This window comes from Bidens hawaiensis, unplaced genomic scaffold (assembly GCF_021521415.1).
Source record: "Bidens hawaiensis isolate Kalapana, Puna unplaced genomic scaffold, B.hawaiensis_p1.1 tig00036345_1, whole genome shotgun sequence".
Taxonomy (NCBI): domain Eukaryota; kingdom Viridiplantae; phylum Streptophyta; class Magnoliopsida; order Asterales; family Asteraceae; genus Bidens; species Bidens hawaiensis.
The window spans coordinates 113,230-185,318 of NW_027496337.1; positions in this window are offsets into that span (position 1 = coordinate 113,230).

Genomic DNA, 72,089 nt, shown 5'->3' on the forward strand with positions numbered 1-72,089 from the left:
TTATTAGTTGGGAGTAAGTATGTTCTCTAGAAGCCAAGATACATCATTGATCCGCAAGCGTGGGGTTTCTTTTCTATGATAAATCGATCATGTGGCAACAATATGGGAGGGATTGGAGGTACTCGTATGCAGATGATTTGGTGAATTTATTAGTTAAGGAGGGTCCATCAAAGTCGGTGATACTGGTGAGGTATAAAGGAATTATTATATTTATAGGTTGTGTATGATATATGTAGGTGGTCATGGTTTTTTATATTATTGAAAATTCAATAGGATAGTTAATATATTTGTAATTTGATAACCCGTACTCTTTACTAGGTATTTTCTTAGAAGTAGTGTTTATTTTTTGAACAATAGAAATGGAGGGATGACTAGAAAACAGTTCAGTCTACCGTTAGAAACTGGTATATGAGATAAAAATTAGGCCCGCATCGAGAAGTGTTGTGTTCCCTTGAGATGAACATATGTAGATCACATCTTTTATAGTTCCTTTCTAGGCCTTGAATTTACACTCGGTCTGTGGTTTGATCATACAATTAATAAGATTAAATTTGGACTCGATAAAGCTTTATCAAAATTCTCGTTTATGGGTAACACCGGTTCTTCATCCGATACGAGGCTACCGATCTCGACATCTAACAATTTGTCATAAAAATAATATTTTTTTAATAACAGGAATCAGAGTAAAGAATATTATTAGTTAAGGCCAAGTAAAATATTTTGTTTATTATGATTAGGTACTATATTAATTACGATAAAATATAATATTATTTTTAATAAAATATAATGTTAAACTAATATTGATTATAATAGAATATAATATTCGTTACATTGAGATTTAGTATTATCGACAGTACAGTACGTACACGTATTCGTACACCTTATTCCAGATAAGCACGCATGCATGTTACATATATATACTTAACATTATATTTTATACACATATGTTGCCAATTTTAGCTATTGATAAGTCCCGCGATTTCTTCTCGAATTCCTTCGTACAAGCAAGTCTGTTATTATGTTCTGGACCATAATAACTCACTTGCCCTATAAGTTCATCCCAACATCCATCAGTATGTAATACTAAATTATTATTTATTTCCCAGAGTTATCGAGCCTACGGTTATATTTTAGGTACCCTAAGGGATAACCTAATCCTTTATAACCAATGGCTCTGATACCAACTTATGTCACACCCTGTTAAGCGAATTGCGGAAGCGTAGAACGGAAATGTAACATACACCTCTAGTAGCAACCACATTATTTATAAAGAATTACAATATTTTACATTGATCTAACTTTATTTACAACTAGGTGATACAAACTAAATCTGACCCAATATGTGGCTTTACTTTTTATTAGCACACGTAGCACATTGACTTTCTATTCCAATCTAGTAACTAAAAAACATGTTAAAACAGGTCAACTACAAGTAATTCGTGAGTTTCACTAGTTTCAAGGAATTTGTTGTGCGTAAAACAACCATAGTTAGTAACTACGCAAGTATGTTTGTATGTACGTTCTTAAGTATGTTTTTTGTATGTTTATGATGTAATTATGCTAAGTTACAGTGAAGCCTTGACTGTTCGTGCTACGCGCCTCCATTTCCCACGCTTAATCAACCACTGTGGCCCCCTTTCTGCCCACAACATGACCCGAGTAGCAATGTCTAACACTACATAGCTGGTTTGTATAATTATGGACATGTGCAAACGGGATAATGTCTCAGCAAGCCGTGCTGCCTGGGTTTGTCAAACCAATAGTACTATTCACGAATCATCGGCTCGAAGTTAATCACTGTGTTAGTGGGGACTTTTGTGTGTTAACACTTAGATAATTCCCATCATCAAACAGTTAAGAGTATATATAGATATGTATCAGCATGTTTTTCACCCCAAAAGTTCGTAAAAGAAGTTTAAAAGTCGGGTCATGAAACTCACTGTTTAGAAGATAATTAGCACAGCGGTACATCGTAAGTTTGTAATTGTTTTGACTCGTTCACTAGTCCCTATAATGAATATTATAATAATATTAATATTTTAATATTATTATAATCTTAATACTAAACTGGGCTATATAGCTAGTCTGGGTATAGCAGTTACACCCAGAAAGTGTCAGTAGGCTTAGATTGTGATGTTGCTCAAGGTCTAATACTCAAAACTGAACTTGGCTCAGTTTCCCCGTTTTACCAGCTGGGCCATGTGGACCGTTTATGCGTTTAGAAAAACAGTTATGGGACATAAGCTTGGGTAAATGTGTTGGTTGATAAAATGACTAAGTTATAAAGAAAGATCACACATTGGCGTTCTGGATTCGCTACGGGGCTCTTTTCCGTTTATTCAGTTTGATTTGAGAAGAAACGCGCACAATTTATCCAAATTGTCCCTCACAAAAAGTTCGTTATTACTTAATTAATCCATAAATATGATTTTTGACCACTCTTGGTGTTCTGATATTCAAACAGGTTCGTTAATCACGAACTTTTAGGTTTTTATTAGAATTGAATTTGTTTAATTTTCAAATTAACATAATTAATTATCCGTTGATCATTAAATTATTAAAATTTAGCCACTTATCAATTAAAATATGCAAATTTCCATAAAAATATTTCTGGAATTATTTAATGATTTATAAATTTATAAAAAATCATATTATATGTTATATTTAGCCTGAAAATTATCCGTTTACACCAAACGATTTTCGAAAAATCCACCAAAATTTATGAGTGACCAAACTAAATTCCAAAACAACCTGGAAAAATTCCAAACTCTAACAATCTTGTCAAACATCCTTTTCGAGCCAAAAGCGACTACAAAAATTCAAATAAACGCAAATGCTCAAAACATACTTAGGCTTTTCCGAATGACCCGAAATTTCATATGTGATCATAAAACACCAAATCTGAGTTCCCCACAAAATTTCATAATTCTTTAAGCATTTTAAATATTTTTCTTAAATAAACGCCCCAAATTGGTAATAAATTCGTCAAATTTTCTCGGATGGTAGAAAAATTAACAAATTTGAACAGGGAGTCAATCATATTGTCCTTGGTGCCCCTAAAATATTTTATAACCTAACAATATGCACATCACAATCGAATCCTAAACAGCTAAGTATGGACTTCGAGTAAGCTTAGGCGATCGAGCATCGTTTTACTACCTCGAGCAAGGTTTTCTGAACTTTAAATGGTTAATTCTTCTAAGTGTTAAGGCTTCGAGCAAGCTACACTTCAACGAGCAAGAATATTCTTCTATCAAGCATGGATTTCCAATCGAGCAAACAGCTTGATCATACAAGTTTTAACCAAGTGTTACGAGCACAGGATGATCGAGCACATGGGGACAAGCATGGATGCAATAAGATGTGATCAAAGCGAGGACTTCGAGCACAGTTTAGTTCCCGAGCAAGATTTACATCCGAGCATGCTAAAGATTGCTGAATAAGTATAACTGAAGACATCAAGAAGAATGAGCTTGCTCAATGGACTAGTTCGAGCAAAGCATGGATAAGTCAAGAAGAACGAAGCTTACTGGAGGAGAATATATTCTCCGAAGGAGAATATATTCTCAGTAAAATATGCTCGAAGACACTCATCGAGCATACCTAGCATAGTGAGTATGCTCGAGCAAGATAGTTACCTTGCTCGAGGACTCAACACTTGTATTATTTTGAGATTCATTATGTAATGATTAGGAACTTCCAGAAGGAATGTTAAGGTCTATAAATAGGGGTCCTAGGATACCTTTTAGGACACGGATTTCTAGACGAAATACAGGCTGGCACGCACTGAATACGAAAAACATTAAAAAGAATATTCTCTTTGTTTTCTCGTACAATCGCCGCCGCCGTCATACACGAAACCCTAGACATTCCTTCACTGTTGTATTAAATGTTATATTAAATGCAGTGAATCTTTGTCTTGAAATCGTTCTTACTGATCATTCATTTACGTTTCGTGTATGTTATACTTTCACTCCTTCTTTCCCAGTTGTTGGATATCCTGATTCCGCCGGGATATTCAATAGGCCTTTTGGTTAGAAGAGTCGGTGTGTTCTTGTCAACCTTTCTAAGGTTTCACCCGACTCACAGTCCTGACAAGTGGTATCAGAGCTTGAGTATCTCGCTGAAGGCCACGGGACAGAAGGTTGTGAAAAAGCTTGAAACTTTACTCTGTTTTCACTACTGTAAACACCAGATCTACTGAAATGGAAGACCAAGAAGTATCAACGAACAAGATTCGAAGGCTACTCGGACAAGAAAACTTCATAAAATGGAAAGTACTGTTTGAAGCAGCTGTGAACTACAACGACCCAGAGCTGTGGATGTCTATCATTGAGGGAAATTACGTTCCTTCAACAGCTCCAAACAACAACACAACCATTGAACTGAAGATGAAGAAGAGGGATGATAAAGCTCTGTCTATGATGAAATTAGGGCTTTCTTGGGATATTCTGACAACCGTAAATCATCAGAAGACTGCAAAGGACATGTATGATGCAGTCATTGAAATGTTTGAGGGTAATACAGAATTAAGAGATATCAAGAAAGACAGACTGAAACTGCAGCTTGACAGATTCAAGTTCAAGGAAGGTGAAAGGCTGAAGTCAGTTCTGCAAAGGTTTATGACGATTGTGAATGAAATTAGAACAACAGACCTTCAGATATCTGATTTTGACCTGAACAAGAAACTTCTATCATCTTTGTCTGGTGAGTGGTACACTGCTAGCAAGTTCATCAGAGAGAAGACCATCTTTCCTAACTTCAAGTTAGATGATGTGATAGCCTTCCTCAAGGCTGCTGAACATGAAATGATTGAAAAACATATGATTCCAGAGGATAAGCCAAGCTTTCAAATGAACAAAGCTCTTGTGGCACCCATGGGCAATCTCTCGATCAAGAATCAACAGCCTATCATTGAGGAACCATCAGAAGCAAACTCATCTTGTAACAGTCAGTCAAGATTCAATGTGCAGCTGATTGAAGATAACAATCAATCTACTAGACATGGGCAGTCTACTTTCGCACAACACAATCCAACTCAAGGAACAGATTACCAGGCATTATTCTCAATGTTCACCGAGTCTTACCATGCCTTTGTGGCCAAGAATCTGATAAACACAAGCATCATGCAAGAAGACTTAGAATAGATAGATGCTGATGATTTAGAAGATATGGACATCAAATGGTAAGCGGCTATGTTGGCAGTAAGAAGGAAAAGGTTGTATAAAAGAACTGGCAGAACCAGTTTAAATGGACCCAATGAAAGGATTGGATTTGACAAATCCAAAGCCATTTGTTATAACTGTCAACAACCGGGACACTTTGCAAGGGAATGCAACATGCCAAGGCAGTCTGGCAATCAAGTTAACCAGAATCAGTTCTATCAGAATCAGAACCAAAACTTTCAGCAGCAAAGGAATCAAATGCCTAACCAAAATCCCTATCAAAATCAGAATAGAACCCAGCAACAAACATTTCAACCACAAAGAAACAATCAGATGCAGGTTCACCCAAATCAAAATAGACCAAATCAAAACACTGGTAACCAGCAGAGAGATCAGGGAAATGTAGCTGTTACAAGCGTACCACAAGATGGGGAATTTGACTGGAGTAATCATGCAGCTGAGATGGAAAGGGAAAATGTTGCATTCATGGCAAAAGTGAATGATCAAGCTAAATCTTCAAACTCTCAGGTACAATCTAATATCTCAATTTTTTATCTACTTATTACAATTGATGAATTAAATTAGGAGATTGGGAAGTGGAAATCTGAGTGTGGAAGAAAGGAAGTGTTCTTGAATGTGTATGAAGAAAGTGAAGCAACCTATGAAAGTCAAATCAAGGGGTTGGAAGATGATTGCATGATAGCGTACCAAACACAATCTAGAATTACAATTGAAATTGAAGGGTTAAAGAAGATGTATGCTGAAGAAAAACTGAAGAATGCTGAATTGTTGATACAGATGGACTTCTTGAAGAACCTCATTTCTATTGGAAACCTTGTGGGTTATGTGGACAAAATGTCTGAAGAAGAAAAGTATAAAAAGGTGCCACCACTTTTTTGTGACAGCTACCCACTAAAGGTAGACAAGGAAAATAGAAGTGAGTATCTTAAATAGTTCAAGAATGTCTTTGATGATAAGACTGAGTTTGTCAAACAGTATGCTGATGTGGTGGTGGACAAAGATGGAGAATTTACTATCAAGCCATGTGAGAAGCAAGAGAATGAGAAAACTGAAAGAATTGAAGGTGATAAGAAGAAGTGGAGTGAGTACTCCAGTGAAGAAAGTAATTATAGCTGTGGGAGCTCTAAGTCATCAAAAGGGAAGAAGAAGAAAAGAACAAACAAAAATAAAAGTGACAAGATTCCTCTTTTACCACCAATGACTCCAAAACTAAAAAAGCACTATGAGAAAATGAGAAGAGAGCATGCAGTATTTGACATCTGTGCTAAACCAAAAACTGAGATCAAGAAGAGAACAGAAGAGAGTGTGAAATCCACTTATGATCAGTCACATCCACCAATTTACCCAGTTTTCTCTAATCATGAATTATTTGATATTGGGGATGTTGATTATTTGCCAACAAGAAGATATTCAAGAGAAGAAGAAGGTAGCTCATCAAGGACTCCCTCAAAGCTGAAGAAAATTGTTTTTGTCAAAGAAAAGTATCTACAAACAATTGACATCAGTGAACCAATTAAGATGGATTTCTCAAACACCTTGTGTCCAAAAACCTCATTAGGTTTTGACTTTCCTAAGCCAAGTGACAAAATCAAAGATAAGCAACTGCTTGAAGATATGGGATGTTATGCCAAGGTGTGGTGCAAGAAATGTGATGCATATGGACATCACACTGATTCTTGTTGGATCATGGAGGACATTTTTGAGATTCCTGATGTAGTGAGTGGATTTGACATGAAGAGCTAAAAAGAGATGTGTCAGAATTACTTGAGTGGAAACAGAAAACCATCTGGTTCAATGGAACAAAAGAAGATTCTTGAAAAGAGACTCAAGGCAATTCTGAAAATTAAGGTAAATGAGAAAGAGCCAAGTATAGCTGAGAATAACAATGTAACGTCCGTTAATTCCGGTTCCAAGAGTTAAAGCTTGTAAAGTATGTTTTCTTCTCAGGATTTAACCGACGTTTCTCGGGAGCCTTTACGTCATCCCGGTACGTTAAAATTATGTAACTTTTCATCCAAGTTGCCTTACACTTCATACTGAAGGGACTAAAGTGTAATTTATTTTATATCATAATAAAATATGAAATAAACCTAAACCCTAGCCTCTCTACTCAGCCGTTCAGAGCTTTGGCAGCCTCATCCACTTCGATTTTTCTTCTTTCCAGCCAGTTTTAAGCCATAAAACTTTAATTCAAGGTTATTTTTATGATTCCCCAAGTCCTATACACCTTAATTGATCATATTAACGCGCTTATTGGTGGTTAAGGTTGAGTTTTGATGATTACAGTTTGCTGACAGATTCGTATACGTTTATTGTAGGGTATGTTACACAATGATAATCCATTTTTTTTTGATATATTCTTGATTTCATGATGTTCTACTTTGAGTCTAGTTTCCAGAAAGGTATAATACGTAATTTTTGGAGGAGATTTGAATGGTTTTTATGAATTTATAAAATCGAGTGTCAAAGCTGATGCGGGATGACGGATTCTGGTCTGTCTTCCCGACGTCATAACCTTTTTTCTACAGGTTCAAATTGGTTGATTCCACTTTTGAAAGTTAGTATTTTGAGTTAGGAACCAAACCCAATTGGAATCGCTTAATTTGGTTTGGTAATGAATTTTATAAAAATAAAACCATTTTGTTGCGCACTGAAATATCTGCACGTACCTTGCTGTGTTGGAGGAATTTTTATAATTTTTGTGTCCCATAGAAAAATATAATAAAAATATTTTTATAAACCTAAGACATTTATTAAATTCTGGTAAAAATTTAATAATTTATTTCAAAGGTTATCCTATGTAATTAAATGCATCTTCGCATGCTAAAATCTACACGTTTTACTCGTTATTGATCGATAAGTTCGTTTTAGGCTTAACCGGTGGATGTTCAATTGTGTTCTTGTCGGGGCTGTTTAAAGTGAGTTTTTGCACCACAATCTTCCTAGGTATGTCCCGTATATCATACTTAAAGATCATGTTCATAGGTGTTCGTTAAGTTGATCAACTAGTTGTAGTTTGATTGTTATATTCGGGTGTCTAGAATTGTAGTTTGGCGCGTTTAACGCGAGGGTTGAAGTGATTAACGACCAATTCAGCTCGGGGACACTTGGTTTGATGTATGGGCTGTACAAAATTCATTTTTATAAGTTATGGGGCTGAATTGGTTGTCGGTTACTCCAACGGGTCGGTACAACGCGCAATTGTGTTTATTGAATAGTTGGTGCGTTGTACTTGCGGGTTACCGACCCATTTGACTCGTGTGGACTTGTTGGCTGTGATTTTATCATAAGGGGTCCACACGTGGCTGAGTTGGATGTTAACGGCCTAAACGACTCCTAAACACGCGTGTTAGTGTCACCTAGTGCTCCCGGGGGCAAATTGGGAATTCTTTATTCCCGGGAGTACCTAAGGGTCGTTTTGGTGAATGTGAGACCTCGGGGGCTGTTGTGATTAAGTTTGATGAGGTCGAGGGTTTAGGTAACTCGAACCATGTTAGAACGTCTCGTAGAATAAACGAGTCATCTTGATATCATTAGTATTGATTAAATGTAAACCGACAGGTGTTTGAGTTTTGGGATTTCTTAGGGATTCTCTAGCTCGTGGTGAATCCGCATCTTGTGTCAGGTGAGTTCTTGATGCCCCGTTTAACTATTTTTAAGTTTTGGGCTAGCATGCACACCTAAGCGATGTTGCTTGATGAAATGTTTTACTCTATTTTGCATAGGCTTGCTAGTATTGGTAGGCCTTGGAATGTTATAGAATGTGTGTATGAATATATATATATATATATATTGAATGTTATATATATATATATTTATACATATAGGAATGTACGTATAGAGATGTTCATACGTAAGGATGATTATTTATTGAATGTGATGACCTAACTGATGTAATTCCGTTTACAGTTTTAAAACAGTTGGATTGATTATTAAGACTTTTGTTACTTAATTAAAACTTGAACTCACTCAGCTTAAGCTGACTTTGTGTGCATGTTAGTGTGAATTTCAGGTTAGGAAGAGGATGCCTTATCGCTTGGACGTGCACGAAGCTACTTGGACGGTGAAGGGCATACGAGATTTGAAGATTTTATTATTAAACATTTATTTTTAAAAATTTTTATTAAAGATAATTATGTTGGTTTTGGGCAAAATTCCCGGGTTTTGGGAACTTATTCTGTTATTTACGTTTTCCGCCGAATTATACTCTGTGATGCTTATTTTAATGAAAAGAATTGTTTTAAGTTTAATTATTTTTACGAGTGTTTGGAATGATTACCAACTGTGGGGTACCCGGGGTTCGGGGCCTTACAAGTTGGTATTAGAGCCAGGGCTCGAGGGATCCTAGCATCCCCGAATGCTTGGACTCGAACTATAAGAAAGAAACTAGTATGCCCACCGCGAGTAGCTGCACGCCAAGAGGTAACTTTAAATTATTTAGTCATTCCTTTGAATTTGAAAGTTTCAAGTATGTGATTAATTGTAAAGTGTTAGATAGAATGCTTATGTGATTAAGGGCAGGGGGTGCTTAGAACGGGCCTGTGAAGTAAACAACTAATAACACTAGATCAACGTTATTAGCAGTTTACCCTTACCTTCCATGTTTTAAATACCACTTGTGTTTGACTATGTTAGGGTTCCATCTTTGTAGGGATAGGATTTGGCTAACTCTCGAGTCGTTAGAGTTAAAGTTTATCTTATTCCCTAAATTCTCATGTTCGTTTCCCATCCTCTCGAACGCTTTGCACGTAATTGTTTAGCTGAGGCGTAGCATTCTGTCACTCTGGGTTCCTTGGTACTTGACCGCTTAAATTCCTCGCTCCTTCAAGAATGTATGAGCAACTGTTTAGCTAAGTAGGAGCGTGATGTTATCCCAGATACCTTTCTACTTGATGAATTACCGGCGTTAGTCTTATTTGATTCGGGCGCCAGTAGAAGTTTTGTGTCTACCGCTTTCTGTTCCTCGTTGAATAAATCACCCGAGCGCGTAGTCGATGTGTTTGAGGTTGAGGTCGCCGTAGGAAAATCTGTTTCCTTGTCTAGGGCTACCGTCGGTGATGTTCCTATCGTTCGGGATTTCCCGGATGTAATTCCAGATGATTTGTCAGATGTGCCACTGGACCGCGAGGTCGAGTTCCAGATAGATCTTGTGCCGGGCGCAAACCCCGTTGCTCGAGCCCTTATCGTCTAGCACCGAATGAGATGAAAGAACTTATGGCCCAGTTGGAAGACTTGCTCAACAAGGGCTTCATTCGACCGAGCATCTCACCTTGGGGTGCCCTGGTCCTGTTCGTTAAGAAGAAGGAAAGTAGCATGCGAATGTGCATTGACTACCGTGAGTTGAATAAGCTCACTGTTAAGAATCGGTACCCTCTCCCGAGGATCGACGACTTATTTGATCAGCTCCAAGGAGCTAGTTGGTTCTCGAAGATCGACCTTAGGTCCGGGTACCATCAGTTGAAGATTCGGGAAGAAGATATTCCTAAGACTGCCTTCCGCACTCGTTATGGGCACTACGAATTCCTCGTGATGTCTTTCGGTTTGACCAACGCACCGGCTGCGTTCATGGATCTTATGAACCGGGTGTGTAGACCGATGCTCGATCGCTCTGTTATTGTATTCATCGACGACATCCTTGTGTATTCAAAAAGCGAATCCGATCACGCCGGTCATCTCTCGGATGTTTTGGAAGCTCTGCGAGAGAACAAGTTGTATGCAAAATTTTCTAAGTGTTTCTTCTGGTTGCGTGAGGTTCAGTTCTTGGGTCATGTTATTAACCCGAGTGGTATTTTGGTTGATCCTGCAAAGGTGGAAGCCGTGAATGATTGGGAGTCTCCTAAGTCTCCCTCTGAAATTCGTAGCTTTCTGGGCTTAGCGGGGTATTACCGCCGCTTTATTCCCGACTTTTCGGAAATTGCTTCTTCGCTGACCAAGTTAACTAAGAAGAATGTTAAGTTCGTTTGGGGTACGGAGCAGGAGGAGGCTTTTCTCGAGTTGAAGAACAGATTAACGCATGCCCCGATTTTAGCTTTACCCGATGGCACCGATGACCTGGTGGTTTATTCTGATGCCTCTTATCAGGGGCTTGGGTGTGTTCTGATGCAGCGAGGTCGAGTCATCGCGTATGCCTCGCGGCAATTAAAGCCTCACGAGGCGAATTATCCTACTCACGATTTGGAGCTTGCGGCCGTTGTGTTTGCGCTTAAGTTGTGGCGGCATTATTTGTACGGTGTTCCTTGCGTTATCTATACCGATCATAAGAGTTTAAAGTATTTGTTTGAACAAAAGGAACTGAATAAGCGCCAACGTCGATGGTTGGAGTTGATTAAGGATTATGATTTGGAGATTATGTACCATCCAGGTAAGGCTAATGTGGTGGCCAACGCGTTGAGCCAGAAGGAGAGACCGAAACCTATTCGTGTGAAATCCTACTAGCTTACCCTTAAACCCGATATTTTGAAGCAAATAGCCAGCGTTCAGAATGAGGCTTTGCAGGTGGAATGGATTATGTGAGAACGTGTTTGGGGTCAGAAGAAATTGTTGGAAGACTTCGGTGACGGGGTGAAGTATAAGGATGGTCGTTTATGGGTACCGAAGTATGGGGGATTCAGAGATAAAATTTTGGATGAGGCACACAAGTCGCTCTATTCTATTCACCCGGACGCGACCAAGATGTACCAAGACTTGAAGAAAAAAAATTATTAGTGGTCTGCGATGAAGTTTGAGGTGGCTCAGTACGTGAGTAAATGTTTGACGTGTCTACAAGTTAAGGCCGAGCATCAAAAGCCGTTCGGGAAGCTTCAACCTTTAGAAATACCTGAGTGGAAGTGGGAGCATCTTACTATGGATTTTGTGACTAAATTGCCTCGTACTCCTAAGGGTAGTTATGACACCATTTAGGTAATTGTTGATAGATTGACTAAGAGCGCTCATTTCTTGCCGATCTGAGAGACTTTTAATTCCGAGCAGTTGTTCGTGAGATCGTTTCTAGGCACAGGGTGCCGGTATCTATTGTTTCGGATAGGGATACGCGTTTTACCTCTAGGTTCTGGAAGAAGTTTCATGAGGAGATGGGCACCAAACTCCTCATCAGTACTGCTTATCACCCACAGACGGATGGTCAGTCCGAGAGGACCATTCAAACTCTCGAGGAAATGTTACGGGATTGTGTTATCGATTTTGGTTGTAGTTGGGATCGTCACTTACCGTTGGTAGAGTTTTTGTATAATAACAGTTATCACGCCACGATTGGGATGCCACCGTTTGAGATGTTGTATGGTAGGAGGTGTAGGACTCCAGTCTATTGGGGTTCCATTGGTCAGAAGCAGTTGGATAGTTTGGAGGTGGTCGAGGCTACGACTGAGAAACTCAACAAGATTAAAGCGTTTATGAAGGCCGCCCAGGACCGACAAAAGTCTTATGCGGATAAAAGGCGAAGACCTATTGTGTTCGAGGATGGGGATCGGGTTATGTTGAAAGTTTCTCCTTGGAAGGGAATTATTCGTTTTCGTAAGAGGGGGAAGCTTAGTCCGAGATTTGTTGGTCCGTTCCGTATATTGTCCCATGTTGGTGAGGTAGCGTATAGGCTGGAATTGCCTGATGAGCTCGCGGGGATCCATCCTACCTTCCATGTGTCGCACTTGAGGAAGTGTTTAGAGGATGAGGAGGCCCATGTGCCTCTGATGATATTGGGCTGGATAGTGAGCTGAACTATGTGAAGGAGCCTATTGCTATATTTGACCGTCAGGAAAGGCGGTTGCGGAATAAGGTAGTTAAGCAGGTGAAGGTGTAGTGGAGGCACCGTAGGGGTTCCGAGGCTACTTGGGAATCCTAAGATGAGATGATGAAACTCTACCCACAGTTGTTCCTGTCGCGTCGTGATTTGGGGACGAATCCCATTGTAAGGGGGGTGGACTTGTAACGCCCGTTAATTCCGGTTCCAAGAGTTAAAGCTTGTAAAGTATGTTTTATTCTCGGGATTTAACCGACGTCTCTCGGGAGCCTTTACGTCATCCCGGTATGTTAAAATTATGTAACTTTTCATCCAGGTTGCCTTACACTTCATACTGGAGGGACTATAGTGTAATTTATTTTATATCATAATAAAATATGAAACAAACATAAACCCTAGCCTCTCTACTCAGCCGTTCGGAGCTTTGGCAGCCTCATCCCCTTCGATTTTTCTTCTTTCCAGCCAGGTTTAAGCCATAAAACTTCAATTCAAGGTTAGTTTTATGATTCCCCAAGTCCTATACACCTTAATTGATCATATTAACGCGCTTATTGGTCGTTAAGGTTGAGTTTTGATGATAACAGTTTGCTGACAGATTCGTATACTTTTATTGTAGGGTCTGTAATGCGATGATAATCCATTGTTTTTGATCTATTCTTGATTCCATGATGTTCTACTTTGAGTCTAGTTTCCAGAAAGGTATAAAACGTAATTTTTGGACGAGATTTGAATGGTTTTTATGAATTTATAAATTCGAGTGTCAAAGTTGATGCGGGATGACGGATTCTGGTCTGTCTTCCCGATGTCATAACCATTTTTTGACAGGTCCAAATTGGTTGGTTTCACTTCTGGAAGTTAATATATTGAGTTAGAAACCAAACTCAATTGGAATCGTTTAATTTGGTTTGGTAATGAATTTTATAAAAATAAAACCAATTTGTTGCGCACTGAAATATCTGCACGTACCTTGCTGTGTTGGAGGAATTTTTATAATTTTTGTGTCCAATAGAAAAATATAATAAAAATATTTTTATAAACCTAAGACATTTATTAAATTCTGGTAAAAATTTAATAATTTATTTCAAAGGTTATCCTATGTAATTAAATGCATCTTCGCATGCTAAAATCTACATGTTTTACTCGTTATTGATCGATAAGTTCGTTTTAGGCTTAACCGGTGGATGTTCAATTGTGTTCTTTTCGGGGCTTTTTGAAGTGAGTTTTTGCACCACAATCTTCCTAGGTATGTCATACTTAAAGATCATGTTCATAGGTGTTCGTTAAGTTGATCAACTAGTTGTAGTTTGATTGTTATGTTCGGTTGTCTAGAATTGTAGTTTGGCACGTTTAACGCGAGGGTTGAAGTGATTAACGACCAATTCAGCTCGGGGACACTTGGTTTGATGTACGGGCTGTTCAAAATTCATTTTTATAAGTTATGGGGCTGAATTGGTTGTCGGTTACTCCAACGGTCGGTACAACGCGCAATTGTGTTTATTGAATAGTTGGTGCGTTGTAGTTGCGGGGTTACCGACCCATTTGACCCGTGTGGACTTGTTGGCTATGATTTTATCATAAGGGGTCCACACAGGGCTGAGTTGGATGTTAACGGCCTAAACGACTCCTAAACACGCGTGTTAGTGTCACCTAGTGCTCCCGGGGGCAAATTGGGAATTCTTTATTCCCGGGATTACCTAAGGGTCGTTTTGGTGAATGTGAGACCTCGGGGGCTGTTGTGATTAAGTTTGATGAGGTCGAGGGTTTAAGTAACTCGAACCATGTTAGAACGTCTCGTAGGATAAACGAGTCATCTTGATATCATTAGTATTGATTGAATGTAAACCGACAGGTGTTTGAGTTTTGGGATTTCTTAGGGATTCTCTAGCTCGTGGTGAATCCGCGTCTTGTGTCAGGTGAGTTCTTGATGCCCCGTTTAACTCTTTTTAAGTTTTGGGCTAGCATGCACACCTAAGCGATGTTGCTTGATGAAATGTTTTTAAACTATTTTGCATACGCTTACTAGTATTGGTAGGCCTTGGAATGTTATAGAATGTGTGTATGAATATATATATATATATATATATATATATATATTAGAATGGCCAATATTTGGCGAATGTTGTAGTCGTCTCGACTACTGAATGTTGCGTATGCCTACTTTGTGTTTGCATGCGCTGAATGTTACGTGTTTGGGTTGTACGTTTTCTCGGCCGTGAATGTTATTATTGAATGTTATATATATTTATATATATAGGAATGTACGTATAGAGATGTTCATACATAATGATGATTATTTATTGAATGTGATGACCTAACTGATGTAATTCCGTTTACAGTTTTAAAACCGTTGGAATGATTATTAAGACTTTTTTTACTTATTTAAAACTTGAACTCACTCAGCTTAAGCTGACTTTGTGTGCATGTTAGTGTTAGTCTCATGTTAGGAAGAGGATGCCTTATCGCTTGGACGTGCACGAAGCTACTTGGACGGTGAAGGGCATACGGGATTTGAAGATTTTATTATTAAACATTTATTTTTAAAAATTTTTATTAAAGATAATTATGTTGGTTTTGGGCAAAATTACCGGGTTTTGGGAACTTATTCTGTTATTTACGTTTTCCGCCGAATTATACTTTGTGATGCTTATTTTAATGAAAAGAATTGTTTTAATTTTAATTATTTTTACGAGTGTTTTGAATGATTACCAACTGTGGGGTACCCGGGGTTCGGGGCCTTACAAACAAAAGGTCAACTGATAAAGGAAAAGGAAAATTCAGACATGGATTTTCAATGGTGATGAAAAGTTTCTGTTGAAACAGGGGTTTGAACCAAAAGGGTTCCAGTGGAAGACAAAGGTGGAGGTCATTGAAAAGAAAACCTTTGTGATTGAGCAGACAAAGGAAATTATCAAATCACAAGCAATGAAGAATGGGTCAGATTCATACACTGATGAAGATTGTGAAATTGTGTATGAAGACCCACCTCCAGTTCTACTTCCAACTCCTGATGAATCTTCCACTGACACTGAATTACAAACTGTTGAGGTTTGTAAATCAGATTCAAACTAATTGTGTTGTATGTATGTGCAGGAACAGTCCTTGATCAAGAATGATTCACGGTATATGGACGGTGGATGTTCCAAGCACATGACTTGTGACAAGAATGTTTTAATCAACTATGAAAAGAAATATGAAGGGCCAGTTGCCTTTGGGAGTGATGAAAATGGAGGGAAGATTGTAGGAAGAGGAACACTCACACATGGCAAAGTATCCTTTGAGAATGTGCTGCATGTTGAAGGACTGCAATACAACTTGCTAAGTATTTCTCAAGTCTGTGACAAAGGATATAAAGTGGCATTCAATGATGAACCCTGCATGATCTTGAAGCCTGAATTAGCTATTCCAACTGACATGATCATGATGATGGCTCCAAGAAATGGCAACCTATATAAACTAAGATGAACAATGCAACTTCAAGAGGTGGTTCATGCTTTGTTTCAAAAGCTACTGAGAATGAAACTAAGCTATGGCATAGGAAGATGTGTCATGTGAACTTAAAGAACATGAAAAAGCTTGTAAAAGGTGAACATATTGTTGGCCTTCCCACAAGAGAGTTCAAATTGGAAGAAAAATGCACATCATGCCTGAAAAGGAAGCAACACAAATCCTCACATAAAAGCAAAATGATAAATACTATTGATGAGGTCTTGGAATTGCTACACATGGATCTGTTTGGTCTTGTAAGTGTTCCAAGTATTGGGAAGAAAAGATACTGCTTGGTGATAACTGATGACTATTCAAAGTTTACTTGGGTATACTTTATGGGAAGCAAAGATGAAACTGTAGAGTTGATAAGAATGAATGTGCTAAAATTGGAAAATCAACTTGGTAAGAAGGTTAAGGTCATTAGAAATGATAATGGGACAAAGTTCAAAAATGAAATCATGGAGCAATTATGCACTTCTAAGGGTACCTTTCAACAATTCAGTGCTCCCAGAACCCCTGAACAAAATGGTGTTGCAGAAAGAAGGAACAAAACATTAATTGAAGCTGCAAGGACCATGATTGCGGATGCAAATCTTCCAGTCACCTTCTGGGCAGAAGCAATCAACACTGCATGTTATGTGCAGAACAGGGTTCTCTTGAACAAGGCTCAAAATAAGACTCCATATGAGGTTATCTTTAAAAAAAAGCCTTATGTAAAGTTCTTAAAGCCTTTTGGATGCAGATGCTCACTCCTGAACACAAAGGACTATTTGAACAAATTCCAGTCCAAATCACTGGAATGCTTCTTTATGGGCTATTCATCTCATTCAAAGGCTTACAGAGTTTATGTGAAGGAGCACATGGTGGTGGTTGAATCTTCTGATATAATTTTCAATGAAAACCATTTCAACAATGTTGAAGAACCCAAATAGCTATTTCACTTGGAAAAGATGATCAAATCTTTCAAAATCTACAGTGAAGATATGGATGATAGCATGTACAGAACCAGCTTTGAAGATAAAGAAAAGCAAAGACATGTTGATCTGGACAAGCTATGGTCATCCGTTGTTCTTGAGTCAAATATTTTTAACTTTGAAAGGAACAATCTTCAAGCTGCGGAAGATGGCACAAATGGACAAGATGATGCAGTGGAAGTTTCCAATGAAGGGCCAAGTGAAGTGGAGAGTGAACCTAATAAGACAGACAGGACAAACCAATTTAAAGAAAGGTTCCAGTCTTTGTTTGACTCTCTGCAATTTGGGTCAAATGAAGCACCTTCATCAGAAATAAATCTAGCTCAAGATAATGAAGAGACCCAAATGAGAATTGAAGATGATTCTGTTGTGTTAAACATCACAAATCTTGATACAGAAGTATCTGCACAACAAGTTGTACAAACCACTTCTGTTGAAAGAAATCATCCAGCAGAAAACATAATAGGAGACTTGCATGAGAGAGTGACTAGAAGTTCTTCTGAGAAGGCAAATATCTGCCTATATGCCTGTTTCTTATCCCAAGTTGAACCAAGAATATCAATCAAGCTTTGAAAGACAACAGCTGGGTAGAAGCTATGCAGGAAGAATTAACCCAATTCAGAGACTTACATGTCTGGGATTTGGTTGACAAGCCCAGAGGCAAGTATGCTATTGGCACCAAGTGGGTTTTTAGGAATAAGAAGGATGAAAGATGAAAGAAGTTTTTGCTCCAGTTGCAAGCGATCAGAATTTTTTTGGCTTATGCAGCATCCATGGATATAAAAGTCTATCAATTGGATGTAAAGTCAGCATTTTTGAATGGGAAGATTGACGAAGAAGTTTATGTCACACAACCTCCTGGATTTGAAGATCCAAGGCACCCCAACAAAGTTTACAAGCTCAGCAAGCCACTGTATGGGTTACATCAAGCACCAAGAGCTTGGTATGATGAGCTGTCAAATCATTTGTTGGAGAATGGTTTCTGCAGAGGAGCAGTTGACAAGACTCTTTTCTACAAAAGAAGGAACAAAGAGTTTGAGCAAGTGTATGTGGATGACATTATCTTTGGCTCAACAAATGAATAGATGTGCAAAGAGTTTGAGTAAGTAATGAAGTCCAAATACAAGATGAGCTCAATGGAAGAAATGAATTTCTTCCTTGGACTTCAAGTGCAACAGAAAGCTGAGGGCATCTTCATAAATCAATCCAAATATGTACAAGAGATTCTTAACAAATTCAAGTGCCAAGACTTCAAGACAGTGTCCACACCAATGGATACACATGAGAAAATGGTACCTGAAGAAAAGGGGGAGCCAGTGGACCAGCATGAGTATAGGGCCAAGATAGGATCACTGATGTATCTTATAGCATCTAGGCCAGATATTATGTTTGCTGTGTGTGTCTGTGCAAGATTTCAAGCTAACCCCAAGGTTTCACACATGCTAGCAGTCAAGAGGATTTTCAGATACCTAAAAGGAAAACCAGATTTGGGAATTTGGTATCCAAAGAACCCTTCTTTTGAATTGATGGCTGTAACGCCCACTAATTTATCGGTTTAAAGATTTCCTACGTGTAGAGTATGTATATTTTCTTGGGAGTTGTCCGGCATCTTTCGTTGACCCGAACACCTTCCCGGTACATTAAATCACTTATCTTCCCACCAAGTTGCTACACCCTTCATACTGGAGGGACTAGAGTGTAATTTATTTTATATCATAATATATAAAAAAAAACCTAACCCTAATACCTATTCAGCGTAGCCGATCGGACTCAGGACCCCCCTGCTAGAAAATCTTCTGTCCAGCCATGTTTCAACCGTAAAAACTTCAATTCAAGGTCAGTTTTATGATTCCCCATGTCTTTTACACCTTAATTGACCTTTATATTGCGCGTATTGATCGTTAAACGACTTGTTTTAGGTTAGCCGGGTGGCTGTCCAATTGAGCGTTTCCGGGATTGTTTTGAGTGAGGTTTTTACACCAAAATCCTCCTAGGTATGTGTGGTACATCATACTTAAAAACCATATTCATTGAAGGTGTTTAGGTCGGTCAATCGATTTTAGTTCGAAAACTAGGGTTTATCGGGTGTAGAATCGTCAATTGTTGAGTTTGATGCGTTAATCGATTGAATGACCACCCGAATCGGTTGGTACAGCCCTAGGGGGGTTTAAGGGCTGTGGGAAAATTATTTTTCAGGTACTCGGGGCTGATTAGGTTGGTGATTAGTTAATCGAGTTGGTTGTGCGCAAATTGTCGTTTAAACATTAAAGTGAATGTTGTAAAAAGGAACCGTCGACCCTATCAACTTGGGGGACATAATTATGATGCATGAAAAGGTTAAGATGGGAATTTGGTCCATTTGGGTCTGATTTGTTTGACAATTGATTTTTAAGATTTAGTACGCGCGTATTCGACTCGATTTGCATACCGACGGATGAGTTGTGCATCATGGTTAGCCCCGACCATGATCGTAGGGTGGATTTGGTTAATTGAAAGGTTTTAGGGGCTGAGGTAAAGTAAAAGAGTATGGGTTGGGCCTCGGGCCAAGTTGTTGGGCCTGAGCGGCCTGTTAGGCAAGTATGTTCTTACGGTCTACTTTAGTAACGCGTTGTGTACAATCTACAGGCCCTTACTTGTGAGTGTGCACTTAGAGATTTCCTAGCTCGTTGCTGGTGTTTGGTTGATCTCAGGTGAGTTCATGATGCCCTTTTTTACTCTTTTAAACTTTGGGCTAGCATGCGCACCTAAGTGTTTTTCTTACTTGATGAAATGTTTTAAACGATTTTATATAAGCTTGCTAGTATATGGTAGGCCTTGGGATGTTAAATATATATATATATATATATAAATATATATATATACACATATATACATTATTGTTTGGCCTATATTTGGCGGAGTTGTAGTCGTTTCGACTATGGATGTTGCGTATGCCTACTTTGTGTTTGCATACGTTGATGTTACGTGTTTGGGTTGTACGTTTGCTCGACCCTGAAATTTATACATGGATGTTATATATATATAAATATTGTTATATATATAGGGATGTACTTGAAAGGATGTTTGTATATATATATATATATATATATATCTTTGGTATATGTATGTATGAGAATGTTTAGTCTTCGGTAACGATGACTTAATGGATGCACTCGTTTTACTTTAAAAACCTTTTGGTATGTCTACCATATTTGTTATTACTGATATTATTTACTTAAAACTTGAACTCACTCAGCTAAAGCTGACTTTGTGTGCATGTTAGTGTGAGTTTCAGGTTAGGAAGAGGATGCCTTATCGCTTGGATTTGCACGAAGCTACTTGGACGGTGAAGGGCATACGTGGATGGAAGAATGTACTTTGAACAATTTGATTTTAAATAGTTTTATGAATTACATTTAAAATTGGTTTAGGGCAAAATTCCCGAGTTTTAGGGAACTTATCTTACGATTTATGTTTTCCGCTGAATTTACACTCTGAGATGTTTGTTTTAATGGAAGAAACCGTTTTCAAGTTTAATTACTTTAATCTATATATTGTATGAATACCAACTGTGTGGCTCCTAGGGTTCGGGGCCTTACAAGTTGATATCAGAGCCAAGGTTCGAGGGATCCGAGCATCCCCGAATGCTTGGACTCGAACTGTAAGAAAGAAACTAGTATGCCCACCGCGAGTAGCTGCACGCCAAGAGGTAACTTTAAATTATTAGTCATTCCTTTAAATTTAAAAGTTTCTAGTACGTGATTAAATGTTTAAGTGTTAGATGGAAGGCCAACGAGGTTACGGGCAGGGGGTGCTTAGGACGGGTGAGTAAAGTAAAGGACTAATTACACTTGATCAACGTCATTAGCAGTTTACCCTTACCTTACATGTTCTAAATGCCACTTGTACTTAATCGTGTTAAAATTCTGTCTTTGTAGGGATAAGTCATGGTTAATACTCGAGCAACTAAGAGAGGTGGTCCTAGTGTTCGCGGCCGTGGTCGTAAGCCACGTGCCGAAGCCGAGAGTGAGATTCCTACTCCCTAGCAGGAGACCCCGATTCATGAGGAGGGGAATAACCCCGCCTTAGATCCTGCTTTGCGCGCGGCTATCGCAGATGAGGTCTACTAGGTGCTCCATAGCGCCATACCTGAAATCGTTGCTGAGGCCGTAAGGGCCATGGAGGAGTCACTGGTTGGTAAAGGCTTAGATAAGGGAAGGAAGAGTAAGGAGGTGTAAGTCGAAGAGGAAGAGGAAGTGTATGTGCCGAGTGGGGATGAAGATGAGGTGCGGACTATTAGTGTATCTACTCGGGGTTTCTCGTATGGTGACTTTAAGAAGTGTGACCCCCCTTCTTTCGATGGTACTAAAGATGCATTGGCAGCACATCAGGTTAGTAAGTGCAAGGGGGATGACATGGTGACTTATGCTACTACCTCGTTTCATTCTGAGGCACTGTGTTGGTGGGATAACTTGGCACATGATATGGGTGATCGTTCGATTAGGAGGATGACGTGGGATGAGTTGAAGAAATTGGTTCTCGATCAGTTTTGTCCTCCGCGTGAATTGTATAAGATAGAACAGAAATTCTTGACCTTAGAGGCTGGTACTATGTCGCATCGGGAGTATACCACCAAGTTTAACAAGATGGCTCGTTTATGTCCCGATTTGGTTACTCCCGAAGCCAAGAGGATTAAGAAGTACGTGAAGGGGCTTCCGGTGGATATTCGTAGGGGTGTGTTGACTACCAACATGAACTCTTTTCACTCAGTGGTTACTCTAGCAGGTACGTTGTATGATCAGAGGGAGAAGTTACCGCCGACCGAGACTAGGAAGACATGGAACTCAAATTCGTACGGTAAGCAGCCCGGGGGAAACAATTTTAATTAATCTGAGAAAAGGGTAAAGACGGAGACTTCTGAATTTAAGAGGGATGTGACGTTCGGTAATTGCAAGAAGTGCGGGAAACTGCACAGGGAGGAATGTAAGAGTGGGTCTGGCATCTGTTTTCGTTGTGATAAGGTTGGACACCCCCATTTCGAGTGTCCAACATTGACTTGTTTCTGCTGTAAGGGTTTGATGTGTGTCTAATAGCTCTATAATAATGACCCTCACAACTAAGCTTTAATATTAAAACGAAAATCCTAAAACCACACACAACCGGCAAGTGTAACGATCGCAAGTAGTATAGACTCAGGAAGTCCGAGTATCGAACACGTGGACACGTAAGACGCTAATGATTACTAACCCTAGACAAGACCTACCTTAGAATAATATTATATTGATTTTTTTATTTTTACTTACTTAACTGGACTAACTGGACTAACTAACAAAACTTACCAAAAATAGAAAACTTAACGGAAAACTAACTGTGTTAACTTAGGATGGAGAAAAACGTCAACCTAGGTCTGAATCAAATTGTAGGCCTAACAAGCTAATGGATTGAATGATATATAGACACCGGTCCCTAAAGATGACACGACTAAGGATCACTCGGGCTCACTGGATTACCTCTCGGTCTCACTCAACAAGCCTAAACTACTCAAAATCGTCTTAAACGACCAAACCGGGAAACAATTGCTAACGTGTTCTAATGAAGGATCACCTCTCGGTCTCACCAACACTCGACCCTAATGGTAATGAATACTACACAACCAAGGATAGAGGAACAATTCAACTTAAACCAAAATAGATCAACCAGTCGCTCAAAACACCTAAACCTGACAAGAAACAAACTCGCTCTCGCGCAATCCTTGTTCTAGCATGCAAAGGCAATGAGACAACCCTAACTTCCTATCACCTCTTGGTCTCAAGGAAGGTGCCTAACCGCTGTACTTAATCCAAATAATCACGCAACAAAACCCTACGGTGGTACCTACTGCAAACAAACCCTAAACACAAAGTCTAGAATCAAACAACGCACCGATCAATCAATACAAAACTAACCAATCAACACACGGGGTTTATGCAATAAATCACCAAAATTTCCAGCCCTTAAACACAACCTATTTCATGTCTAAATCAAACTTTACAATAACAATTCAAGTCTATTAATCAAACAATCCATAAAACCTATCAAACACTAACAATAATCATCATTCCTAGGTAGAACTAACAAGATTAGCCTAGCATATTAATTGGACAGCCATGAACATTTAATAAAACCATTAATAAACTCATACCAAACATCAATTCAAACATTCAATAATCAATACTAATCAATAACAAGTCAATCTCTTAAGTAATTGCAAAACTACTAATCAATTGAACAAGTAAATCAAAGTATATGAACAATGAAAAAGATGTAAGGATATGGATGTTTCCGGGCTGCTCCTTGGCTGTAAAAACTGATGGTGAATGATCCCGAGGCTTGATTCTTGTGTCTTCTTCCTTCCCTAGCCGTCACACGATCAAAACCTAAGCCGAAAAAACTTTTTTCCTTCTTCCTTCCTTGCTGCCTGGTCCGATCGCAGCAGTATATATCAGCCTAGGGTTTTTTTATTTTTTATATAATATAATATAATATGGTCTTGGGCCTCCATGATGCATACGGGTCGGGCCTTGAGCTTTGTCTTGAGCTTGTATGCGTAAAAGGCTCGTAGAATGCTCGAAAAGCTCGGTTTTTCTTCTTTCTTTTACCCAAAACCTACAAGATTAATAAATGTACGTAAAACCTATCTAAAATGAGTTAAAACATATAAAATATAATATAATACATAGATAAAACGTGTGGAAAATACGAGTAACATCAAATATCCCCACACTTAAGACTTTTTCGTCCCTGAATAAGATTACTACATAGGATCATATCCGAGTTCAACCGACAACTTGTTCGTCTGAGGGCCCCGTATGGGACCCAAATCACTGTCTTCGGTGATCGGAATGGTGCGATGCCACATATCATATCTATGCTTAAAGTGGGGAGATTGATGCAGCAGGTTGCGGGGCGTATCTGGCGTATGCTATAAATATGAAAACCGAGGTGGCTACCGTCGGTGATGTTCCTATTGTTCAGGATTTCCTAGATGTATTTCCAGATGATTTGTCAGATGTGCCGCCGGACCGCGAGGTCGAATTCCAGATAGACCTTGTGCCGGGCGCAAAACCCGTTGCTCGAGCTCCTTACAGTCTAGCACTGAATGAAATGAAAGAACTTATGGCCCAGTTGGAAGACTTGCTCGATAAGGGCTTCATTCGACCGAGCATCTCACCGTGGGGTGCCCCGGTCCTGTTCGTTAAGAAGAAGGACGGTAGCAAGCGGATGTGCATAGACAACCGTGAATTGAACAAGCTCAATGTCAAAAATCGGTACCCTCTTCCGAGAATCGACGACTTATTTAATCAGCTCCAAGGAGCTAGTTGGTTCTCGAAGATCGACCTTAGGTCCGGGTATCATCAGTTGAAAATTCGAGAGGATGATATTCCTAAGACCGCCTTCCGCACCCGTTATGGACATTATGATTTCCTCGTGATGTCTTTCGGTTTGGCGAACGCACCAGCTGCGTTCATGGATCTTATGAACCGGGTGTGTAGACCAATGATCAATCGCTCTGTTATTGTATTCATCGACGACATTCTTGTGTATTCCAAAAGCGAATCCGATCACGCCGGGCATCTCTCGGAAGTTTTGGAAGCTCTGCGAAAGAACAAGTTGTATGCAAAATTTTCTAAGTCTTCCTTCTGGTTACGCGAGGTTCAGTTCTTGGGTCATGTTATTAACCCGAGTGGTATTTTGGTTGACCCTGCAAAGGTGGAAGCCGTAAACAAATGGGAATCTCCTAAGTCTCCATCCGAAATTCGTAGCTTTCTGGGCTTGGCGGGTTATTACCGTGTCTTTATTCCCGATTTATCGAAAATCGATTCATCATTGACCAAGTTAACTAAGAAGAGTGTTAAGTTTGTTTGGGGTACTGAGCAGGAGGAGGCATTTCTCGAGTTGAAGAACAGGTTGACGCATGCCTTGATTTTAGCTTTACCTGATGGCACCGATGATTTGGTAGTGTATTCTGATGCCTCTTATCAGGGGCTTGGGTGTGTTTTGATGCAGCGAGGTCGAGTCATCGCTTATGCCTCACGGCATTTGAAGCCTAATCAGGCGAATTATTCTACTCACGACTTGGAGCTGGTGGCGGTTGTGTTTGCGCTTAAGTTGTGGAGGCATTATTTGTACGGGGTTCCTTGCGTTATCTATACGGATCATAAGAGTTTAAAGTATTTCTTCGAGCAAAAGGAACTAAATATGCGACAGCGTCGATGGTTGGAGTTGATTAAGGACTACGATATGGAGATTATGTACCATCCGGGTAAGGCTAATGTGGTAGCCGACGCGTTAAGCCGGAAGGAGAGACCAAAACCTATTCGTGTGAAATCCTATCAGCTTATTCTCAAACCCGACATTTTGAAACAAATAGCCAATGTCCAGAGTGAAGCGTTGCAGGTGGAATGGATTATGTCAAAACGTATTTGGGGTCAGAAAAAGTTGTTAGAAGACGTCTGCGATGGGGTAAAGTATAAGGATGGGAGTTTATGGATACCGAGGTATGGGGGATTTAGGGGTAAAATTTTAGATGAAGCGCACAAGTCGCGCTATTCCATTCATCCGAGCGCGACCAATATGTACCAAGACCTGAAGAAGATTTATTGGTGGCCTGCGATGAAGTTTGAGGTGGCTCAGTATGTGAGTACGTGTTTGACGTGTCTACAGGTTAAGGCCAAGCATCAGAAGCCGTTTGGGAAACTTCAGCCGTTGGAAATACCTGAGTGGAAATGGGAACATCTTATGATGGATTTTGTGACTAAACTGCCTCGTACTCCTAGGGGTAATTATGACACCATTTGGGTAATCGGGGATAGACTGACCAAGAGCGCTCACTTCTTGCCGATTCGAGACTTTTAATTCTGAGCAGCTGGCCGATGTGTTTATTCGTGAGATCGTCTCTAGGCACGGGGTTCCGGTATCTATTGTTTCGGATAGGGATACGCGTTTCACCTCCAGGTTATGGAAAAGGTTTCACGAGGAGATGGGCACAAAACTCCTTATCAGTACTGCTTATCACCCGCAGACGGATGGTCAGTCCGAGAGGACCATTCAGACACTCGAGGATATGTTGCGGGACTGTGTAATCAATTTTGGTGGTAGTTGGGATCGTCACTTACCGTTGGTAGAGTTCTCGTATAACAATAGTTATCACGCCAAGATTGGGATGCCACCGTTTGAGATGCTGTACGGTAGGAGGTGTAGGACTCCAGTCTGTTGGGGTTCCATTGGTCAGAAACAGTTGGGTAGTTTGGAGGTGGTTGAGGCTACGACTGAAAAACTGGATAAGATTAAGGGTTTTATGAAGGCCGCTCAGGATCGTCAAAAGTCTTATGCAGATAAAAGCGAAGGCCTATTGTGTTTGAGGATGGGGACCGGGTTATGTTGAAGGTTTTTCCTTGAAAGGGTATTATTCGTTTTCGTAAGAAGGGGAAGCTTAGTCCGAGGTTCATAGGTCCGTTCCGTATTTTGTCCCATGTTGGTGAGGGAGCGTATAGACTGGAGCTGCCCGATGAGCTCGTAGGGATTCATCCTACGTTCCACGTGTCCCATCTGAGGAAATGTTTAGCTGATGAGGAGGCCCATGTGCCTCTTGATGATATTGAGCTGGATAGTAAGCTGAACTATGTTGAGGAACCTATTGCTATACTTGACCGTCAGGAAAGGCGTTTCAGGAATAAGGTGGTTAGGCAGGTGAAGGTGCAGTGGAGGCACCGTAGGGGTTCCGAGGCTACTTGGGAGTCCGAAGAAGAAATGATGAAGCACTATCCGCAGTTGTTCCTGTCGCATCGGGATTCGGGGACGAATCCCATTGTAAGGGGGTGGACTTGTAACGCCCGTTAATTTATCGGTTTAAAGATTTCCTGCGTGTAGAGTATGTATATTTTCTTGGGAGTTGTCCGGCATCCTTCGTTGACCCGACCACCTTCCCGGTACGTTAAATCACTTAACTTTCCAGCCAAGTTGCTACACACTTCATACTGGAGGGACTAGAGTGTAATTTATTTTATGTCATAATATAAAAAAAAAAACCTAACCCTAATACCTATTCAGCGCAGCCGATCGGACTCAGGACCCCCCCTGCTCGAAAATCTTCTGTCCAGCCGTGTTTCAACCGTAAAAACTTCAATTCAAGGTCGGTTTTATGATTCCCCATGTCTTTTACACCTTAATTGACCTTTATATTGCGCGTATTGATCGTTAAACGACTTATTTTAGGTTAACTGGGTGGCTGTCCAATTGAGCGTTTTCGGGACTGTTTTGAGTGAGCTTTTTGCACCAAAATCCTCCTAGGTATATGTGGTACATCATAATTAAAAACCATATTTATTGAAGGTGTTTAGGTCGGTCAATCAATTTTAGTTCGAAAACTAGGGTTTATCGGGTGTAGAATCGTCAATTGTTGAGTTTGGTGCGTTAATCGATTGAATGACCAACCAAATCAGTTTGTCCAGCCCTAGGGGTTTTAAGGGCTGTGGGAAAATTATTTTTTAGGTACTCGGGGCTGATTAGGTTGGTGATTAATTAATTAAGTCGGTTGTGCGCAAATTGTCGTTTAAACATTAAAGTGAGTGTTGTAAAAAGAAACCGTCGAAGTTGTTGGGCCTAAGCGGCCCGTTAGGCAAGTGTGTTCTTACGGTCTACTTTAGTAACGCGTTGTGTACAATCTACAGGCCCTTACTTGTGAGTGTGCACTTAGAGATTTCCTAGCTCGTTGTTGGTGTTTGGTTGATCTCTGGTGAGTTCATGATGCCCCTTTTTACTCTTTTAAACTTTGGGCTAGCATGCACACCTAAGTGTTTTTCTTACTTGATGAAATGTTTTAAATGATTTTATATAGGCTTGCTAGTATATGGTAGGCCTTGGGATGTTAAATATATATATATATATACATACATATATACATACATATATACATTATTGTTTGGCCTATATTTTGCGGAGTTGTAGTCGTTTCGACTACGGATGTTGCGTATGTCTACTTTGTGTTTGCATGCGTTGATGTTACGTGTTGGGTTGTACGTTTGCTCGACCCTGAATGTTATACGTGGATGTTATATATATATATATATATATATATATATATATATATATATATATATATTTAGGGATGTACTTGAAAGGATGTTTATATATATATCTTTGGTATATGTATGTATGAGAATGTTTAGTCTTCGATAACGATGACTTAATGGATGCACTCTTTTTACTTTAAAAACTTTTGGTATGTCTACCATATTTGTTATTACTGATATTATTTACTTAAAACTTGAACTCACTCAGCTCAAGCTGACTTTGTGTGCATGTTAGTGTGAGTTTCAGGTTAGGAAGAGGATGCCTTATCGCTTGGACGTGCACGAAGCTACTTGGACGGTGAAGGGCATACGTGGATGGAAGAATGTACTTTGAACAATTTGATTTTAAATAGTTTTATGAATTGCATTTAAAATTGATTTTGGGAAAAATTCCCGGGTTTTAGGGAACTTATCTTACGATTTATGTTTTTCGCTGAATTTACACTCTGAGATGTTTGTTTTAATGGAAGAAACCATTTTCAAGTTTAATTACTTTAATCTATATTTTGTACGAATACCAACTGTGGGGCTCCCGGAGTTCGGGACCTTACAATGGCCTACACTGACAGTGACTATGATGGTTGCAACATGAGTAGGAAATAAACCTCAGGAGGCTGCCAGTTTTTAGGGAACAGGTTGGTGTCATGGCAATGCAAGAAACAGACTACAGTATCTATCTCAACTGCTGAAGCTGAATACATTGCTGCATCTGCTTGCTGTGCACAGGTTCTGTGGATTCAAAATCAACTGCTGGACTATGGTCTGAATTTCTTACTTACTCCTATCTTAATTGATAATACTGCTGCTATGTTTATTGTTAAGAATCCAGTCCAACATTCTAAGACTAAGCACATTGAAATTAGACATCATTTCATTAGGGATTTTTAGGAAAAAGGACTAATTGAAATGAAAAGGGTAGACACATCTGACAATTTGGCTGATTTGTTCACCAAACCTTTAGATAAGACCAGGTTTCATTTTCTGTTAAAATGCCTAGGTATGATAAATGCTGATGAGGTTTAATTTAGGATGTGTGCTTAAGTGAGGTGCTTACTGATAATCTATGTTACTCACTTTGAATGTTTGCATGATAACATTGCTATGCTTGAATGATTACTCAAAATTGCATGAATCATGTTTGTGACTGTTCTTGTGTGGAATTTCTGTTAACTTTGATAATTATAGCCGTTGCTACTTTGATCTGTGCTTGCATGATAAATTTATATGATTTTAAGTACTTCGAGCATGATTCTGTGCTTGATGATGTGCTTATTGCTCTTCGAGCACAAGCATAGGCTTCTGAAAGACTATTCTAAGTCATTCGAGCACAGATGTCATTGCTCAACTGTTCGAGCATGGAATGCAGTCTCGAAAAACTTCCACAAGTGTTTCGAGCATGCTTCTGTGATAGATGGGTGTTTAATGCTCTTCAAGCACAAACTATCCATACCTGGGGATTTTCTCTTAACACGAGCATGAATGTTGTTACAAGAGGTCGAGCACAAAGCTAAGTTTCTCGAGCACAATCACTGAAACGAATACTTAAGGTTGCTCGATAGGCTTTCGAGCATGCTCGATGAAGTTCTGGGCATGCTCGACAGACTTAACTGAGAATTTGATGCTTCTATGCTACCTGAAGGTTTGTGTTGTGATATTGTGAAAGTGTGTGCTTGGTTACAAATGCTTAAATGACAACACCATCTTTAAAGTCACTGTTCTTAAATTGAATTTTCAAAGGAAAATGATTTTTAAAATGGTAAAGAGTTTTTGATTAAGCAACACGGTTTTCAGTGACAATACATAAGAGAAATGATAATATTATCCAAGTTCCCAGCTTCAAAGAAGCAAGAAACTGATTTGTCGGAAATTGAATCCAACCTAAATTTGGGAAATGATAGAAAACTGTATAAAATAACTAACCCATGGATTATAGGTTCAAAAGGCTTTGAGTATAGTCATTGGCAAAGTATGGTAGCTTTCCATGGTCTGTAGTTGCAATATGTGATAAACACTTAAACTGGCTGAAGTATGATGTGGTGAAACATTGGAAAATAAGGTATGTTCTCTAGCACATCTCTCCGTATGATAGGAAGAAAGGTCATTATCCAATCATACACGAGCCTGTTGGTGTTTCTGGTCTACAAATATTTACTAAGTAATTGAGCAGATATATATTATTGATATATGGAAAACCTCTCAAAAGAAAAGAGATAGAAAAAGATTGAAAAGTATAAAAATATCAAAAGTATAATATATATATATATATATATATATATATATATATATATATAATAAGTTAGCTGATTTCATGACTTAAGGGGCACTAAGAAAACTACAAGGGTGGGGCATACAAGTAAGTCCTAAACACCCTGAATGTAAGGCATGTAAGTCCGGATGGCATGTAAGTCCAGCGTTCAACCTTACAGTCTGTTATTAAAGACAAAATATATATAAATAACTGCTCTAGTATACAAAAATCAATTTTGACTAGGGCATCAGGGGGTCGAATTCAATTCGGGGTGATTTGGAGAAAGCTAAATAAGCTTTGAGAAGAGATTAGAGGCAACCTGAAGCTATAGTGATAACCATTCCTATTTTATGCACTAATTGAATCCAAAATGTATCACCAAAAGCAATAACCATTATGCTAAGTATACCTGCTGTCAACCTGACTTGAGTCAGAATAACACTGATCATGAAGTGGTGTGATCGTTGTTTTAAATAGTCTGATCCCAAAATTGAGATCTTTCCAAATTGACTTAAAATGAATTTTATTTTTGAACTGAATTTTGATATCTTATGTCACTTTAAACTAATTGCTCATTTGATTTATGTTATGACATGATTATTCTTTGGTCAAAGTTAAAATCTGAGCACAAGACATGATTACTCATGTCTTGAATCAGTGGCATAAAAGTTGTGATTCTCAAACTGAATCGAATTTCAAGTGAAGTGTTTCAAGCTAGGAAACTGTGCCTGCTCATGAATTGCTGCTTGGAGTATACACTGCAATGTATGAATTGATTATCTGTTTCGAGCATGACATGAAAATTTGCTGTTAAGTGGTTTGAGCATGAATCTTGTCTTCGAGCACCTGCTATGTTATGAAAATTGATGTTATGTGTTTCGAGCATGACTGCATGACAAGTAGTTACGATATAAGTTCTTGAGCATCTCATGTGTGTAGGTTACTTGGAAAACTCCCATGCTTCCAGCATCTCAAAGCTAGGCCTTAGGTGGTGGTGGTGTGGATGGCTGGGGGGGGGGGGTTGGTATATTATTTTTTTTATTATTAAATAAGTTATAAAGTTTTGTATTTTAACCATACTTTGTTATAATTAATAATTTTTAACTAGTTAGGCTTATTTATATGTAAAATCTATTACATATTCGAATTCCTCATAAAATTAGCTACGAGACCATATAAAGATGTAAATTTTTCGAGTTGGTTGGTTTCGGGTCCTTACGGTGGTCGGTACCGGATTTTGTTCACTTACTGTTCCGTCTTTGTGAACCGAACCTTCTAGAATTTTGTTTATGTCCTAACGTTAATACTTTATATTTACTTATATTATTTTAAGTCATTCCCGACCCTTGGGAATTTATTTGCATTATTAGCCTAACCCGGATTGCTAACCGTGCCTCGCATACACAGTATTCGCTATCGCCAAAAAGGAACTTTTTGGACATAATAAAATATAACAACATATTTTTAGAGTTCTTGGACTAAAATATTGATGTTATTATTATTCATAAAATTGCATTACACGGTAAACCCGGATTACATTTGTTGGGACTTATATTTTAGACCGACGCATCGAATTATTATTATTATGGGTGAAAAATAATTAATATGTTTGGTCTCAACCAAGGGTGGATGACTTGAAGACCAAGTCATGCTAGACTAGTATAAATAGATGTATTTGTTAATTTGTCTAGCATGAGTGTATTGTGTATTAGGTGAGATCTAGGGTTTTATCCCTAGGAGAGAGCCGCCGCCTCCGGGATGAGCTCTCCCGGAGGTGGCTGATCTTTATTGTATGTCTGTGTGTATGTATGAGTGCTCTGTATGACAATCTTTTGACTAATGAAATCATACTACCACGTCTTTATCTGTGTTTCGATTACATATATTTGTTCATCCTGTTTATTGTTCATTGTAATCGATTCTGGCTCTCTCTCCCAAACACCACTCATCCGTCCAAAACACCTTTCAAGAGTGAATACGATTCGATCCTAGCTCAGATCCGAGCTCCACCACTAATAACGACCATTATTCACGTTTCCACACCAGGGCTTGGGTCTCACAATTGGTATTAGAGCAGTCTTGTCACAAGTCATGTGCCTGAAACATCCACTGTCCATGTACCATAAATCATTGCTGTTCAAGGACTGTTCCAACACATACACATAAAACAGAAATAGTTGGAATCTGCTTTACAAACTGCATCAGTTTGTAAGTCAGTATCAGTTGATGATTCATCAGGAGTTGGAACTGAAACTGGTGGTGGGTCTTCATACACAATCTCACATTCTTCTTTTGTGTCAGAATCTGACCCATTCTGCACATCTTGTGATTTGATTACTTCTTCTGTCTGCTCAATCACACAATTCTTCTTCTCAATCACCTCCTTCTTTGTCTTCCATTGGAACCCTTTTGGTTCAAATCTCTGTTTTAACAGAAACTTTTCATCACCGTTAAGAACTCCTAGTCTGATCTTTGCTTTTCCCTTATCAGATGACCTTTTGTTCTTCTCAGCTTTATGTGACTCTTTCACATTTTCTTTGATTTTCAGAATGGTTTTGAGTTTCTTTTCTAGGATCTGCTTTTGTTCCTCACTGTCAGATGGTTTTCTACTTCCATTCAAGTATTTCTCATACATTTCTTTGTAACTTTTCATATCGAATCCACTCGCCACATCAGGAATTTCAAAGTTGTCCTCAAGAATACAGCAAGAATCAGTGTGATGTCCATAGGCATCACATTTCTTGCACCATACCTTGGCAAAACTTCCCATATCTTCATGTAGTTGTTGGTCTTTAATTTTGTCACTAGGTTTGGGAAAGTCAAATCCCAAAGAGGTCTTTGTACACAGAGTGTTAGAGAAATCCATCCTGATTGGCTCACTGATGTCAATTGTTTGTGGATACATTTCCTTGAAAAATACAATTTTCTTTAGCTTGGAGGGAGTTCTTGATGAGCTTCCTTTTTCTTGTCTTGAATTTCTTCTCATTGGCACATAATCAACATCCCCAATATCAAAAACTCATGGTTAGAGAAAACAGGATAAATTGGTGGATGTGACTGATCATAGGAAGATTTTACAGTTTCTTCTGTTCTTTTCTTGATAACAGGCTGTGGTCTTGCACATATGTCAAACACTACATGTTCCCTTCTCATCTTTTCGTAGTGTTTTTTTAACTTTGGAGTCATCTTTGTAGAAGAGGAAACTGATCACTTTTCTTTTTGCATGATCTTTTCTTCTTTTTGCTTTTAGATGACTTAGAGCTCCCACAGCTGCAGTTACTGTCTTCACTGGAGTACTCACTCCACTTCTTCTCACCTTCAATTTTCTCATTTTTCTCAATCTCTTGCTCCTCACTCTGCTTTATGGCAAATTCTCCATCTTTGTCCAAAACTACATCAGCATACTGCTTAACAAACTCATCCTTATCATCAAAGACATTCTTAAATTGTTTGAGATACTCACTTCTGTTCTCCTTGTCTACCTTCAGTGGGTAGCTATCACAAAAAGGTGGTGGCACCTTTTTATACTTCTCTTCTTTAGTCATTTTATCAATATAACCCACAATATTCCCTGTGGAAACAAGGTTCTTCAAGAATTCCATTTGTATCAGCAATTCGACATTCTTCATCTTCTCTTCCGCATACATCTTTTTTAACCCTTCAATTTCAATTTTCATTCTTGATTGGGTTTGGTATGCCATCATACAATCCTCTTCAAGTCCTTTTATTTGACTTTCATAGGTTGCTTCACTTGCCTCATAGACATTCAAGAATACTTCCTTTCTTCCTCACTCAGTTTTCCACTTTCCAATCTCCTGATTTAATTCATTAATAGTAATAAGAAGATCATAAATGGAGATATCATATTGTACCTGAGAGTTTGAGGATTCAAGCTTGTCATGCACTATGGCCATGAATGCAACATTTGCCTTTTCCATCTCTGCAGCATGGTTGCTCCAATCAAATTCTCCATCCTGTGGCACCCTTGTAACAGCTACATTTCCTTGATCTCTCTGCTGTTTTACAGTGTTTTGATTTGGTCTATTTTGATTTGAGTGAACCTGCATTTGATTGTTTCTTTGTGGTTGAAATGTTTGTTGCTGGGTTCTGTTTTGATTTTGATATGGATTTTGGTTGGAGATCTGATTTCTCTGCTGGAAATTCTGGTTCTGGTTCAGATAGAATTGATTCTGGTTAACTTGATTGCCAACTTGCTTGGGCATGTTACACTCTCTAGCAAAATGACCTGGTTGTTGACAGTTATAACAGATGGCCTTTGATTTGTCAAAACCAATTCTTTCATTTGGTCCATTGAAACTTGTTCTGCCAGTTCTGTTATACAACCTTTTGCTTCTTACTGCCAACATAGCTGCCTGCCATTTTATATCCATGTCTTCTAAATCATCAGCATCTATTTGTTCCAGATCTTCTTATACAATGCTTGTGTTTATCAGATTCTTGGCTACAAAAGCGTGATATGACTCAGTAAACATTGAAAATAATGCTTGATAATCTGTTCCTTAAGCATTGTTGTTCTGCAAGAACGTTGACTGAACGTTGAACCTGGATTGGCCATTGCAGCTTGAACTTGTGTTTGATGGTTGCTCAATGATAGGCTGTTGATTCTTGATTGAGAGGTTGTCCATTGGTGCTACAAGAGCATTGTTTACTTGAAAGCTTGGCTTGTCCTCCCTAATCATATGGTTCTCTATCATCTCATGTTCTGCAGCCTTGAGAAAGGCAATCACATCATCTAACTTAAAGTTTGGAAAACTAGCCTTTTCTTTGATAAACTTGCTAGCAGTGTACCATTCCTCGGACAGTGATGATAAAAGCTTTTTGTTTAGCTCAAAGTCAGAGATTTGTAAATCAGTTGTTCTTATATCATTCACAATTATCATAAACCCCTGTAACACTGATTTCAATCTTTCCCCGTCCTTAAACTTGAACCTGTCCAGTTGCTGCTTTAGTCTGTCTTTCTTGATGTCTCTAAGTTCAGTATTTCCTTTAAACATTTCAATAACTGCATCATACATACCGTTTGCCGTCTTATGATGATTGACAATTGTCAAAATTTCCCAAGAAAGCCCTAACTTCAGCATAGACAAAGCCTTATCATCTCGTTTCTTCATTTTTAGCTCAACGGTGGCATTGTTGTTTGGAGCTGTTGAGGGAGCATAGTTTCCTTCAGTGGTGGAAGTCTAAAGCTCTGGGTTGTTGTAGTTTACGGCTGCTTCGAAGAGCACCTTCCATTTGATGAAGTTTTCCTGGCCAAGCAACCTTGGAATCTTGTTGGTGGAAACTTCCTGGTCTTCCAATCTTATCAGATCTGAGATTTGTAGTAGTAAAACAGAGTAAAGCTTCAATCTTTATCACACACCTTCAGTCCCGTGGCCTTTATCGAGCTTACTCAAGCTCTGATACCAATTGTGAGACCCAAGCCCCGGTGCGGAAGCGTGAATAATGGTCGTTATTAACGGTGGAGCTCGGAGCTGAGCTAGGATCGAATCGTATTCTCTTGAAAGGTGTTTTGGACGGACGAGTGGTGTTTGAGAGAGAGATCCTGAATCGATTACAATGAACAATAAACATGATGAACAAATATATGTAATCGAAACACAAATAAAGAAGTGGTAGTATGATTTCATTAGTCAAAAGATTGTCATACAAAGCACTCATACATACACACATACATACAATAAAGATCATCCACCTCCGGGAAAGCTCATCCCGGAGGTGGCGGCTCTCTCTTAGGGATAAAACCTTAGATCTCACCTAATACACAATACACTCATGCTAGAGAAATTAACAAATACATCTATTTATACTAGTCTAGCATGACTTGGTCTTCAAGCCATCCACCCTTGGTTGAGACCAAACATATTAATTATTTTTCACCCATAATAATAATAATTCGATGCATCGGTCTAAAATATAAGTCCCAACAATCTCCCCCTTAGACCGATGCCATCGAATTTCTTCCATGATCACCTCAAAAACTCTTTGTCTTTCATTGAAATTCTCCCCCTCACGTTAAGCTTCTCCCGTTGTTCATTTTAGATCATTTCTCCTATATCACATTCGGATACATTTGTATGGGCATATGAACGAGGCTTTGAACTTCAAAGATCAACTTCAAGTAACAAGGTCATCACAAAAATAAATAAACTCAATGTGATCATCAAATAATCTTCCATTCTTCAAATCTGTTTCTTCCCTTGTAAATCATCTTCAAACCATTCCCTGAATCAAGATAGCATTCAAGTTAACCATAACCCGTTCTTGATTGTCAAGTGACTGGTTTCATAGGAGGTTAAACTCTACTGATCATCTGTTCACCATGTTACTAGGAAATCAGAAGACTCAAACAATGAAACATCTCTAAAGAATCTTGGATTATTGATCTTGATCGACTTTTCCTTAACTTGAGTCTTTTCACTTGATTTGAAGCAAGCAATTTGCAATGAAATTCAAGAATTTTTACTCCCCCAATTTCGTTACAATTGTCTTTGAAAATTGTGTCTTCAAATCAAGTATGGGTGAAACAACCTTGACCATCCTTATCAAGATTGTTGATTCTGTAATAAACAAAGTAAACAAAACATTATGTCGGTTGACACTCATAAGGGATTAAATCCGTAAGCTTGGTCAACACTTGTTCTTGTAAAGCTCTTTGATGAAGTTTGTGAAAAATTGATAAGGCTTTGATTTCCTTTTGCTTGTTGATGATTGAATAAAATTTACCAAAATACCCTTGGTATATATCTTCCGTAAAGGTCAGCTTGGTCAAACGATCAACGGCACCAAAAATCTCAAGTATAATTCATTTACGAGCATGGATTCAGTCCACAAGCACACATAAGTCAAAGTCCCTTCACGAGCATACTCAGTTGTTACTTAAGCATGCTTGAAAATACTTGTGTTTTTTTTGTCTTTCATTGAGCATGCTGGGGAGCTTGCTCGAGGGCTTGCTCGAAAACACTTGTGTTTTTCTTTCATCGAGCATGCTGGAGAGCTTGCTCGAGGACTTTCTCGAAACCTTGCTCGAGAAAACACTTGTATTTTTCTGTCGTTATTCGAGCATGCTTCTGTCTTTACTCGAGCATGCTCGAGACCTTGCTCGAAAATACTTAAGTCTTTTTTCTGTCTTTTCTTGATCATGCTCAAATGCAAAAGTGTGCTCGAAAACACTTGTATTTTTTTCTCTTTTCATGGGCATGCTCAGGAGCCAAAGTATGCTCGAAGAAGGTTTGCTCAAGTAGAACAAAGTGTGTTCGACACCAAAAGATAGATTGTTGGGATAAACAAGGATGTGCTCTGGGTTCATGTGTGCTCGAATCCAAACTTGATGTGCTCGACTTTGCATGCTCGAGCAATCGATAAGCTATCTTTCGAGTAAACATATCGATGCTCGAATAGCAGAAACACTCTGTTGTGCTCAAATGACTTCATGAAAGTTCAGGACTTGTCCACTGTGCTCGAGCAATTGATAAGATACCTTTCGGGTAAACATATCGACGCTCGAACAGCAGAAACATTTCCTTACGCTCGTAATACTTCATGACAGTTCAGGACTTGTCCACTGTGCTCGAGCAATAGATAAGATACCTTTCGGGTAAACATATCGACGCGCGAACAGCAGAAATATTTCCTTGTGCTCGTAATATTTCATGACAGTCTTGTCCATTATGCTCGAGCAATAGATAAGATACCTTTCGGGTACACATATCGATGCTCGAACAACAAACCTTTCTTCTGCATCATCAATCAATAATTTTCCAATACAAAACTTGCTTGAATATTCCCTCTGCATTTTCGATCTGCTGCTACGAACAATGATTAGATTGCTCCTAGTACCTGTTCATTCTTGACCTATTCATTCTTGACTTCTACATATCAGATTGTTCAGCAGCAATGTTCTTCAATATTCCCTTTACTGTTCAAGCAACACACTCATATCAGAAACAATTATGAGCCCATAAAACCCTAATTTTTAAATCAAGAACCAAGCTTCTTCATCTGAAATTAATCATTGTAGCAATATCCCAGTCATCTCGATATCAACCATCTATCTTCAATCTATCAACAGCCGTTACAGATCTGAAAATCATCTTCAATAACAGTTTTGCCCCAAACCGAGCTAAAACACTGTTACATCAGGTCTGGACCGATATGACCAAATAAACATGAAATTGATGTTGAATCTCCGAACGAGTCATCAACCCAAACATCAATCCACATAAATTTTACCCAAATCATCAAATAATTTCAAAATCCTAAAAATCTTTCAACAAACCTCATCGGTTTAACGTCCATGGTGGATTCAAGAGTGAGATGAATCAGATTCAGCGGTTATTCTAAATGATTCGGCAACCCTGCTTTGATACCAACTGACAAGACCCGAGCCCCGGTGCGGAAGCATGAATAAAGGTCGTTATTAACGGTGGAGCTCGGATCTGAGTTAGGATCGAATCGTATTCACTCTTGAAAGGTGTTTTGGACGGATGAATGGTGTTTGGGATAGAGCCTAAATCGATTACAATGAACAATAGACTTGATGAACAAATATATGTAATCGAAACACAAATAAAGAAGTGGTATTATGATTTCATTAGTTAAAAGATTGTCATACAAAGCACTCATATATATATACATACAAACAATAAAGATCAGCCACCTCCAGGAGAGCTCATCCTGGAGGCAGCGGCTCTCTCTAAGAGATAAAACCCTATATCTCACACAATACACAATACCCTCATACTAGACAAATTAACAAATACATCTATTTATACTAGTCTAGCATGTCTAGGTCATCAAGCCATCCACCCTTGGTTGAGACCAAAAATATTAATTGTTTTTCACACATAAAAATAATAATTCGTTGTGTCGGTCTATAATATAAGTCCCAACAACATTAGTGCTTAATTAGACTTAGAAAGACCAGGTTTCACAAAACCGAACTTCCCTCCCTGTACCACAATCATTTCACCATCCGAAAGGGGAATTTTAACTGTCTTGTCATTACACACAATCCCTGCCTTATACTTGGTTAACCAGTCCATGCCGACAATAACATCGAAACTTTCTAACTCTACTAGGAGTAGGTCAATGAGGAATGGGTGGTTATTTAGAATAATGGAACAGTTTTGGACTATTTGGTTGACAGTTATAGAGTTACAGTTAGCGAGTTCTACAGTACAGGGATATGTTAGTTCACTAACTGGCATATTTCCCAAGGATACAAAGCTAGTGGAAATGAAACTTCTATAGGCACCCGTGTCAAATAATACAGAAGCATATTGATCAGAGACTATAAATGTACCTGTCACCACGTTTAGGTCTTATCGTGCATCTCCTGACCCAATAACAAATGCGCGTCCTCTAGGCGCATTCGAAGTTGATGCCCGATTCGTTCTAGTAACTGCTCTTGGATTCAGCTTGGTGCAGTTCCTTCTAATATGTTCTGTACTGCCACACTTATAGCAGGAACGATAGGTTGTTACGGCCGAGGTTTGTTGGATAGATTGTTGACGTATTGGTTGAGGTCTAGGTGGTTGTGGACAACGAGGTTGAGTTTCTTGGGTTGGTCGGTTCACAATTTCTACACCTGCTCTACAATTTGGGGCATAATGAGCAGTTCTACCACATTTCTGACATACAGACAGTCTGCATTCTCCCACATGATGGTAATTACATTTATCGCACTTTGGCAAGGGTCCCTTGTAACTTGTCTTGCTTCATATCTGAACTAGTTATAGCATTACTTCTTATTGTCGGTCGTGCGCGTTTGCTTGATTGCCCTCCTTGTTATCTCTTCCCATAGTCGGTTCGTTTCTTACTCACTAATTCTCCGGCCTTTCTTAATACTCCACTTCTTACCAAATCAAAAGTCACAATGACGGCCTGAGTCACGGCATTTTCAAACGATGTGTGGCCAACTGAGTTCACCAAACTCCTCACTTCTGTGGCTAAACCCCAAATATAATGTTCAATGCGTTTATCTTAAGGAGTTACTAACCAAGGTACCAGGCAAGCTAGTTCGGTCTTTTCAATCTATTTAATCAACCCGTTTGGCCCTTCAGTGCCCTTGAAGTTAATCGGTTTATAGGCCATGAGGTTTTTAATTGAATATTTTCTTCGAGGGGGATTAGGGTTGTTATTGTTATTTTTCGGGTTCGGTGGGGGATTATTGTTTCCCACGGTGTTCGTAATTACAGGGGGGTCATTATTGTTGATAGTGTTTGTTTTCGTTTGGGGATTATTTGCATTTGGAGTAGTATTTGTATTAGGTGGGGTTGTGACATTTTCAGTGTTGGTCAAAAGAGCATTATTGATTGGTTGTTGGTTTGTATGTATTTTTGCATTAACACTGGCAGTTACTTGTGTTACAATAAGTGGGATCACTACTTGCATTTGCCGAGCAATCATCTTGGCTATTTCCTCTTCAGTCATAGAGGTTGCTTTCGTTGGGGCCATTCTATAATGATTATCAAATATAAGCCAATTAATACTAACTCAAGTATATGACACATTGTAACAAGAATCACAATAAAGATTGTACAAATAAATCAAACAACACACTGCATTTCATAAGCTGTTGTGAACATCGATATCAAAAGGTACATAGTCTTAGCCTAATAAAGGCCAGTGCTTGCATATATATATCAAAATTTATCACTAAGTGACTACTAGACTTATCCCTGTAAGGGTCAGTGCTTGTAACACAAAATCATGCTCCATGTCAGCATAATATACTACTATATACATACATGGAGTGTCAAAATACCACGTACACAGATTCGTAACATAATTTATCTATTTATACGAACGATGTACTAACCACTAACATAAAAATAATAACACCGTAATCACCCAGTAACAGCTCCACAGTCGGACTGTCACCCTATCTAAACACCAACAGTGGTAAGCATCTGACTGCTGCAAGTTCAGTGCTATCTGTTGTAAGGTCAATAAGCACTGGGTCACGTCTCTCCTCCCCTAGTTAATGTTAGCTATGGCTATCGAGTGGTCTATCACGCGGTCAATCAGGACAGGCATTCAAGAGTTATTTTCTATGTTTGGGAGGTCAGGGTTAGAGTTAGGCAAACTCAATGAATGGGAGGGTGTAATGCCTATCCTAGGACGTGAAGGCTATCCCCGATGATAGGTAGATCCAAATAGGGATAAAGTAGGTGTTAGAGTATAATGTCTATTGCTAGAGTCTTAGATATATTAGATATGATTGTATAGGGCTTAAAATATAAAATGTATGTTTTGTATTAGATATATTAACGCATAAGTCTACAAGCAACGCATATGTTTTGTGATGCATAACATAGGCGCCGATAACTTATACGGGCTTGAGGTCTTACATGTTGTTTCCTATAAATATGGGACTTATGCGTTATTATGTAGACTTTTGGTGCATGTTAGAGTGAGAAAGTAGAGAGAGAAAGTTGCCATAGAGTCATGTCTTGCAATCTTTGAAGTTATCAATAAATATGATGCTTAACGTTGACTTGTTTTGTTCACTCTCATTGGATTCCACACATTGAGATACATGCTGTAACATCTAGATATCCTAATATTTGTCTACATCAGCACATCATCATCTTTCAAGTGTTATCAGAGCTTTATGGCTCGTTATTAGCTTGAACTTTTCAACTTTTCAAAAGTTCTCCAAACTTTTGCAAGTTGTTCCTTAACTATCCGTGACAAACCCTTCAGAAATTCACTAAATTTCATCAATATTTGAACCTCCAAATTACCAAAATACCAAAATCATGTCTCTTCACGTATATGTTTGGGTAACGTATAAGTCATTCCCGTATAACATATGCGGCGTATATCATATACGCCGCATATGTTATAAGGTGAAGAACATATACGTTCCTATACTTATACGTTGATAGCACAACATGTCCGTTGACCATCATTGACCTTCCACATATCCATTGATCATCACATATCCGTTGACCATCTACATATCCGTTGACTACTCAAACTTATCCGTTGACCATACCTCATACATATACGTTGACTTTCTTTGACCTCAAACATATCCATTGACCATACCTTATACTTATCCGTTGACTTTCATTGACCAATATGGAAAATTTAACTGCGTTTGTGTCACAGCCTTCTGCATTGCTTCAAAACATTAACTTGGAAAATGAAATGGGGACATCCAACAAGCCTCCCAAACTTCTTAGAATGGATGATTATCTATCGTGGGCTGACAAGTTTGAAACGGATGCTCAAGCTTTGAACTATGAAACATGGACGGTTGTTGAGGAGGAATACATTATCCCGAAGAATGAGAATGGAAGCAACTATAGGTTGTCACAAATTGCTAAGGCTAAAAAAAGTTTGTTTCTAAGAGAGAAGAAGATGTTGAATCTATTTCAACAAGCAATTAAAGTAGAAAATTTCAATTTCTACAACACAATGGCTCATGCTACTCAATTTGGCAAGCTCTACTGAATAAGGACAGAGGAAACCCTGACATGAGGAAAAGTAAGATGGCACTACTAAAGAAAGAGTTTGATATCTTTACTCGGGTTAAAGGGGAAACATTTGCATAATTGGTTGAGCGATATTGCCATTTGGTGAATGAGATGAAAAGATTGGGCATTGACAAGCCTGATTATGAGTACATCGATAAACCAGCTGATGCACTTCCTGAAGATTGGGGCTCAAATCCTGTTGCATATGCCCGACTGAAATTTTCTAGATTTATTGAGAAGCTTGTAGCACACGAATTGAAGATTAGGAAAAAGCAAAAGATGAAATCAACAGCCATTTCACAAGATGTTGGGTTATATTTCAAAGGGTCACAACTCACAATCTGCTATTTCTTCAAATCCAAAGATTCCCACAGCTTTTTGTGCAGAACAAACTGCACAAGCTTGTGTAACCAATGTCACTACTACTCCACATTAAAGTAGTAGTTACTAAGGAACAACTCCAGTATCTCAAGCCTCAGACACACAAGATTCTAATGTGGTACAGTGCAACATTGCTGTAAATCTGAAGAATACGGGAAACATGACCACTGACACTATAAAGGAACATATGGCATTTCTTGGATCAGTTTTAGAGTCATACGAGTGTCTGGTTGCTGGTCGTATTGGAAATTATAATACGACAAAAGAGGACTACAACCAAATTGATCCAGAGTAAATGGAAATGAATGATATACAGTGGTGCATGGCAAGTGTGATAAGGAGGGCACAAAGGTTCAAGGAAATCACAAGGAGAAATGTGCTAGATGGTTCGACATCAAAACTAGGTTTTGATAAGTCTAATGTGGAAGATAATGCTGCAAATCCCTTTGGGCGGGATTACTACAAGCAAGAAATTTATCATCGTCCTGAGGGAGAGTCATCAAAAGGCAAGAAACCGAATGAAGCATCAACCTCACAACAAAAAGCTGCTACAGCTCAAGTAGATTAAGGTTTCAATTGGAACTCAGTGTTCCAAGCTAATGTGACAGAAATGGTTGATGAGGGTAAGCAAGAGGTTATGGTTGAAATAGTGATTGATGATAACATTGAGGATGTGGTTAAGGATAATGTGGTTGAGGATGAAGTGATTAAATATCAGGGGATGGCCAAGGGGTTCAAGGATGAGAATGAAGAAAATGACAAGGTTGTTGAAGAAGTTGATCAAAGTACTTCAGATAACGAACTTCCTCGAACATATGACAAACTTCACGAGGTTCCTTTTGACTACCTAATTTCATTATTTCCACCTGATATCATAGAAATTTTTGCAGGTTGGTTTAATGGAGAAGAAGTACCTCATGGGAAGATTGACTTTGGAGATGAAGAAGATATGATGCTTCCTAAAGTAAAAGATTCAAGTGTTGAGGAGGAATATGTTGAGGTAAAAGAGGAGTTTGTTGAAAGTTTGGTGGAAGAAGTCATAGATGAAGATTCTGAAAATTCAAGTGAAGAATATTTTCCAATAGATCAGGCACTCATGGCACATCAGGTAACTCTAAACACAAATATCTGTGAAAAATGTGAATTGCCATGTGATAAATGTGATTTTAAGTCACTTGAAATTAAAGAGTTGAAAAAACAGTATGATTAAGCGTTATTAGATCTTAATAGAGTTAATGAGGCTTATATGAAATTACAAAAATGCGAAAAGAATTTGTGGGCAAGTATTCAACAAAATCAAAAGACAATTTCCATGTTAAAACATACAGTTGAAGATAAACAAATTGCCATTAACAGACACATTGATGAAAATGCAGCTCTGATACTTGCGTTGCAAACACTCAAGATTGAGACAAAGGGTGAACTTGAAATTGGTGAGTTATGCTACTTCATCGTATGTTCTTGATCACATTATTCCAAAAGCCAAAGTTGATGTGAATGAGAACATAACATCAAGTATGGACTATCATGTTGTGCCTCCACCGATGTGGAATGCTAATATTCCAAACAAAGCTAAAGGTTTGAAAAAGGCACTAATTGTGGAAATTGAAACTCCATTGTATGATATCACTGAGTCTGGTAATGATAATTGTGTTGAATCTGAAAAGTCTGAAAATGATAGTTCTGGTTGTGATATGACAACTGGAATTAAAGTTGCAGAATCAGTGTTGAATGAGGAAAGTGTTAAAAGTAAAAGTTTTGAAAATGTTAATCAAAGGGAAAATCAGGTTAACACGAAGAGATTAGCTAAGACAAGCTTTTATCACAAGCAATCTCATCGTGTTAAACCAAATCCTATTGTCTTTATGCTGGTAAAACCTCTGAATCAGAAAAGGAAGCCGTTTTCAGAAATCAAACAATCCGAGAGTTTTATCAACAAAAGGCACAGCGTGAGCAATCTGAAATAACATCTCAGGTTAACAAATCTATTGACCGGAGACGTTGCTTCAATTGTAATTAAATTGGGCATGTGTTCTATGCATGTCCCAATCGATTTAAGAATGATCATGCTCCGTGTTAAAAACCATTCACCAAGAAACCTAGACTAGGTTATGTAATTGAGAGGAAACAGTTGGGTGTTTCTGAAACTGTAAAAATCTTAAAACGTGATGTGTCAGTTAAACATGAAAAGGTTGTTAAATCTGATGTTTCAAAATCAAAAATTTCAAAGACAAGTCAAACATCCTTTTGCAACAAAAGACAAGCTGTAGGTCAAAATTGGGTGGCAAAAACTGTTGTTAAACCACCAGAGGTTGTTGAGAACAGTAAAAATGAATCTGAGACACAAGCACCCAGTGAAGATTTATTGTCTTGTGATTCAGATATTGATGATATTCAGTTGTTGTATAAGAATTTCAAACAACCCAAGACTAAGAAGGCTTAGGTTTCCTTGTTTCACAAAAACTATTTACTGTATGTGCAGGGGATTCCAAGATCTCAAGATTCTTATTGAATAATGGATAGTGGAGCCTCTAGGCACATGACGGGTATTCTATATTTGCTGAATGATATCAAATCAATAAGAGGATGGTATGTCGGTTTTGCAGGAAACCAAGGAGGTCAAATCGTTGGGAAAGGCACATTGATGAATGGAAAAGTTACTTTTGAGAATGTCAACTACATTTCAGAATTGGAGAACAATTTGCTGAGCATAACACAAATTTGGAATAGAAATTTCTCTACAATTTGCTGAGTGTTTAATTTTGAAACCGGGTTTCAAAATTCCTAAAGAGTGGATTCTTATGCGGGCTACTCGAGAAATGATCTTTATGTCATGAATATGAGTACTGCATCAACAGCATTAGGATCTGCTCAATGTTTCATTTCTAGGGCATCAGAATGAGAGTCAGTGTTCTGGCATCGAAGAATGGGACATATCAGTGTAAGGAAGATGAATCATCTGATTCATAAGAACTTGGTAGAAGGAGTGAATGTGAGAAATTTTCAATTAAATGAAGAGTGTTTGGACTATAAAAAGGGAAAAAAGACAAAGAAACCACATCCGAAGAAAATTGTCAACTCCATCAATTTACCTTTCGAACGTCTCCATATGGATCTATTCACTCTGGTGAATGTCAAAAGTATCACAGGAGAACTTTATTGTCTTGTGGTTACCGATGATTATTCGAGATTTTCGTAGGTAGTGTTCTTGGAATCAAAGGATGAGACATATGATTCCCTAATGATCTTATTCAAGAAGCTAAAGAATTTGTACAATCTACCGATTCGGCGAATACGAAGTGACAATAGGATGGAATTCAATAACAACAAAATGCTTGAGTACTGTAATGACCGGGGGATTCTTCATGAATTCAGTGCACCGTACACTCCACAACAAAATGGGGACGCTGAACGAAAGAATCGAACCTTGATCGAAACGGCTCTAACTATGCTTTCTGATTCAAAATTACAAGTGAATTTTTGGTCGGAGGCAGTAGCAGCAGCTTGTTATACACTGAACCGCGTGCTTACAGTCAAGAAATTCATCAAGACGTGTTTTGAGCTATTAAATCATCGAAAACCTAATCTGAAGTGGCTTGAACCGTTTGTATTATCGTGTACTATTCTTGATCCAAGTGCCAAATTTGGTCCCAAATCTGTTGAAGGATTCTTCGTGGGGTATGCTAGTCCACTAAGACGTGTATACATTCCTGGCCTACATAAGATTTTCCAAGTCCAAAATGTTGATTGTCAAAGAAATACTCCTACCGTTCAACAACCAGGGGATTCTAAGCTGCTTAATTACGAAAGCCTTTGGGAGAGTTTCAAACTTCCTAAATAGGTTCTTTCTTATGAGACTTTGACGATGTTATACAATCAACAATTGTCAGAAGAATATGTAACAACACCTGAAGTTCTAGTGTCAATTCCTCACGATATACCGGATCTTGTTCAATCTAATGACATGCCAGAGGCTACTCCTGTTTTTAATGACAATGGTGAATCATATGAGGATATTATCGAAGCTATCTCTCAAACCATCATTTCTACTAAAGAGAATGTAAACAATCTCCAATTTGAAGTGTCAGTACCTACAGAAGTGGTTCCAAGAACTTTATCCTACCATCCTGAGGATAACATCATAGGATATTTGAATGTTGGAGTTCAAACGAGACGTCAAATCAATCAAAATCTCCAGTGTTTCTACTCAAAGGTATCTCATTTACAAAATCAATTCTCATTCAAGTGTTTTAATTTCTCAGGTTGAGCCGAAAACGTATAAAGAGGCCCTAATAGAAGAAAGTTGGGTTATCGCCATGCAAGAGGAGCTTATGCAGTTTCAGAAGCAGATTAACACCAAATGGGTGTTCAAGTGTAAACGGGATGAGAATGGAATCATTGTTAGAAACAAAGCAAGACTTTTTGTTTTGGGTTTTAACCAGAGGGAAGGTATCGACTATAACGAGGTTTATGCACCAGTTGCAAGGCTAGAAGCTATTCGGATCTTTCTGGCATTTGCTTCTTGGAAAGGTTTAAAATTTTATTAGTTGGATGTGAAGTCATCATTTCTTAATGGGAAGATTAGTGAAGAAGTCTACGTGGCACAGCCACCGGGGTTTGTCGATCCGATCCACAAAGACAAAGTGTACCTCCTTGATAAAGCCCTCAACGGTCTCCATCAGGCCCCGAGAGCTTGGTATGAGACGTTGTCCCAACATCTTTTGGACAACGGGTTTATCAGAGGAACCTTCGACTGTACACTCTTCACCAAATTCATTGATGGGCATCTACTGATCATGCAGATATATGTCAATGATATCATTTTTGGGTCAACAAACGATGTTCTGTGCAAGCAGTTTGAAGAAGTAATGAAGAAAAAGTTTGAAATGATTGCAATGGGGGAGATGAAATTCTTTCTTGGATTTCAAGTAGAATAGATATTAGATGGTATCTTCATCCATCAGACCAAGTATGTCAATGACGAATTGCCGAAGTTCAACATGACTAATGCATCGGCAATCAGTACTCCTTTTCCATTGAATCATAGTATTAGTCCTGATCCCAACAGAGAGAAGGTTGACCAAACTTTATACCGATCTATGATAGGCCCATTGATCTATATTACTGCTTCTCGGCAAGCATCATGTATGCTACCTGTTTGTGCGCCCGATATCAATCGAATCCAAAGGTTTCACATCTCATGATCGTCAAAAGAATTCTACGCTATCTCAAGGGATGTCCAGGTGTCGGTCTCTGGTATCCGAAAGACGATGAGTTTATGCTGAGGGAATACATAGGTTCGGACTATGGAAGCTGTAAGCTGAATGCCAAATCTACAACGGTAGGGTATCAGTTCTTCGGCAAGCGTCTTGTCACCTGGCAATGCAAGAAACAAATCATGGTTTCGTTGTCTACCTGTGAAGCTGAGTATGTAGCTGCTTCCAGTTGCTGTTCTCAGGTTTGAATTTTCTTACAACCCCTATCTTCGTAGATAATTATGCAGCTATTTCCATAATTAAGAATCCGGTAAACCACTCTAAAACTAAGAATATTGAGATACGGTATCACTTTATTCGTGATTGCTATGAAAAGAAGTTGATTACCGTAGACAATACTTATTGAAACTAAATGGTTTAAAAGTTTTGGCCGGTGTTGATAAGAGGGTTACCGAGATAATAGGTGTGTTGGATACCTTGTGAACCCAAACATCAGAGTCAAAATTTTTCTTTTGTAAATAATTTTTCGTATAATTTTTGATTTTAAGGGGAGAAAATTCAAGAAAAACCAAAAAAATTAAAAAAATTGAAAAACCAAAAACATTATAAAATCTGAAAATGTCAAAAACATTAAAAATGTTGCTCCTCGGAAAATGAGTTTTTAAAGTAAAAAAGGAAAAGGATAGTACATTGTTCATCTGGTCCCAAATCCAGTAAAAAGTAGGTATAAAAGGTTGTGTGCTTAATTGTATTGGTGCATAAGTAGGTATAAAAGGCTGTGTCCTTTAAAACAAACAAGTAGGGAAACGTAAGTGATAGAAACTTGAAATTGCCAAAGTGAAGGGGTATTAGTGTCTAACAAAAGTCTTGATAATGATGGCAGAATGTAATAGCTGGTTATACTCAAGCCTTTTAATCAGAATGATTGTTTAAATTTGTTAAAACATAGCCATCAGTAAGTGGTTAACGCTTCAATGATGTATGGTTTTATGGCCCTTAATCTTGTATTGATGGGATGCTTTAAGGTTCCTGGATGTATTGGGTCTTTATGCGGTTTATCATCTGGGTATTCATTTTGATGAATATTTAAACAAGCTTTAAAAAGTAAACCCGCAGACTAATCTATTGTATAAGTCATTAAACTTGATCGCACAAGTACTTATGTACTAAATTCATTACTGACTTGATCAAAATCCGCTGTTAGACATACGTTGTCCCCTTGCTCGCGTCTTATTACCATTAGGAAACGGACCACAAGGGACACAACGTATACTAGTCGGCAGATGAAATTGTGCGTACTCATCCATGGGAAATGTCCTTAGGATATTCCTTGATAACGGGGGTATGTCTCATAGTGGGGATTATTTGCTGATAAGCTTAAAATCAAAATCTTTTTATCTTCTGGTTTCAAGGTTTAAGTCAAGTTGGGGTGACTATGTAAAAATCAAATTATGCCTGAATCAAGATTAGAACTGATATATCCTGATATCTTGTGCCTAATTGAACCATTTAAATGTATCACAGAAATTCCTGAATCATTTGTTTAAAATGTTTAGGTGGACACAGTACCAATGACTAACTTAACACCAGTCATAATAAACGTTAAAAATAAAACTATGATGGAAGGGCAATTTGGTCAATATGATTCCCTGCTCAAACTTACAAAAATATGTGTAATTTCTGTATTGATTTCTAGTGTCTATTTTCAAGTTGTTAAGATTCATTTGATTTTTGTTTCTATTGAAAAGCCAAAAAGATTATCTTTCTGATTTAGTTTTCGACTGTTGATGTACGGGTGAACTATCTCTCTGGGTATTTCAGTTGATAACAACAAATCTTGTATGTTCAAATCAAAATCAAAAAGTAATCAAAACGTCCATCTGTTTTATTCAAGGTCATTAAGTTGGACTTGTTAAAATAGTGATTTTTTTCAAACTGAGCTTATTTAAATTATTCTTATAATATACAAGGACATTAATTTGTAATTGGGACATTACAGTCGTGTGAATAGGACATGAAAACAGATTTTTCCAGGACATACTTATGCAATGTATAAGTATTGAAACTTATACGCTGCATAAATTATGCGCCGTATAAGTTTCATACTTATACGCCTCATAAGTTCAATTATATATATAAGAGATATACGGCGCATAAGTCAGTACTTATGCGCCTGACCTTTCAATACTCTCTGTACTGAGATTCATTCAAAAGTGTGTTTGCTCTCATGATTGATTATTGATTTTTGTATTGGTGATTTACACACAGTTCCAGATTGATAAGGTAAGCTAATGATTTTAAATCTGATGATGAACAATAACCAAATTCATGGATAAGTCAAAATTGATCAGAATATTCCAGTGTTTGATGCAAATCATAATCGTTTAACCTTTAGATTGATGTTGCGAGTGTTGTAGGAACACTTAACTGGATTGTTACAAGCTATAATTACTTAGATCTGAAATGTCGAACTTATACATTAATATAATGTGTCTTTGTGCTAGTTCAACATTGATAAATCACAAAATTGAAAAAGAAAAGGTGTTACATGTAGGTTAACGAGTCTTGCTGTGTGATTGTGTTTATGAAAATGTTTTGCAGATCAATAATTTTGATTTTGGTCAAAACACAAAAATATACGGCCTATATGTTAATACATATACAGAGTATATGTTATGTGTTGACCAAAGTCAATAACCAAACATATACGTTGATAAGTGGACTTATATGTTGATTGGACATATACGATGTTTAGACATATACGTTGTTTAGACATATACGTTGAACTTACATATATGGTAATAGGTCACTTATACGTTATCTAGGACTTATACGTTCAACCAGACTTATACGTTGGATTGGACTTATACGTAGATATATACATATACGTTGAATAGAACTTATACTCTTAAGAAGATCTTATACATTGATTGAATTCAATGTTACATGTGTATCTGTTTTGTGTTTTCAGATGGGTAAGAAAGAAAAATTACTGATCCGAAGCACAACATCTGTGCCTATTTGAATGAAGAGGATTCTAAAGCGGCGAAGTTCAAAGTCATTATTCCATTTATGAGAAGATCCAGAATCTACAAGGCCATTACACATTAGGTGGATCCTTATGAGATCATTGTGACTGAGTTTTGGAAGACTGCCAAGGTTTTTGGGGCAGATATTCAGGCAACAGTTAAAGAGCAGAAGATTGTGGTGAATGAAACTTTAATTAGAAAGGTTTTGGAGTTTGATGATGATTCGACAGATCCTGTTGATCTGGATGAAAGAATGGTTAAAGGTTGTTTGCTTAGAATGGGTAACAGGATTCTTTGAACAGATTAGCTTTGAGGAAGACTGCATTGTCAAGGCCATTCAAGTATCTAGTCCATATTATGGTACATTGTCTCGGACATCGGAAAGGAGGTTACGAGGAAATTCTTGATTACCAGATGAGCACAATGGCTGCTTTGTGCTTAAATCTTAAGTACAATTTTTCTCGTATGGTTGTTGATAACATGAAGATGAATTTCGGAGACGAACAGTGGTTACAATACTCGAGATTTGTCCTGATGTTTGTTGAGGATGTATTTCCAAATGTCAAGAAGGAGGGGCCAAAGATCTTTCTAGATCATGTTACTGGGAATAATCTGGCCAAGTTACCTTCGTATTGGCATGTGAAGGAAGCTGATATTCCGAAGTTTAGGGGATTATTTGGACGTCACAAGAATCCTGATTATGTGGCTCCGTTGGATAACAGGTGGAGGAATGAAGGAAGTGATTCTGACCGAGTTGAAGAAGAAAGGTTAATATTGGAATTTAAACTAGTGGGCTAACATTTTATCAAGGTTGAGTCTGATTCGGAAGGTGAATCTGTCACACCGAAAAAGAAAAAGTGAAATATTGTGAAGAAAAAGTTGTAACACCAGTTACACAAGAAGAAGTATATTCAGCTACATCTGAAAAGGATCCTGAGGAAACAGAGTCAGATTCTGAAGGCCGGAGGATGAGATTAGCCAATCTAAGGGCTAAGTTTGAGAAAAGGGCTGAGAGTTCCAAGAAACGTAAGTCTATTGATGAACAAGATGAGACTTATATTCCTAAATATGTGGTTGAAAAACCTGTGAAGAAAAAGGCTGTTCGTGTCAAGAAGTCAAAGAGGGAGGCATCTCCAAAGTTAAAACTTATTTATGAGCCTAATATTGATGAACCTGAAGTTGTTGTAACACCGATCAATCCTGAGTTTATTGTTGAAGAGCCGGTTGTTGACTTGGGCGGAGATGACAATGTGTTAAAGACACCAGTTGTGGAACCATCTCCATAAGTTCAAGTTCCTCATGTTTCACCTAAAGCAGCTGAAAAGGTTCCAGATGTCAATTTACCTTCTCTAGATGCAAGTTGTTTTGGAGATTTTCCGAGTTTGTTACTGAACAAGGAATTCGAATTGATAGTCTGGTGATTAAGAATGAAAGGTTGAGGAAAGAAAATGATGATTAGAGGAAAATAATTGAAGATGGTGAATTGAGGAGAAGGCAACAAGCTGACTTGTTACATTTACATATGAGTTACTTTGCCTTGTTAGAAGATAGATTGGGAATCAATCTAGTTGAGGAAATTGGGAAGTCAGAAGATAAAGTGTTTACCAAGTTTATGGTGGGGAAGCACTTACTGAAGAGATTGACTTCAAGATTCAATATGAACAGGATCGTGTTGAGGCCAAGGGCAAAGGGAAAGTTGATGAACTAATTGTACAACTTGGCATTCCTGAAGTTGGTGGATCATCATCGGGATTTATGCATATAGCTGAACCAGAACAAGTGAGTGAGCCAGTGATGGAACAAAGTGTTGTTGAACAAGTTGTTGATCAGATGGTTGATACAATGATTGAGCAAATTTAACCAGTTGTAGCAGAGACTGATATACCAAAAGAGCTAGAGGATGAGAAAGAAGACGAAGAATTGTTAGATTATGGAGATTCTCCATCTCATGATGATAATGACGATGATGATCAGGATGATCCATGTGCTGGTGGTGGTTTGGGTGTTTTAGTTGGTTCTGGTACTAGTGTGAGTGTTGAATCTATTGTTGAACCAGTGATTGAAAGTGAACCTCCTTAGGAACAACATCATACTGGTGGAAATGTTGATGAGCTCGAAATATTAGATGTTGATCCTATTGCTTTCAAGACTCTATTTAGGTTTTCTTCCACTGGAGAGGAGTTAGAGGAATGAGAGATTGAGGTAACTCGAGCTGACTTGGCCAGAATGTTTAATATAACTGAAGAAGAGTTTACTTTTGATTTCGAGGAAGACTTGGGTTCAGTTGATAAAATGTTTTGGTAAATGCCTATTGAACAGGAAGAGTTGGACAAGGAGCCAGTGATATATGTAAATGCTGATGATCATGTATTTCCATAGTTTGATGAGGAGTTTGACGAGGAAATCAAAATGATATGTCAAGAATTTGATAGTCAAGGGAATCCTGTACCCTCTAACAAAGACAAATCAACTGAAGAAGCCGAGGTGAACAGTAGAGAACAAGATGATTGGTTTGAAAGAAGGAAAATTGAGCCTAAACGCATATACTTGAATCCAGTCAAGTATTACAAGAAAGACAAGGAAGTAAAGCTTGACAAGGTAGTGAGTATTACTTACTTGAAGAAGACGAGAAAGATTGTTGTGAGAAGAACATATGGCGTACAGTATTTTGAAACTATGCGAGTTAAAATCTCTACCGTGGATGGACGTGGACATTGTTGAAAAAGAGTTATTATATTGTCCTAAACGTGGGCCGGTTAAGGAGATTTGGGAGTTAAGCGTTGAGCAAAATGCATATTCAGAAGCTGGACTCCTTAAACTCCATATCTCCATGTATCTAAAGTGAAGAAAGATCTTGAAACGGATGATTTTGTAAAGACTTGGAGATATAAGCAGCCTGAAACTCTCAAAGTGATTCCTATGTACCCTTTGGATCAAGACTTTCATGTTTATTTTCGTTGGTGGTATTATGATGAAAATAGGGGTGAGGCTCAGATTGTGTTAAACAAAGATGGAGCATGGGATGTAATAGATGTGATGAACCCTATGTGGTTAGTAAACTGTTCATAGAAGGACATTCAGACACTACATAAGTACAAGATACAAGTTTCACGTGATAAACATCATGTGTCTGCTATACTAGAAAGTGATCAACATTTGTCATAAGTATAAAATTCATTCTGGAGAAGTATGGAAGAGTAAGTGGTTCGATATGGGTGAAAAGGAAGCTGAGAAGGAGAAAGAGCGAGAGGAGGAAATTAAAGAGAAGATGAGAGTTGCTTCATTGAAGAAATTCCAATGCAAGGTGTTGCTAATCAAAAGCCCTCAAATAAACGTTCATGGGAGGATATAAGGAGGGAGTATCGAGAAAGGGTTTTTGGGATGAAAATCTAAAGATTGAAGATCGAAGACCTAGCAACATCCAAGGGGGCTGTTTGTTAGAGCATAATGTCTATTGCTAGGGTCTTAGATGTATTAGATATGATTGTATAGGGCTTAAAATGTAAAATGTATGTTTTGTATTGAATTTAATGCAAAAGTCCACAAGCACGGCACATGTTATGCGATGCATAACATATGCGTCGTATAACTTATACAGGCTTGAGGTCTTACATTTTGTTTCCTATAAATAGGGGACTTATGCACTATTATGTAGACTTTTGGTGCATGTTAGAGTGAAAAAGTAGAGAGAGAAAGTTGCCATAGAGTCATATCTTGTAATCTTTGAAGTTATCAATGAATATGATGCTTAACGTTTACTTGTTTTGTTCACCCTCGTTGGATTCCGCACATTGAGATACAAGCTGTAACATCTAGAGATCCTAGTTGTTGTCTACATCAGCAAATCATCATATTTCAGTAGGGTTAATCAGGATTATCCTAATACGAGCAGTCTGTCGGACTCGTGAACTGGCTGAAGTAGTCGGGGACGGGTGGATAGGTGAAGTAGGTGATCTGGCTAATTTAGCAGGTGAACGATACTGACTGGTAACTTCGTTCTGACCTCTGTGTTGTGATCCGAGTGGGTAACAATCGCATCTATAGCCAGACAGGTCAAGCTCCTTTCTAGGTAGCTCTCTAGAAATTACTTCCTCCTCATCCTCATTCAGATCCTCTTCTGGGTCCTCCTCCTCAATGTATATTACCGGTCCCTCTTCCGGTAAATAGTCGTTACTCCTTGACATATCTCTGCACAATGGATAGTTATAAGAAAAATATTTATTGCTAGTGTTAACTATTGTAGGGGAAGTTAATTAATTAGACTAAATTTAATATTAATTATAATAAAATATAATATTAGTTTTATTAAAATTTAATTTTAATTATAATAAGAATTAATATTGAATATAATTGAATATAATATTCATTATAATAAGATTTTACCATTATCGATAGTACAGTAGGTATACATATTCGTACGTCCTATTCCAGATAGGCACGTATGCGTGTTACATATATATATACTTAAACATTACCTTTTATAGACATATGTTGCCATTTTTACCTACCCATACATTCCGTGACTTCTCTCCGAATTCCCTCATACAAGCAAGTTTGTTATTATGTTCCGGACCACAATAACTCACTTGCTCTACAAGTTCATCGCGGCATCCATCAGTATATAATATTAAATTATTTTACTTATTTTCCCAGAGTTAATCGAGCCTATGGTTATATTTGAGGCTTCCTAAGGAATAATCTAATCCTTTATAACCAGTGGCTCAGATACCAACTTCTGTCACACCCCGACTAGCAAAATGCGGAAGCGTAGAACGGAAATGTAACAAACAGCTCTCATATTAACAACATTGTTTATAAAGAAACAATACAAACTAATTTACAATATATTACATCCCATTGTTCTAACATTGTCTTTAAAATCTAGGCGATACAAACAAAACTAGTTGGTTAAACTATTTAATCTTACTACTAAACTCTTACTTCTATTTACATAGCATTGAGCACGTTCCATGAAAGATGGAATGTCATCACATTATTGCAACTTCGGTAATCCTGAAAAGCAGTTTAAAAACGGGTCAACTACTAGAATTGGTGAGTTTCACGAGTTTCAATAAAACAGTTATGAATATTCACAAATTAACATTTGTAATTATGATATAAGTATATATGTATGTAAATGATGTAATTATGCTAAGCTACAGTAAAGCCTTGACTGTTTGTGCTGCGTGCATCCATTTCCCACGCCCAATCAACCGCTGTGGCTCCCCTTCCGCCCACATCATGCCCCGGTAGCTATGTCTAACACTACATAGCCTACTTGTATGAGTATGGTCATGTGCAAACGGCGCTATGTGACACGGAAACCAGGCCAATTCCGTTTGGGTTTGTCAAACCAATAGTACTATTCACTAGCTACCGGCTCGAAGTTAATCACTGTGTTAGTGGGGACTTTCGTGTGTTAGCACTTAGATAATTCACATCATTACACATTTCAGATATGTATAAGTAATCAAACATGCTTTTCACCCCAAAAGTTCATAAAACTGTTTAAAGAGAGGGGTCATGAAACTCACAGTTTAATCAGTATTCAGTAGCGAGACAGTTCAGGTTTTGCTTGACTCGTAATCACCGATCCCTATAATCAATATTATAATAATAGTAATATTTTAATATTATTATAATCTCAATGCTAAACTTGGCTGTATATCTAATCTGGGTATAGCTGCTACCCCTAGAAAGTGTCAATAGGCTTAGGTTGTAATGATGTTCAATGTCTAATACTTAAAACTGAACTGGGCTAAGTTTCCCCTTTTTCCCAGCTGGTCCATGTTGTTCGTTTATGCGTTCAGAAAACAGTTATGGGGATGTAAGCTTGGGTAAATGTATTGGTCGACAAAATGATTAAGTTATAAGGAAAGATCACAATTTAGGGGTCTGGAGTAGCTACGGGGCTCGTTTCCGTTTTTTCAGTTTCTTTTGGAGAAAAACGCGCACAATCTATTCAAATTGTCCGGATTTCTCATAAAAAGTTCGTGTTTAATTAATTAATCCAAAAATATGATTTTTTTATCACTCTTGGTGGTTTGATATTCCAACAGGTTCATTAATCACGAACTCGTCGGTTTTAATCAGAATTGAATTTGTTTAATATTTAAATTAGCATAATTAATTATCTGTTAATCCTTAAATTATGAAAATTTATCCACTTATCAATTAAAATATGTATATTTTAATAAAAATATTTCTGGAATTATTTAGTGACTTATTAATTTACGAAAAATCATTTTATCGGCTATATTTAGCCCAAAAATCATCCGTTTATACCAAACGATTTCCAAAAAATCAACCAAAATTTTTGAGTGACCAGAATACATCCCAAAGAAACCTTGGAAAAATTCCAAACTCTAATAACTTTGCCAAATATTCTTTTCGAGCCAAAAACTACTATGAAATTTAAGTTAAACGCGAATGCACAAACCCAACATAGGCTTTTCCAAATAACCCCAAATTTCATCTGTTATCATAATATATTAAACCTAAGTTGTCCAAAAAATTTCATAATTTTTCAGGCACTTTAACTATTTTTCCCAAATAAACGCCCCAATTCGCTAATAAATTCGCCAAATATTCTCGAATGGTCGAAAAATTACCAACTTTAAACAGGGAATCAATGATATGGTCCCTTATTCCCCTGAAAAATTTTATGACCTAACAATATGTACATCACAATCGAATACTAAACAGCCCGTAATCAAGTGATTCGATATTACCTTAGCGGTTTTGGTTCATTTTCGCCCTTCTAATCAATTTTTTGGGTTCTTGTGGTTCTATTCAAGCTTGATGCAGGTCCTATGTCACAATACAATCATGTTTAACTAACATGGCAGCCTCCTAACTTAGGGTTTCGGCTAGGGTATTAAACCAAACTTTTGAATCGTAAAAATGCCGATTAAACCCTATAATCCGTGTTTATGGCCAAAAAACTATTAAATCAGGTTCCTAACTATGTGTATGATCAAAACATGTTTATGGACCATTTTTAGGATTTTTACATGGTTAGGAATTATTTTTGGCAATTAAACCATGTTTATATGATATTAAACATAATTAAAACAAGTTAAAAATGATGAAACTAATTAAAATACCTAGGGTTTCTTGATATGAGCTGAAGAAAAAAGAGAGACTCCAGAATTTTTGAGATAGCTATGTTAAAATATCTAACATGTATAATATAAACAAAAAAAGAAAGCTTAGGGTGGGGGAACCCCCTTATTGCGTACGGAGGGTTTTGGGCCCTCTTTGGGCCCATTATGGCCCAAGTTTCTGAATTTTCAAGCCCATGCATGAAAACCAAAGTCCAAATTTGTTTCAGGTTCGGTTTTTGGAGCAAAAAACATATCGGGTACGACAACCAGCACGAAAACGAGTGTTTTTTTGGCTATTTTTGTATAAATTTATAATAACACACTTTACATTTGTAAAAATCGAAAATATTTGCACAGATCGATTAAAATCATTTCCACTAAGTGTTTTGTAAATTTTTTTTGGTTTAAGGAATGATACAATGCTTGTTTTGTAACTCTCTTTCGCATTTAAATCTATAGCTGGTAGTTAAACGAGTATGTTTTCGTTTAATTGGTTTGCTATCATTCTAAGGCCATAATATTAATATGTTGGCTTATATTAAACGTATATCACTTATAAGTGGACCCCCGGGATATCTGGGTCATAACCAGACCCATTCGGTTATTCCTTCGTTCGTTATGTAATAAGCGTTTAATCGTTAATCGGTAAATACGTACTGTGGGGTACCTGGTTTTGTATCAAATGTCACAATTTTACTCCATACATGGCTAGAGTCATTAATTCATGTCAAATATATTTTCTCTCAAGTAAAATCTCTGACCTCCCATTGCCTGACAGTTACATTATACACACAGTTTTCACTTAAAAGTTCAATCGTATATTTGCTACAAGTATGATTGTACATCAACCCTCATGGAAATCGATAATTTTGTTATGGAACCTTTTAACACGCATTGAATCATTCTCTTGAGCCGTATCATTAAAGTTGTTGATATATGTTTTGTCCGTCTCGGTCTTTATTGACTGATAATGTAATAGTTTAATGTTATAGGGGTTATTAATGTAAATTTGCCTAAATGTAAGGCACATTCGTTACTACGTAAAGAATGTGTCACATTCGTCTTAATGTAAGTCCCATTCGTTAACCAAAATTAACGAATGAAACATAACGAATGTGGGCTATTCGCTATCATTAAAGTATTAACGAATAAGCTTGTTTATTCATTAAGTAAGTGTAACGAATGACTCATTTGTTAAGTCTATCTTAATGAATGAGGTCATCTCCTATAAATACCCCCTGTAAGTTAGAATGTAAACAGTTCGTATTTCCTCTGATTCCCTCTCGTTACTCTGCCCAATTATCCTCTCAACACACACACTACACACACTAACGTAACCCTAGCCTAATCGTACTCATACCTGATGAGAACATCGTTGTAATCACAAGATCTAGATCCGTCTATGCTCTCTCAAGTGGTATCAGAGCCTGAGATCTGACCCTCGATGATTCTCGTGGTGTAAATTGTATAATTGATCATGTATTGGATTAATTTCATGAATAATTGATTGAAATTGAAGTTTAATTGATTGAAATTGAAACAGAGACTCATATTTGATTGAAAATTGAACTGTTCTAAGTGTATCGAATCATTGTTAAAGTATCAATGATTGAGAAATGGAAGTTTAAGATAGATTTGAGATGGAATTGAGTTGTGGATTAGTCTGATTTGAGTTCGGACTAGTCTGGTTGATCTGGATTGACTAATTGACGAGTATGATTGTTGTTCGTGAGTTCGGATTTAGTTTACGAGTTGATTGATAATGATTTCAGGAAATTTGGACTAGTTTAGACGAAGATCTGAGTTTTTGAAAAGTTTGAAGATGTGAGTTCTTATTCTTTAACTGATGAATTCTCATTCGTTAACTAATGAGTTCTGATTCGTTAATCATGAACTGCTCACTCGTTGATTCACTCGCTTAAAGTCAAACAGCTCATTTGTTAATCCACTCCTTTCGTTAAAATCACATTCGTTACAAAACCACATCCGCTTCAAAGCTCATTCGTTCATCCCATTCGCTATTCATTCTCCATTCGTGATACTCATTCACTTTATAGTTCATTCGTTAAATCTATTCCTCTTTACAGTATTCTCATTAACGAATATCCTTTATTCGTGTCACATTCGTTACTGTTCTCCATTCGTGCGAACAGTAACCATAAGTTTTCAGTTTTTACAAATTTAGTCCTTGAAGTTTCAACAAGTGTTTCCTCATGGCTTCACAAAACGTTTCTTACTATGCATTAGCATCTCAGAATGCTTTAATGCAACAGATGCTGACCATGGAAAATGAAATTGGCAGTCACAACAAAAGTCCCAAATTGTTAAAACTTTCAGACTTTGCTCGTTGGGAACCGAGGTTCCGTGCTCACTTGGGATCAGTTCATCCAAGTAGCGTACGATTTCTTGACGATGTGTATGCGGCACCTCTGGTGGGAAGTGACAACATGGGTTGGACTCCTAAGGAATTCAAGAATTATGAAACTCAAGAGTTGAAAGATTTTAAGAGTGAGACTAAAGCTTATTCAACTCTCACTATGGCATTACCTCCCCAATGATTGAGGATTCCTTATACTTCTGTTCTAGGAAAATTCTTGGTCTCGGATTAATGATCCTTAACCGCCAAAAGCAACACCTTAGATGATCTAGGAAGTAAAAGTATCACCTTAGCTTGACTTCCACCCCTACTAGCCTAAGTATTTAATGAACACCCTTGTGATGGAAACGAATACGATTTCCAACTTCTCGCACTTGGCGTTGCTAATCAATCACTTGTAGGTGTGTAATGAAGTGGTATATCTAAAACCTCAACTTTAATGGAGCTGTGAACATGACCCTAACGAGACGAATCATTGAACTTTGATTTCTAGTGAACAACAAGCAAAGTGGTTAACGCAATCCCTGATAACCGATTAAAACCATGTACTAACGTTGCACTTGGCGAACCTTAAACCCTAATAATAATGTTATCGTTATGTTTTCTATTTCTCCCTAGTATGAAGGTTTGACTTAAACATCTTTTAAATAAGAATGCATTTCAACACTCGAAGTATTCTATGCCGCACATCTAGGTACCGGATAGTTAACGCGAACAACCTTTGCCAGTTAGCATAAGTTTTTTTTTTCATTTTCAAAACTTCTTTACCATACTAACCGAAACTGCTTGATCCATAACTTGCGAGGAACGACGAGTTAGCCAACGAGCCGTTTATTTCTATGGATTCATTATGATCTATTCTAGGCAGAATACTTAAACTCATCCTTTTGGACTAAAGGAATGGAAATAAAAATTGGGATATTCTATTCTCTACACGTTGCATTCGACTTTTGGTAAAATACAGATTGGTTATGATTGGTAACGAGAATCATTTGAGATGTGAAGTTAGTGTTGTGGGTTAGCTGCGGTACACACTATACATAAACACTAACAATATGCTAACATTGGGGAGTAGAGCCAGATCATTAACCGATCTTAGAACCTTAATCTATCCGGCCTTGACCTTGCATGAACGGTACTCACACGAAAGACATGATAATGAGAACTACCCTGCGACACAGAATCGACCCACTTGATTAAAATAAAATATTCTTGAAGACCTTGTCTGATGTTAAGCATGAACTCTAAAGCCCACTAGGGCGATGGACCTGAATAATCTTTTCGCATGCGTATGATGAATTAAATACCTTATACCAAATGCTCATCCGACCAAATGACTAACCTACTAGGACGAGTTAGTTTATGATACCCCTGCCTTTTGGTACAAAAATTTGTAAAAGTCAGTCAGGATTAAATCATCCCTTGGACACGTAACCCCCCTATTTGGCTAAAAAACTCAACATTGAATCGCGTCCATTATTCTCTATAATAGTGACTAACTCCCAAACTAAAGTTGTGGCAAGGAGAAGTAAAATTTCAAAATTTATTTGAATGCTTTTATCAATCAAGAATTCAGTTGGGATAGAGTACTGAATTCTAGGGATTTCATCATCAAAGGATCCCAAACTCCTTGCGAATCCAAGACCATCTCGGTAATCATAGTTCTATTTACTGAATTCACGCACTTTACTGTGATCAAAATGACAAACAAGAAAGAAAAAACGAACCGAACCCTTAACCCTACCCCACTATATCGAATACGAAAAGCCGTTGATATTCCCAGATTAAACAACATAATACCTAACTTGGGTCTTCCCTCAATTAACTTACTATGTTACCCAACTTGTTTGTTTCATATATATTTCATCACTTCCGAAATGATATAATCACTATTCCCGGGTGGCACCAATTATCAACGAATGTCTTGGACACACTCTTTGGATCACTTTCAATCACTTTATGTATTTCCTTGGATGTCTCCAACTCCTGTAATCCTAGAAACCGCGAGAGTTTCAACTCTAATAAATTATCTTGATACAAATTCGGTACGATATATCTCATCAACCCTTCATTTCTGGACACATGTCCTTCATGGCCACGCCGATTACCTCAAAATACACGTTGAATGCAATTGTTTCATGAAGTTTTACAACCTTAACCATGTGTTGTGTAACAACCCTCTCCAACATATTATTTACATTAGGCATGCCTTCATGATTATGGGAGCGCTGACTTCCATGGTTTTAGCAAAAGTAAAAAGACTTTTAGCTCATTATTCAGTTGGGCATGTAGTGCATATTATATATATATATATATATATATATATATATATATATATATATATATGTATATGTATGTATGTATGTATATATGTATGTATGTATGTATGTATGTATGTATGTATGTATGTATATGTATGTATGTATGTATTCATATTGTTTCCTTGCGTGGAACCATAGAAGAAACTTAACCACTACCAACCGACATAATGGTGTTCCGACTCTTGTGAACAACCCATATAGCAATCACCTCCTATTTTAAGTTTTCTCATTATGAGCTTCCATGAAAGCAAATTGTGTTGCAGACCAAATATAAAATGGCATGTATTAGTACTCTTCCCTAGATATCCAGACTTGATCGGTAATTAAAACTCTGATATACGAGTCCATTTCGATGTGCCACTGTTTCCTTGAACTATAGTAGCTCCATTCAATTAATCGTTAACATTAGTATCACTTCAGCAATGTTAGCTGTACCTTCTTGTTGGGTCAAAGATTATGGTTTATGTTTTGTAGTGTTGGGCTTAGTTGGGATAATATATGTAAACAGAAATCTATTGATTTTTGTGGGCTTTAGTTTGGTTTTGGGCCTCGTTGGTAGTCCATATATAGGATATGTGTTTATTATTGTAGGGTTGTTCGTCCAAGTTAGTCGACACTCGTGTAAGTGTATTAAGGGCTTAAGCACCCGACGTATCAATATACGTGTGTTTTGAAGCTTATTCATCTTGTTTGATTGTCTTTGTGTTGTGTTATAGAATCGGCTTGGTAATTAGTTTCCGCCTAAACATTGAGTTATTTGATATCACGTTGAAAGAACCTTTTCTCGGGATTTACAATTGGTATCAGAGCCTATTGACCTATTGTAACGCCCGTTAATTTCGGTTCCAAGAGTTAAAGCTTGTAAAGTATGTATTATTCTCGGGAGCCTTTACGTCATCTCGATACGTTAAATTATCCAACCTTTCCTTCCAAGTTACCACATCCCTTGAACTTTGAGATCTAATGAGTAACATTTATTTTATATCATAAAATAATGAAATACCCTAACCCTAAACCCATTTGCGCAGCCGATCGGACCTGAACCCCCCCTGGCGATTTTCTTCTGTGCAGCCGTGTTTCAACTGTAAAAACTTCAATCCAAGGTCGGTTTTATGATTCCCCATATCTTTTACACCTTAATTGACCTTTACATTGCTCGTGTTGATCGTTAAATGACTTGTTTTAGGTTAACCAGGTGGCTGTCCAATTGAGCGTTTCCGGGGCTGTTTTGAGTGAGGTTTTCGCACCAAAATCCTCCTAGGTATGTGTGGTACATCATACTTAAAAACCATATTCATTGAAGGTCTTTAGGTCGGTCAATCGATTTTAGTTCGAAAACTAGGGTTTATCGGGTGTAGAATCGTCAATTGTTGAGTTTGATGCGTTAATCGATTGAATGACCAACCGAATCAGTTTTCTTAGCCCTAGGGGGGTTTAAGGGCTGTCGGAAAATTATTTCTTTGGTACTCGGGGCTGATTAGGTTGGTGATTAGTCAATCGAGTCGGTTGTGCGCGAATTGTCGGTTAAACATTAAAGTGAGTGTTGTAAAAAGGAACCGTCAACCCTATCAACTCGGGTGACATAATTATGATGTATGAAAAGGTTAAGATGGGAATTTGATCCATTTGGGGCTGATTTGTTTGACAATTGGTTTTAAGATTTATTACGCGCGTATTCGACTCGATTTGCATACCGACGGGTGAGTTGTGCATCATGGTTAGCCCCGACCATGATCGTAGGGTGGATTTGGTTAATTGAAAGGTTTTAGGGGCTGAGGTAAAGTAAAAGAGTATGGTTTGGGCCTCGGGCCAAGTTGTTGGGCCTGAGAGGCCCATTAGGCAAGTGTGTTCTTACGGTCTGGTTTAGTAACGCGTTGTGTACAATTTACAGGCCCTTACTTGTGAGTGTGCACTTAGAGATTTCCTAGCTCGTTGCTGGTGTTTGGTTGATCTCAGGTGAGTTCATGATGCCCCTTTTGACTCTTTTCAAGTTTTAGGCTAGCATGCACACCTAAGTGTTTTTCTTACTTGATGAAATGTTTTAAACGATTTTATGTAGGCTTGATAGTATATGGTAGGCCTTGGGATGTTAAATATATATATATATATACATATATATATTATCTTTTGGCCTATATTTGGCGGAGTTGTAGTCGTTTCGGCTAAGGATGTTGCGTATGCCTACTTTGTGTTTGCATTCGTTGATGTTACGTGTTTGGGTTGTACGTTTGCTTGTCCCTGATGTTATATATATATATATTGTTATATATATAGGGATGTACTTGAAAGGATGTTTATATATATACCTTTTGTATATGTATGTATGAGAATGTTTAGTCTTCGTTAATGATGACTTAATGGATGCACTCTTTGTATTTTAAAAACTTTTGGTATGTCTATCATATTTGTTATTACTGATATTATTTACTTAAAACTTGAACTCACTCAGCTCAAACTGAGTTTGTGTGCATGTTAGTGTGAGTTTCAGGTTAGGAAGAGGATGCCTTATCGCTTGGACGTGCACGAAGCTACATGGACGGTGAAGGGCATACGTGGATGGAAGAATGTACTTTGAACAATTTGATTTTAAATAGTTTCATGAATTATGTTTTAAAGTTGGTTTTGGGCAAAATTCCCGGGTTTTAGGGAACTTACTTCACTATTTATATTTTTCGCTGAATTTAGACTCTGGGATGTTTGTTTTAATGGAAGAAACCGTTTTCAAGTTTAATTACTTTAAATAATATTTTGTATGAATACCAACTGTGGGGCTCCCGGGGTTCAGGGTCTTACACCTATTCTAGGCTCGGTTGAAGGTGACATCAAGGATTTTATCGGTGATTTCTGGTGTGTTTGTAGTTGAAGATTTATGGATTTTGAAGAATTGTTCTTCGTGTTCTTCGGGCGGCTAAAATTTTGGGAAAAGATTTGGCTATGTCTTGTGTTTGATTTAAATCCCATTATTCTCGGGATTTAGTTATACCTTCCAATATTATCATATCTTGAGGTTTGAATAGTTCTCGGTGTTGTTTTCAAGGTTCTCGGGAATATTTTGACAGTTCTTGCCGGCCTTGCTAATTTCAGAGTTCTCGGGAAGATTTTGGTGTTTTCAGGAAAGACTTCTGTGCCAGCTTACAGCATTCTCAGTTACAGTTGACTGTTCTCGGTCAGCTATCTTGGTTCTAGGGAAGATTTCTAGGTTCTCGGGAAGATTTTAAGGTTATCGGTTCTTCATCCACATTTTTCAGTCAAAGCTAGAACGGATCAGTCAGTTAGTATATCTTCTGATGCTGCTCTACACCAACAGCTGGATTCAATCATGGGGACTACTACTCGAGTACCCCGTTTGTTGAATTCTAAGGGATTTGCTAAGTGGAAATTCAGATTTGAGAAGTATGTAAAGGCGAAGGATACTAAGATTTGGACGAGCATTATCAGGGGTCCTCAAATTATTACTTATCAAAGAGAAGGCTTTGAGGAAAAGGAAACAAAACCTATTGAGATGTATTCGGATGCAGATTTTGATAAAGTTGAAGATGATGAGAAGACTTTAGCTACTCTGACCATGGCACTTTCACCTGAAATTGCTTTGGGGTTTAGGGAATTACAATCTACAAAAGCGCTTTGGGAAGCCCTCATTGAAGTGTGTATGAGGGAAATCAAGACATGAGGAGGAGTAGACAGGATCTTCTAAGATAGCTGTTTAACATGTTTAATTATATCTTGGGGAATCATTAGAAAAGCAGCTACACAAGTTCATCTCACTGGTCACAGAGATGAGATCAGCTAATATAAACCTCACTTCTGCTGAGATTAACAACAATCTGGTCAACTCATTGCCACAAAACTGGAATCTGAATGTGGCCGTTATCAAGAAGAACAAGGATTTGGCCAGACTGACACTTTCTGAAGTGATCGCGATTATCAAGGCTTGTGATATGGAAGACATGTAGTGTGCAATCAATCATGCAAACACTTATAATGTTGCTGGCTATGGTGTTGCCTCCAACAATGCTTTTGTTTCACAAGATAGTTTTTCCATGTTTAAATATTCTCAAGGTCAACCACAATAGCCTCAGCAGACCTTCTCTATGTTCAAATTAGCTCAAGGTCAATTCACTCCACAACCTGAACCAGTTGTCCCATGTTCTTCCCACAATCGGCTACTGCAACTATGCCACAACTCCCTCTGCTACCTCCAACCACTCTTGCATTCAGATTCCTACTATTTCTAAGGAGACTCAAGAGAACATTGCTTTGATGGCAGGTTTTATGAACTGCTACAATGCTTTTCTTGTTGGAGACTTGGTACAACCTCTTGTGGCTGCAGAGCTTGATCAGATTCATCCTGATGATGTGGATGAGATGGCCATCTCTTGGCAAATCGTCATAGCCGTGTTTAGAGCTTAAAAAGTTCACAAAGAGGACAGGCAGAAACAACTGGAATGTTCATGCAAATCAAAAGGCGGGATTTAACAAGAGTTCTTTGAAGTGTTACGATTGTCATGAGCCGGGTCACTTTGCTCGTGAATGTACTAATAGGGCCAAGGAGGGAAATAGGGAGAGAGAGAGAGATTTGGTTCCTATGAGTGGAGGAACAGGTGAGAATGTGGCTAGTTCAAATGAGGGTGAGCGGGGTCTGGAGCCTCAAAATTTTTATTAGGAGGATCAGATGGCAGCTTTGGACATCAGCAATCAAACTTCCAACTATGTTGAGGTGAATGTCGAAGAGGAAGAGAATGAACCTGAGGAGCAGGTTAGGGATCTTCAGCATGCTTTTATGGCCTTCACTTCCACCAAATCCTCTGAGGTAAGTCCTTTATTATGCTCCCAATCATGTATTGATAAGGTAGGAATGTAGAAAATTCACAATAGCAATATGCTTAGAGAAATGGAGGGAATTAAATACGAAAATGATACCCTCAAGAAATTAGAAAAGGCATTAAAAGGAAAAATAGAGGCACAGCAAAAGGATTTTTCAAAACTCCAAAATGATTTAGCATAAAATGGTGTCACCACCTAGATGCCAAAAACAAATCTTCTTAACTAACCACTGAGCTAGATGCATCTAAGTTGGAGATAGCCAAATTAACTAATAAATTTGAAAATGCTGAATTCAACTTTAAGAAATTTGATGTTTCTAGCTCTGTGCTCGAATCAATGATAGAAAACCAATTAAAATGGAAAGAAAATAAGGGTGTGGGTCTTGGGTACAACATGGTTCCCCCTCCATAAAATAATAATTATGCTAGTCTTCCTCTTACCAAGTAAGAAGAAGAAAAAGAAAAATGTATGCAGTATGGTAAGGCAATTGCAAATGACAAGGGTATGGTTGGTTCAGTCACGGCAACTGAATCACCATCTGAGGTGAACGTTTCTAATGTGGTTACTTCGAGTGGGTTATGGTTAGATCTCAAAGGAAAGATAATGCCTACCTGATTGACATGAACAAGAACGTTCCTGACGAAATCACATGCTTGTTTCCGAATGTGTCGGAACATAATGCCATGCTTTGGCATCGTCGTCTTGGTCATGCAAATGTCAAAACCCTAAACCATCTTGTGTAAAACAGCATTGTCCGTGGCTTACCAGTTAGAGATTTTGTGACAATCGAGAAGTGTGTGGCTTGTGCTTTAGGAAAACATCATCGCAAAGCACACAAGCCAAAGCTGATCAATACAATTTCAAGCATTTTTCAACTGCTTCACATGGACCTGTTCGGTCCGGTTCATGTTTTGAGTCTTTCTCGCAGTATTCATTGTTTTGTCAACACCAAGGACTACTCTCGTTTCACTTGGGTATTATTTTTTCAAACAAGGGTGAAACTACATAATTGATTAAGAGATTCGTGGTGCTTATGGAAAATCAATTGAATCTAAAGCTTAAGGGAATTCGCTGTGACAATGGCACGGAGTTCTAGAATCTAAACTGAATCATTTTTGTGCTAAAAAAGCAATTCTTCATTAGTATAGCTTAGCTCGTACTCCACAGCAAAATGGTGTTGCTGAAAGATGGAACCGTACTTTGATCGAAGCTGCGAGGACGATGTTATGTGATTCAAAGCTACCGTTATTTTTCTGGGCTGAAGCGGTCAACACTGCCTATTACAATCAAATTCGAGTTTTGATCAACAAATCGCATATGAAGACTCCCTATGAGATTGCTTATGGTCACAAACCTACGGTTGCACATTTTTGAGCCTTTGGTTGTCCATGTACTCTACTGAATCTTGAATCGACTCCAAAGTTTGAAGCCAAGGCAGATGATTGTTAATTCGTTGGGTATGTTAGTCGTACTGCCTATAAAGTCTACAACAAGGCATCGAAACAGATCATCGAATCCTATTATGTGCGTTGGCTAGAAGAAAATGAGACTGATTCTTGTGTGGGTCCCAAATGGTTATTTGACTACGATAAACTGTTCAAGCCATTCAATGTGTTTCCAGCAGTCAATACAGAAAACTCAGGTGCAGGAACTTCTGTTGTTGTTGATGATGAAAAAGACGTTGTTACTGATATCCAACAGTCCCCTATACTGAGCGTCAACCCGTCTGAATCTTTGGGCATCACTCAGCCATCATCTGAAATTCTGGAAGAAGTTGCCTCCGAGATTGTGTCACCACAAGGGTCTTCTGCACCAGAGACTTCACTTGTTGAGGGGGATAGTGTAATTCGTCAGATATTTGGTAGCTCTCTCTTCCCTTATGCTATTCCACATGAGTACATTGCCAGTACCTCGTACTCGTGTAGCACTGCGACATCGGGTTGGAGGAATCCCCTCACTGAATTCATTGAGGATCCCACTAACTTGCCTACAAACTGTTCTGTTCCTGATTACTCTATTCCATCAAGAATTCAGCGGGATCACCCTATCGGAAATGTTATTGGTCCCCTTGAAGCTGGTGTCTCAACCAGAAGTCTGACAGGAGCTATCAAAAACTACTTGTATTCTTATTTTATTTCACAGAATGAGCTTAAGACTATTGACATGGCTGTGCAAGAACCAAGCTGGGTTAATGCTATGCATGAAGAACTGAATCAGTTTGAAAAACTCGAGGTTTGAAAGTTAGTTGATTTGCTTGCCAGGAAGAAGTCACTGGATACGAGATGGGTTTTTCGCAACAAGCAAGATGATACTAGAGTTATTGTTCGAAACAAGGCGAGGCTTGTGGTTCGTGGTTTCCGTCAGGTTGAGGGTGTGGATTATACAGAGGTGTATGCTCCAGTAGCTCGTCTTGAGGACATTCGAATTTTCTTTTCATATGCATCCTACATGGGATTCACAATATACCAGATAGATGTCAAGACAGCGTTCTTATATAGTGAAGTAAAGGAGGAAATCTATGTGGATCAGCCATTGGGTTTTGTAGATTCAAAGCATTCGTCGCACATCTATAAGTTGGACAAGGCTCTCTATGGCCTTCATCAGGCTCCTCGAGCATCGTATGCGACGTTGACAGCTCGTCTTTTGGAGCACGAGTATAAGCGTGGAACTATCGATCAGACACTGTCCATAAAGATTGTCGGAAAGGGTCTGATTTTGGTTCAGATTTATGTGGATGACATAAATCTTCGGCTCTACCTACACTGCTCTCTTTTCTGAGTTTGAGGAAGTTATTAAGAAAAGGTTTGAGATGAGTTCATTGGGGGAGATGACGACATTTTTGGGTTTGCAAGTTAGTAAAAGCTCGACAGGCATTCTGCTACATCAAGGGAAATGCGTCGAAGATATGTTGGCAAAGTTTAAGTTTCAAGATTCCAAGAGTGCGGCGACTCCTATGGCTGAAAGACCTCTTCTTTCATCAGATCATGAGGGAAACCCGTAGATCAAATGTACAACTGGTCGATGATCGGGTCCTTAATGTATCTCACCGCCAGTCGTTTTGACATCATGTTCGCAGTCTGTCAATATGCTCGTTTCCATGCTAATCCTGAACTCTCTCATTTAATTGCTATTAAAAGTATATTTAGATATCTGAAAGGGCAACCGAAGCTAGGTCTTTGGTATCCCAAAAACTCAGAATTTGATTGGTATGCTTTGGCTGACAGCAATTATGGAGGTGACAGGAAATATACGTCTGCTGGATGTCAATTCTTGGGAGATCGACTCATCTCATGGCAATGCAAGAAACAACAACTGGTGTCCACATCCACTGCTGAGGCTGAGTATGTTGCTGCTTCTACCTGTTGTTCACAGGTCATCTAGATGCAACACCAATTGCTGGATTACGGTTTGGAATTTCTTGACACTCCTATTTTCTGTTATAATGATGCTGCCATTGCCATTGCTAAAAACCCGGTTCAGCATTCTAAAACCAAGCACATCGATATCAAAATTCATTTTATTCATGAATGTTATGATCGAAAATTAATTCATCTTGAACAAGTCCACACTGATAATATTGTAGCGGACTTATTTACAAAACTGGTCGGAACAG